This window comes from Martes martes, assembly GCF_963455335.1.
Source record: "Martes martes genome assembly, chromosome: 7".
In the NCBI taxonomy this organism is placed as follows: Eukaryota; Metazoa; Chordata; class Mammalia; order Carnivora; family Mustelidae; genus Martes; species Martes martes.
The window spans coordinates 3,501,670-3,559,965 of NC_137894.1; the positions used below are offsets into that span (position 1 = coordinate 3,501,670).

The window sequence follows — 58,296 nt, forward strand, 5'->3', positions numbered from 1 at the left end:
GCGCGCGCCCACGCTTCCTCCGGAAAGAAACTTCCCGGGGGCGAGGGGGCGCGGCCCTCCTGCTGGGCCGCGGTGGGACCCCGAGGGCGCCCCGGGGTAGGCAGGGCGGCCGAATCATCCCCTGAGCCCCGAGCCAGGGAACTTCAGAGCGTTTCGCCCTTCCCCGGGAGAGGCAAACACGGACACGTCTGGGTCTTGGCCGACAAGTGCCTTCAAGCCCGGCGGGGGCAGACACCTCCGCGCCGGCCGCCGGCGAGGGCTCCCTGTCGGCGGGGCCGCGGCCTCGCACCAGCTGCGCGGATTTAGTCGTTCGCGGGCCGCCGCAGCGGGCGGCGCCCACGGCCTCGGGCGACGCGGCGGCCTGGCGGGGGGTGGGGCGGGGGGGCGGGGCGCAGGGGCACCCCCCGGGGCGCCAGGGGGCGGGCGTGCGGGCACACGCGGTGCGCGGCGGACGGGGGCGGCCACCGCGTCGCGCGGCCGGGGCGCCCGGGGAGCCGCCCACTTCGCCGCAGCGGCCCCGACGGCCGAAGCTTGGATGTGGCGGCGCCCGCCGAGCCGGGGCGGACGCGGGGCGGCCCGGGCCGGGGACACGCGCCGGTAGCCCCTGGCGCTGCGGCGGCCGCAGGATGGCCGAGGTAAGCGCGGCTCTCCCCCGGCGCGGGGGGCCCCCTTGGCGCGCGGAGGGGGGGCGGGGGGAGTCGGGGGGCGCTGCCCGGCCGGGCTCAGTCGGCTCCGGGGGGCGCGCCCGGGGCCACTTCCCGAGGCCACCTGCGCGGCGGCGCGGGCCGGGGAGCTGGGAGCCGTCGCCGCCCGACGTCCCGGAGTCGCGGACGCGCGCGGGCACCAGGCGGGTCCCCGGAGCCCCCCGGACGGTCCGGGCGAGCCTCGGGGCGCCGTCCACGGCGAGCGCGCCTCCCCCGCACCCCTCCCCGGCCCTCGGCGCCTCCGGTGCGAGTCGGAGGTCGTTCTCCCCGGATTTTGTTTCTGCAGAACCAGGCGCGCGGTAAACGCGGTCAGCCGGCGACGAGCGGACCCCGGCGCGTGGCGGGGCCCGGGGCGCCGGGTGTCGGAAGCGCCGCGGAGCGCGGGGCGGACGGGTCGCGCCGGAAGCCCCCGAGCCGCGAGGGCGCGGAGGGGGCGCGGCCACACGGGTGCCCGCCGAGCCCGCGGGTGGAAGCCGGTCGGGCCCGCGGCCGGCCCCTCCGTGGTGCTCATTTACCTGCCGGTGCCCGGCGCCGCCAGGGACGCGGGGACCGCCGGGCCCGCGACTCGCGGCCGGGACTCGGGCGGGGAGGGGCGCCGCGCCGGGTCGGGCCCCCGGGGGCAGGGGCGCGCAGGGCTTGGGTCGGGGGGAGCGGGGTGAGCGCGCCGCCTGTCCCCTGCCCCCTCGGGCGCTGCCCGCCAGACCCCAGCCCCGCCGGCCGCTTCGGTTTGCATCAGCCCCTACGGATTTGTCAGCCAGATGTGACAAGATTGTGGAGAGGCGAGGGAAGCCGGAGATCTGATACTAATCAGCGCATAGCTCGGAGCCAAACTTTCTCAAACGCGGTGTAAGAACATGCTCTTCTCGTTTAAGGCATCCCTTTGTGGCTGTGGGGCTGCCACCGGTCGTAGGCTGACAGTTAAATGGAATGCCAACGAGCAGCCTTAATTGTAGGAGTAAAATTGTGTGTGTTGGGGGGCGGGGGTTCAGACACTCTAAGGTTCAGTTATGTCCCCTAGTTTTATGGCCGTGCTCACCGCGGTTCTCTGAAGACAGGGCATTTAAATCGGGCCAGACGCCTGGTCGCAGCCAGGCCTCTGCTGTTAACACTTAAGGGGCCTAGCAGAGGCCCCACTGGTGTCCTGGGAATCCCTGTCAGTGAGTGAGTGTGTGTGTGCGTGCAGGGGAAGACATGTGTTCCTGCAGCCTGGGCCGACCCAGCAGAGCCAGCAGCAGTTTTTTAAAAATATATTCTCGTGAAAGTGACAAAGATTTGGGCTTTATGAAAGGTGAATTGAAAAACAGCATTTGGCAGATTACCTTCTCCCTTTCTTTCTGGTGCCTTTTCATTACTGGTTTATCGTTTTAATTTGCAGAGTTCGTGGAACCTTTTCATACTCTCCCTTAGATGCTTTGCTTGCATATAAGTGCTTATGTGTTAAAACTTGAGTTCAGTGGTCAATGTACTGGCTCCTCTGTCGTCCCCTCCCAGATCCGTTGATATATATTGTGAAAACCTCATTCACGGTGTGGTATGTCAGAATAGCATTTTCGTGTGTCTCGTAAAACAACACGACTTCACAAACACGACCAGTTGTCCAGGGTTGGATTTTTGCTTTCCTTGGGTGTGGAAAGATAACCACCTCGTTTGCTCTGATAAATCTTGATAAATAGCTTTATCCTTTCTGGCAGACCTAAAAGAATAAGGTGTGAGTCATCATTCACTTTCTCATCGGATAGGCTTGCTAACTTTAATTTCACCAAGAAAGCACAAGGATTTCAACTCAACTGTCGGTTTGAACGTGTTGGTGTCACAGTTCAACGCCGAGGAAAGGTGGTGAGCTCTTCCCTGAGCGCAAACACGGCTTATGCTCTGGGAACTCATAATTATGTTCAGACATCTGCATAATTTAATTTGGAAAATCATCTGTACCCATAAATGCTGTTGCACTCAAAGCAGTAAGGATTTAGCTACACGCCCCCTCTTCCAGTCCGAAAGTGGTTAGCGGAGAGGGGTTCTGTGGCTCTTGTTATTTGTTAGGCTGTCTGCTCTGGTTATAATTCACATTAGAAATACTAACACACGTGAAATAATTCCTGTTGGAAGCATAAGGTTTGCATGGGGCGTGATTTTTATTCATTGGTTCCTTTTTACATCTCTGTCCTGAAGCAGTTAGGCCTGTGTCCCAGTCCTATATTCTGTATCTCAGAACCATCAGCTTGGGAAGAAGGAAGATCCACCCCACTGGGTGAGAAAAGCCATACAAGTTTCCGTGTGGAGCAAATAATCATTGTCCTTTAAGCATCCCGTTATCATTTATGAATGCCTAGGGATAAGTGTAAACATTTTAAAAGTTCGGTTTGCCGGTAAAACTAAACCACAGGGGTGAGGGGCAGAAATGTCTTAGCTTGTGTATATGGCTTTAGAAGTTATTTTGACAGCGGCCGTTAAAAGAGTCACCCCGTAGGTTCCACAGGGTAAATTACTTGGAGGGGGAACGTGCTTTACCCCAGGGTGAATTTTCACTTCTACAGATGTCATTTAGAGTGAGTTGCTTTTGTCAGAAACAGCCCTGTTTAAAAAGAACTAGAACTAAGTACCCCAGGTAAGATGAAATCTCAGTGCTGAGCCACCCATGCTTTTTTCTTTGTATATATAAGATCAAGATTTAGAGAGCCTGTAATCTTTTTTTAGTTATCTTACTCCGAATATCCTCCTGCAGATTTTTAAAATTACCTATTTTTTTTTTTTTTTTGATGACTTATCTGAGAGATGTTAAAAAATAACTCGGTTCGGGGCAGAAGAGACATCTGGAAAGTTTTGTAAGTTGTTTTTTTTTTCCTTTTAAATTGTTTTCCACCTGAAAATGTTATTTCCTCTTATCTTGTCATTCTTTGAAGCTCTTTTTCTTAATTCTGGGAATGCTAGGTTTCCAGGGCAGCCCACTTTCGCTGCATGGACACATGCCTACTTTATCCCGGAAAGGGTGGACAGAACAAAGAGCCGTCCGGTCTGGGGCCCTTCCCAAACTTCGTGTAGTTGAAGCGGGCCAGAGGGCTCTCACTGTTCTCCTCCGCACTCGGGTTCATTATTATAAACCAGCCTAACACATCATAGGAGAAGTTTGCCTTGGGGGTGATAATTTCACTCACCTAATGTGGAGGGAACTGGTTGTCTCAGCTCAGGAAAAGCTTTAATTCAGATTACTAACTTTTTCTTGTATATGGTTGTATTCGCCTGTGTCGTCCTATGTATTAATGTATGATCCTTCCACACACTCAAACAAACATCACAATTATCTTCCAACCCTCCACCGGCTTCCAGAAGCCTTGTCCCAGTTCTGCAGCCCTCTGACTGTTCTTTGCTTTATTCATGACGAAGGTAAAATTTCTCTACGGACCACTCGAACTTTCTGGATTTTAAGGCTTTGATCAGGATGGCGTCGGTCACTAACGCTGGTCCTTTCTTTTTAAAAATTCATTTTGAAAATCTAAGGTTGCGTTCTTTCTTTCTTTCTTTTTTTTACACTTCATTCTTAAAATCTAGTTCTCGTTAAGTCCTTGAAAGAAATATCTGCAAAATTTTACATAGAGATTTCACAATTTCATCATTATCTTGAAGCAGCAGGCACCAGACACAAAGCTGCTTGCTTGGGTAGCTGGCCACCATAGTTAAAATTATCCAAACGTATAAGTGTCTTGTGTGTGTGTTGGTTTTTGTTTTTTCTTCCGCTCCTCCCTCCAGCTCTGTTTCATTCAGAAGTTCCTACACGGTTAACATCCCTCCTCTTCTTGTTATCAAAGGCTTCTAAACATCGCCCCTGAGGTCCTCCCAAATTTAGGTTATAAAGGAGGAAAAAAAATGTGCCGATGTCATTTGTATTTTCATATAGTTTTTTTGTTGTTGTTCCGTTGCCTTTTTTTTTTCTTTAATGAAGAAATACTTGGTTCATAAGATAGCATTTGAATATTTTTCTACTTTTTGTGTTTTCTGGTTTCAGAACTAATAATTTTTAAGAAAAAAGGGCACAGCTGTTAAATTATTTTGGCACAGAGTTTATACTTTGATTTATAGAGATCAAAAGAGCTAGTATTTTCCCCACCGTCCTCTTTGAACTAAGCAACAAGAGAACGAGGCAAAGGTGTCACGCATACTTTCTGCTCACAGGTAGACTTGGCCCAACATCTGTGCCCTGGGTTCTGCCTCCCGCCTGCCCCTCCGCTGCCAGACCCTTCTCCGTGCTCTCTTCCTCAGCCTCTCTTCTCACCCCCTCCCCATGCTGGCAGTGAGAAAGCAGGCTCGATTAATTCTCCGGTGTTGTTTTTGTATTGCAAAGGCTGCCTACCTGGTTTGGGAGGCTTCCTGGCGCCCTTTTTTCAACTGTGCTCATGGTAAAGGGTGTCCCCTTGTTTTGGGGAATCCAGATGGTTCCATGAAGCCAATTGAGAGACGCCCATCTGGACAGCCCACGCCCGTCTCAGTGCATGGCCTCTCCAGGTGTGCTCCCCTGGCCCAGGGCAGAAACGTCTGGTCTGTGGCCTGGCCTCCCGGCCTTGACACACGGGGCTGGGATGAGCCTAGGACCGTGGCATTTCCTGCACACGGTGAGGAGAGCACACCTCCGCCAGCCTCAGAGAGCACCTAAAAAATTAGCCGTAACTCTTCAGTGTCATTAAATTCCCAGTCCGTGTCCAATGGTCCTTGACGGTCTGGCAAGCCTTAGTTTACCCACTGGTGCGTCCAAGTCAAGACCCAGATAAGGTCCCCCAGGGTCCCTCTTCGTCTGTCAGTCTACACTTTTTTCCTTGCAGTCTTACTGTGGGAAATGCTGGCTCATTTGTCCTGTAGGAGCTCCCCAGCCTGGACTAGTGATTGCTTCCTCCTGGTATCGTTTACATCATGGTTATTCCTCTGGCCCCGTATTTTCCGGACACTGCAGTTGACCCAGCGGCTTGATCGGATTCACGTTGAATGTTTTCCACAAGAACACGCCGTCCGTAGTCGTACGTATATTTCCATCGGGGCAGATGGCCTGGTCATCATCTTTTACACCAGGAGTTGCGGGACTGTAATTCATTCACTCCCTGGACACTTCTGGAAAGGGAGTCTCTGTCTCATCAGCGGTTCGGTTATTCTGAAACACAGTTGTACTAAAAAAAAAAAGATATATACTTGATTCTTGCTCTCCGTTTGCCAGTTTGAGGAACAATTCATTGGTTCCCTAAAGGCAGCTAATGAGCCTTTCTTTTGTTTTTAGTATCTTTCAGAATTGATTTTAATATAGTGAATGACTCACGCCAATTTCTGACGAGCCATATTCTCTCCTCCTTGGTTCTTGAACAGTCGAGCTGGATGGCTGTCTGCCCCTGTGAAGACGTGCGCTCCCTTAGGGCAGATGCTGAGCTCCTTGTCTTTGTGTCCCGAGGCCCCTACAATTACCAGTACATAGTAGATGCTTTAAAAACAAATAAAAACTATCAGCGACAAAAAAAGTAATTTGTTAAATAAATTGGCATTGTTTCGTTGAACTGCTCGCGGAGGAAGATGGCATGAGACGGATGTCTGGTCTTGTGTCTCTCTCCAGGCCGCCTCGGGTCCTGTGCCACCTGCTTCCTCCCCTGCAAGGCCCTCGTGGCCTTTCTCCTCTCTTCTTTCCTGCTGTCTTTGTTGCCCATCTCGCAAATGGGGCTACTACGTTCAGAATCCTAGTGGTACCTCTGTGGATTTGCATATGGAAGGAAAACATAAAAATTGAAAGAAGTCACAGAAAAATGAGAAGACAGGAGGTAGGAAGCAAAAAAATCCGATTCTCACAAAAGACATAAGAAATTACAAAATGTGTGTAAGAGGTAGATTCAGAGAGGCCCAAAGGGCAGTTTGCAAGAGACCTCCCACCGTGGATGACACAGCGTCCCCAACCACGAAGGTTAGCCTTGCAGCCACAGTGAGAACGGGGTGACAGTTTCACTGCGGGAGAAACCAGGTCCTCACCCCACAAGCTGAGGGTGGCCATTAGAAGACGCTGTGTGGTATAGATCCTGATTGGCAGTGTTTGGTCTGAACTGCAGCCTCCAAGACTCAAACATATTAACGATTGTCTGTATCAACACTTAAAAATACAACTTGGAAAAACCTAAAGCAGTTTTATGCTATAAGGTTGGTGACTTAAAAAGTGATTTGTGATTTTGCAGATTAGCTCCTTGATTTTTTAAGTTAGGGAGTTAAGATTCTTACCACCAAGAGTCTGGCACAGCCTTAGAATCTCACACTTACGAGACGACTACAGGCTCTAAACTTGGCCTCAGTGATTTCTCCTCGTTAGCCACTTTTCACATGATTTTTTACGCAGCCCTTTCCACGGCCAGCAGGACAGTTGGTGTGTAAATTAGGAACTACCTTCTGCTGCTAGTCTAAGCTCCTAACAGTCACCATCCTTTCTGTGCAGCCTTCCTTAGGGCGTGGCCTCAGAGTTGCCCCGTGGTCGCAAAATGGCCTCTCCAGTCCAGCCATCATATTCTCATTCCAAGAAGGAAGAAGGAGGACAGGTACAGAAGTCTCTGCTGAGTCAGCTCCCGCTTACAAGGAGCTTTCTGTAACGCTCCGCCTAGCAACTTCCACATGCTTACCACTGGCCAGTGCTTAGTCACCTGGCCACCCACAGAGACTCAAAGAAAGGAAGATCCGGCATAAGGCTCTTGGGTGGGCATCTATAATTAGTGAGCATGGCGCTGCTGCCTCATTCGTTCCCTCATTCTTCTCTCAGCTCGTCCCAGTGGAGGGGCCTGCAGGCTACCAGGCCCCGTGCTAGCTGCTGGGTGCTAGGTTGGGGTTCAGTGGGTTCCTTGCCTCTTTTCAGAATGATCCATCGTGTCACAATGTTTGTGGATGTTTTTATAATAGGTATTTTTGGTAGCTCTGTCTGTGCCAAGTCAGACCACCAGAGCCCAGAACCTTGGTGTGGGCCTTGTCGCAACAACACTCTCACCGTACCGATTGGTCTTTTCAGCTCTTATTTGTACATCCTCATTAATATGGCGACTAGGCCTCTGAGGTTGGCAGGAACAGAAACGCAGCCCTTTGTAGGCAGAGGCTCCACGGCATGGAGCTGAAGGTTCTCTGGCAGATGGGAAGTAAGACCCAAGTCCTCTAAGCCAGCTGTAGGCTTTCCTGCCTCCCCGTGGAAGATGTTCATTGTGGTGAAGGGGCAGGAAGTGCAGGCTCGTCACCTCTGCGTCCAGATGGATTCTTTTTAACACAGGCAAATCAAACTCATTTTGTATTTTTTTTTTAATAAAAGATTACTTAGAACAAAATCAGGACTCCTTGGCCTGTCCCACAAGATCCTAAGCAAAGTGCTCTCTCCCACCTCTCTGACCCACATTTTCCACCGTTAACCTTACTAACTCACTCCATCTACACTGACTCCTTTTCTGTTCCCTGAGCCTCTTTGTGCCCCGGGGCCTTTGCACTGGCCATGCCCTCTGCCCTGAAACACTTCCTTCCTCTCCAGTTCTTCACTGGCTCCTTGGTGTCCCTTGGATTCAGATCAAATGTCACCTCTTCAAAAGTCTTCAATGATGATCTTATCTAAGACCCCTTACTTATACCCCTCTCTCTCCAGGCTACCCAGTAGAATTGCTGGCATGGCTTTCTGTTTATTTTATTCAGCACTACCTTACTCTGAACTGGTACTGTTTATTTTCTGTCTCCTTTAGATTGTAAGCCCCTGGAGGGCAGGCACCTCGTTGGTCTTGTTCAATACTTTAACCCCAGAGTTTAGAACAGTGCCTGGCTCGTTAATGTTTGGTAACTATGTATTCTTGTATTATTATAAGCGAAGTTTCTTTACAGTGTGAAACTTTAATGTCCTTTTCTACGGAATGTGGCTGATAATGCTTGACTCTCAGAGTTGATGTAGAAATTAAATGAGACCATAAGTGTTAGCCCCAAATAGGGGTGTTTCAAGATAGAACCTACCTCCAGTATCCAGACTGGAGTCCGCCCTGACCACCCATGAGTCCCTCTGCTTCGTCATCCATAAAATGGAGACAGTGAGACCTGCCTCCCGGGAGGGGGGTGATGAAGAAACGAGACAGTACAGGGGCAGTACTACTTAGTGCAGTGCCTCACACGCAATGAAGTGCTCAGGAAAGCTCCACCAACTGGGGGACTTTGGGGAAATTGTGAATCTTCCATAAATACAAGTTTCCTGAGAAGAATGCCCCGTAGTGAGGGTCGAATGAGAACAGCTTTGAAGTCACGCCACCACGTGGTAGGGCAGGTGCTGGGAGAAAATCCAGTGTCACCACTGGACTCACAAGTGTCCAGTAGAATTTTCTGTGATGGTGGAAGTGTTTTGTATCTCCACTGTACAGTATGGTAGCTGCGAACCCCATGTGTCTGCTGAGCACTTGAAATGGGGCTGGTGTGACCAAAGAATTGAACTTCTCATAGTTTCTTTTTTATTCATTTAAATTTAAGTAGGCAGGGGCTCCAGGGTGGCTCAGTGAGTTGGGCATCTGCCTTGGGCTCAGGTCATGATCTCGAGGTCATCCTGGGATGGGGTCCTGCCTCGGGCTCCCCACTCAGCTGGGAGTCTGCTTCTCCCTCTGCCCCTCCCCCTGCTCATGCACATGCGCACACACACACTCTCTCTAAAAAATAATCTTTAAAAAATAAAAATAATTTAGAAATAAATTTAGACAGGCACATGTGGCTAGTGGCTGCCATGCTGGATAGGGCAGACCAAGTCGCTTGAGCCTACAGAGCTGTCCAGCAGGTACACAGTTCCGTTTTGGATCCGATCCATTCCACAGATGCACCCTCAAAGCATCAGTGCCCCAAGTCTGGAAGCCCCTGAGGTCTTCTATAATTTTTCTCCTTCCTCTCGCATTCTATCCCCCCCCCCCAGACTGTCCCCCTGCATTTATCCTCAGGGATAGGAAAATACCTACATGCACTAGAGATAAAATCAGCTTGAAGTGGGCAGTTCTTACTCAGCATCCAAATCCCATCAGAGGCCTGCGTGGCCCCCCCACCCCCACCCTAGGGAATGTCTGTGCGTGGACCCCACCGTGTGCCTGGGCTGGCGGCAGCTAAAAACTCAAGTCAGCATCTCCCTAGATGAAAAGTGGAGCAGGGGTGTCTATAGAAGGAAGCGGGACCCTCCAGTCTTTCTAAAAACGAGGTCGTAACTTTCTGTCCCAAACTGCAAGTCACGGACGCATCCATCATGATACGAGGTGTGTTGGTGATTTCTGGATGAATGAGGGAGCCGAAGGCAGCTACAAAAAAGCAAACCAGAATTTTGAATGTTGATTCGTAGCATATCAGAGTGACTAATAACAATTCGGAAATAGTCTGATTAAAATGAGTGCGTAAAAAGCAATAATCATGTCTTGATGAGTTCAGAATGTTGTAAACATCTGCTTTATGTTTCTGAAGAATGGAACAAGTATTAGGATTCCAGGGGAAAGGATTTAAGTTTTAAGAGTTTTCCATATTGATTTGCATGAGTACTTTTCGTCCTGTAATTAGAATTTTGGGGTTTGATTTCATTTTAGAAGTTTTAATTTGTCTTTAGATAATGGTGCTATAATTTTTGCCACATCGTGGAATTCTGATATGGGTGGAAAAACTCAAGGGCCTTAATATTGGAAGTTTTCCGAGGCACTGTAATTAGCTTTTTTTAGCTCATAAATAATTCCTCTGAGATTTATTTCCATGGATGTTTAATGAGCTTTATTAAGCCTTATTCAAATAGGTTCATATAGAGCCACATGAGTACTTCTTATAAAACAGCATTCATACATTGAATTTTATCCATAATGCTTCTTAAAATTCTGTCCCCAAACCAAAAGCTGCAAAAACTGAATAGTCAGGTTCGGCCGGTGGGTCTCACCTGGAGGCGGTTTTGCTCCACATCTGGAGAGGTTTTCGGTTTTCACAACTGGAAGAGGGAGAGGCGTTTCTGTGGTGTCTGGCGGGTAGAGACCAGGGGTGCTCCCGGTCACCCCACAATGCCCGGGATAGACACCGCAAAGGATTATGTGACTCAGGATGTCGATCGGTCTCGAGTTGAAGAACCCAGAGTCCGGTGTCAGAGAGATACGGAAAAACTGAGTTTCAGTCTTGGGCTATGAAATGTGTTTGAGATCGTTTCCCTGTAGTTCGTTTCCTCGTGCTGGGCCTGAGGTGCACTCGCCCGGAGGTTCCAGGGGCTTTGCCCGAGCAAGAGCCTTTTAAGCAAGATCTTTGGGAGGAAGGAGGTGTGTGCTCCTGGACCCCTTACTGTGCCCGAAGCTGGTCCTGTGTTCTGAAGGAATGAGTGTGAATTTGCTCTGTGTGGTTCTGGCGTCTTGCTTACAAACAGCGACTGGCATCTTGAGGGACAGGATCCAAAATAAGAATTTTTTTCTACCTTTAGAAATTTCCTTTAGGGGTGCCTGGGTGGCTCAGTGGCCTTCCGCTCAGGTCATGATCTCAGGGTCCTGGGATCGAGCCCTGCATCGGGCTCTCTGCTCAGCGGGGAGCCTGCTTCCCCCTCTCTCTCTGCCTGCCTCTCTGCCTACTTGTGATCCCTGTCTGTCAAATAAATAAATAAAATCTTTAAAATTTTTTTTTTTCCTTTAAAGCAGTCACATTTATCAGAATGTAGGTTGTGAAATAGTCCAGAGGCTCAGTACGGAGTATGCCGGGAGCTGCTGAGAATGCAGATGGCTGGTTCCAGGGTCAGCCGGTGTTCAGAGTCACAGGGCTGTTTGAGAAATCTGGACAGCACGCTTGTGCTGCAGACAACGGGACATTCTTGTTGGGAGCGTGTGTCTTAGAACTTAACCGGTACTCATTTTTATCTTTCCAGATGAGGGATAGCATGTCATCATGTGTCTAGGAATACAGATGTGTGGGTTCCTGTGTTCAGCCACCTGTACCAGTCTCTAGGAGCAGAATCTCTCTAACCGAAAGGTGAAATGATACCTGGCACAGCATTTCTCCATCCTTTCTTCATTAGGAGACTAGATTTTTTAAAAAGATTTTATTTATTTATTTGACAGACAGAGATCACAAGTAGGCAGAGAGGCAGGCAGAGTGGGAGGGGGAAGCAGGCTCCCCACTGAGCAGAGAGCCCGAAGCGGGGCTCGATCCCAGGACCCTGAGATCATGACCTAAGTTCAAGGCACTGAGCCACCCAGGTGCCCCAGGAGACTAGGTTTTTTTTCCTAATTGTGCCTCCCCAGTGAAATTTTAGTATGATACTATATACTACGTTTCTGTTCACATATGTGTATCTGTGTTTCATACATAAAATGAATATTTTTTCATCTCCCCCCCAAGAACTAATTTTCACCCCATTCGGATGGTATCACCCCTGATAAGAGCGAACGCAGTATTCCAGTAAGGTCGTGGTGATCACAGGGGGTTCTTTGTAGGATGTTGTATGGCTTTACAAAGAGCAAACGGGTTTTCGGATACATGTTTTCTCTTTTCTGTGTCGTGATCCTTCTGGAAGGGATCAGGGAACACCATTACTATCGGCAGCTATGAGCAGCCCTGCTCCTTCCCCTGAAAATCTCGTCTAGTCGCTCTGTTGAGGCTGGTGGTAATCTGAAAGGAGTCAGGGATAGCCATCACATCAGGGAGATTTTAGCCTGTATTTAAGCAAAATCGCTGACTTTGAGGGGGGACTTTATTTTTTAAAACACTTTTAGATTCACAGCAAAATTGTAAGTAGAGATTTCCGATATACCCCGATATAATTGTAAGTAGAGATTTCCAATATACCCCTGCCTCCACACATGGACAGCTACGGGGTTATCCACATCCCCCACCGGAGGGCACACCTGTGACAACTGATGAACCTACACGAACACGACATCATCTCCCAAAGCCCATGGTTTACTTTAGGATTCATTCTTGGTGTTGGACCTCCTATAGGTTGGGACAAATGTATAATGGCACATACCCATCATTATAGTATTGTACGGGGTATTTTCACTGTCCTAAAAATCCTCTGGTTCTAACCCCTGGCAAGCACTGATCTTTTTAACTGCCTCCATAGTTTGCCTTTTCCAGAAGGTCATGTAGCTGCAGTCATACCACGTGCAAGCGTTTCAGACTGGCTTCTTCCACTTAGTAACATGTGCTTAAGGTTCCCCCGTGTCTCTTCATGGCTTGGTGGCTCATGCCTTTTCAGTGCTGGGTGATACTCCAGTGTCTGGAGGGACCACAGTGTACTTATCCATTCCCCTGCTGAAGGCCATCTTGGTCACTTCCAGGTTTTGGCAATCATGAATAAAGCTGCTGCTACCAACATCCACGTGTGGGTTTCTGTGTGGACATACGTTTTCAGCTCCTTTGGGTAATACCAAGGAGCATGATTGCTGGGTTGTATGGTAAGAGTATGTTTAGTTTTGTTGGGAACCACCAAACTGTCTTCCAGAGTGGCTACACCATTTTGCATTCCCACTAATAGTGAATGAGAGTTTCTGTTGCTCTCCTGACGAGCATTTGGTGTTGTCAGGGTTCTGGACTTAGGTCATTCTCATAGGCATGTCGAGGACTGGTTTTTGCAGTTGTATTTCTACTGAGATATACTTTATTGGCTATAAAACTCACCCCTATAAAGTCTATAGCTGAGTGGTTTCCCTATATCCACAGAGTTGTGCAACCATCACTACTATGTAATTTCAGAACATCTTCATCTTAAAAAGCAACTCTGGTCAAAATTTAAAACATCTGTGCTGCAAAGGGCACCACGAAGAAAGTGAAAAGATCATCCAAGGGCAGGAGACAACATTCGCAAATCATCATCTGTTAAGGGACTAGTACTGAGAATATATAAAGAACTCTTACAACTCAGTGCTAAAAGACAAACAACCCAATTAAAAAATGACCAAAGCATCTGAACAGACATGTCCCCAGGGAAGACCTACAAATGAATGGCCAATGAGCTCATGAAAAGTTACTGATCGCTGTTAGCCATTGAGGAAATGCACACCAGAACCACAGTAAGATACCACGTCATACCCACTAGGCTGGCTGTTTCTAGACAGACAGACAACAAGTGTTGGGAAGGACATGGAGAAATTGGAACCTTCCCACATCGCTGGTATGGAAGCAGAATGGTGCAGCCACTTTGAAAAACCTTTGACAGATTCTCTAGTTAAACAGAATTACTATATAATCCAGCAGTTCCACTCCTAGGAAGACCTAGAAATGAGCACCTATGTCCACCATAAACTTGTACACAGGGCTCCTTCTGCAGATGTGGGAAATGTTCTAAAATCAGATCGTGATGTTTGCACAACTCTGTGAATATCCTTAAAATCACTGAGTTGGATACTTTTAAGTGGGCGAATTGTATGATATCTGAGTTGTGTCTAAATTTAAAGCTATTTTTTAAGAGATGAAAACAAACAAAAGGAATAATATTCTCTCCCCATTGCCACCCATTAACCGTCCCTCCTCGTTCCTGCCCACTCTGCACAGCCCTGGTCACCGCTAGTCTGCTTCCGGCCTCAGTAGACTGACCCCTTCTTGACGTTTCATGTAAATGGAATCCTACCGCCTGTGACTTTTTGTCCTTGGGTATTTCACCGAGTGTGTTTTCAGGGTTTACGTATGCTGTGGCATATGTCAGCGCTTCGTTCCTTTTGACGGCTAAGTAGTACTCCACTGCGTGGCAGTGCCCCATTTTGTTTAGTGGCTCATCAGCTGACGGACGTTGAGGTTGTTTCCACTGTTTGGCAGTTATAAACAAGGAAGCCAGAAACATTTGGTACTAGCTTCTACGTGGGCCTATATTTTCATTTCTCTTGGGCACCTACCTAGGGGTGGGATTTCTGGGTCATACAGTAAGCCCACGTTTAACTTCTGGAGGAATTGCCAGACTGTTTTCCAAAGTGGCTGCACCATTTTACATTCCCCCTGGCTACTGGTTTTTAAGTGAAGACAGTTACATACTCCTTAAAGTGAGTTTCCCAAGTCCTGGGACAGAACGTCCCCTTACCTGTCCCCCACAGGAGCCTGCAGAGTCCTTTAACTGATAGAGGGAGGTCCCCCCAGACACACGCGGACACCCCAGTTTCAGGGCTCTCCTAATTCGTGCCCGTTCCACCCAGCGGCCCTTCCTGGGAGCCTCACTGACACAGCTTCTGGGAGAGCTTTTTCTCATTAATAATACCTCACATTCTTCAGACCTCTATCCCCTTTGGAGGAATTCATCCTAAAAATATATGGAACGCTTTGTTCTCAACACCAGAACTTAGCAAACGTGTACTTGTGTGTATTGTGTTTCAGCTGTGTGAACTTGAACGTGCAGCTGGGCGTGCGCCTGGGGCCGCCAGCCGGGCCAGTCCTTGGTGGCCACGCAGCCCAAGGGCTGGAACCGGGGAGCTTCCTCAGTGTGTCTGGCCACGGCATGTTGTCCGTCTGTTTGGACTTTTCACCTCACCACACGTCGGGGGGCAGTGGGGGGGGATAACCATGCCCACATTTGGATAATTGTCCATTCAGACCCTTCTCTCTCACTTGTCCTGGGACAGTCCCCGTGTAACTTTCAGGGGCCACCACTTTGTTCGACTTAAGAGATTGGTGACTGTTCACCCTTTCTGTGTTCTTACTGACAAGTCAGGGGGCACCTGGGGGGCTCAGTCAGTTGAGCATCTGTCTCTGGCTCAGGTCATGATCTCAGGGTCCTGGGATTGAGCCCCAAGTCAGGTTCCCTGCTCAGCAGGGAGTCTGCTTCTCCCTCTGCTTCTCCTGCCCCCCCCAGCTTCTGCTCTCGCGCACGCACGCGCGCGCACCCTCTCTCTCTCTATTTAATGAATAAATAAAGGGGTACCTGGATGGCTCAGTCATTTAAGTGTCTGCCTTCAGCTCAGGTCATGATCCCAGGGTCCTGGGATGGAGCCCAGGCTCCCTGCTCAGCGGGAAGCCTGCTTCTTCCTCTCCCTCTGCCCCTCCCCCTGCTTGTGTTCCCGCTCTAAAATAAATTAAAAAAAAAAAAAAAAAAGTAACAAGCAAGATATTTCCATCCAGAACTTTCCTTACAGAGCATGGTGGTGTTCCCTAGCCCCCCCTCTCCCGCAGAGCAGCTGTGGGACGTGTGCGCCCTCCATGGGCCCCGGGGGCCAGCTGCTCTTGGGTACCGGGTGCGGGGTCCCCGCCCGCGTCTGGCGCAGAGTGGGCACACAGTGCCCCGGGAGCGTTACCGAAGCGAGGCCCGCGTCCTGTCTGGCAGGAGCAGCCTCGCGTCCGCGCAGCACTCACGGGCCGCGGGCCCCGTTCTCTCTTGCAGGCTATCGGCTGCACCCTGAACTGTAGCTGCCAGGGTTTCACGCCCGGGAAGATCCACCACCGCCGGTGTGAGCAGTGCAGACACGGATGGGTGGCCCACGGTAACTTTGTCCTCCTCCTCCCTCGGCCCCTCGTGTCCCCTCTGAACGACTTCGAGGGATTCGGGAATGGACTGTGTGTCTGAGAAGGTCCCCCGCACTCGGTGGCTCACGGGCCGAGAGCTTGGTATACGTCCCCTTTTTGAAGCCTAATGACCCTGCATTGGTGGGTGGGGTCTTAGCCCCATTCTGCAGACGAGGAACAGGTGCTTCGGGCGGTCCTTCTGCAGCGACAGAAATGTCCTGTGTTGTCTAACGCGGCCGCCATCAGGGTGGCCAGTAAAATGCAGAACGCTCCGTTAAGTTTGAATTTCAGGGGAGCAATAAATGATTTTTTAGCCTAAGTATGTCCCAGTGAATACTCTGAGTGTAAACGTATCCCGCTCATTCCCTGTCTCCGTGAAACTCCTGCTCGCATGTAACCGGGCATCCCATATTTTCATTGGCTGAACCCCTCGATCCCACGCTGAATCCCGTGTGGGCTGCTGAGTACTTGAGATGTGACCGGCGGGACTCTGAAGGACTGAATTTCTGATTTTGTTTAACTTAAGAATTAAAATAATTTAATAAGGCAAAAATCATTCCATAAAATTAAAAATGTTACAAAACCACATAGCCATGAGCAACGGACTGTCACATGGGACAGCGTACATTCTGGTGGCTTAACTGGCCCTGCCTGACCGTTAGGATGCAGCAGACGAGGGGCCAGGCCCGGATCCTTCGGATTCCCCAAGCCGGGCTCTTCACCAGCAGACCCCGTCCTTCCTGATTTTTCAGCTTTTTGATCATGTGCCCACCGTCCTTTCCTGGCACCTGCCCTCCACGGGGCTGTTTTCACTTCTTAGGGACAGGGAAGGAAGAAAAAAAAGTCTCAGGCCAGTCCGTTTTCTCGCAGATCTAAGTCTCTGTGGATGAGGTAGAGCCTGGTAGCCGTGAGGACTGCGACCCAAGCGCACGGTCGTGTTTTCCCTGTCAGAACGCAGAGCTGGGCACTGCTGCTAGCCCGCCCCCGCGCAGCGTCTCTCTGAGAAGGAGAATCTTCACGAAGGGTGTTTCTCCAATTTGCTTTTTCAGCTCTGAGCAAGCTGAGGGTCCCCCCCGTGTACCCTACAAGCCAGGTGGAGATTGTCCAGTCCAATGTGGTGTTCGATATCAGCAGCCTCATGCTCTACGGGACCCAGGCCATCCCGGTGCGCCTGAAAATCCTACTGGACCGGCTCTTCAGCGTGTTGAAGCAAGACGAGGTGCTCCAGATCCTGCACGCCTTGGACTGGACCCTCCAGGACTATATCCGGGGATACGTGCTGCAGGTAGGGGAGCACGGTCGTGGTTCCGCTGGGATGTCTCTTCTAGTCCTTTGGAGGAAAGGGCATCCTTTCCTTGTATAATGGCTTAAGCACCCACTTCACATTCTGGGAAGAATCCAGTGCTTTCTTCCAGATACCAGGGAAACTTCCAGACATGGGAGCATGGACACACTCTGTGATTTGGGTCTCACTAAGCCAGCTCTCCCACAGCAAAACCTTGGCCCCGGGTCACTATCCGCTGGCCACCTATGGACCCAAGACGTTGACTGTGCTAGGTCTTACTGACGGTGTGGGAGTGAGAGAGGAGCGAATGTTCCAGAAGCACGTTGCAGAAGCTGGCCTTCCTTCCCGGGTTCCGTCGCCCTGTGATACGTCTGTGTTCTGGCTCCTGATTGTTCTCACTCCCCTTGATTCCCCGCTGCCTCTCCACGTGTTCTCTGCTCCCCTCCCCTGTGCCTCTCACCACTTCTCCGTCTGTTACTCTGTGGAGTACTCTTACATCCTTCTAGGCCACATCATGGTAGGCCCTCATGTTTCATATCCACAGGCAAAGAACATATTTCCTGGGACAGATGATATCATTTCTCTGATGTAGGAAGCAGTGACAGCTTTTTTTTTCCCCTTGACACTACGAGAAAATGTCAAAATTTCAGTGAAATGGGGGATGAATATACTACCAGGACTAACGTATGCTTGAGTCTTACCCCAGGCGGGCCATGTCATCAGCACAAGCACTCGGGCTTTTGTCAGCTGGAATTACTGGACCCTCTTCCAGTAAAATCTCCCAGGGCCGGGAAATCATCCCCATTTTCCAGTTGAAAAGCCAGAGGCTCAGAGTGCTTCTAAATCTTGGCCAACGTCACTCAGGGTGTGAGTGGCAGACCCAGGGTTAGAACCTGTTTCTTTCTAACTCTGAAGCCTGTGGTTGGCCTGTGGAGGGGTGTTTGCTCACCTCCGGTGCAGGACCCCCAGCAGGCTAGAAGCACCCTTTTATGTAAAGCAGCATTATGATCCTACATTATGACATAGATCAATATTTAATGATCCTAATAATCTTGCTTTCTAGTGTTAGGATTAAAAATATGGAATCAATTACCTTGAACCTCTAGCACATCAAAAATTTATGATGTTACATCCCTCGTCATCTTCAGATCTCTTCCATGCATTGTGCAAAATCTCAGTAGGCCATCAAATACATGTTCTGTGATAAAATATTTATTGTAGTTTTGGGAAAAGTTAGGCCTTGCTAGAGTTTTGAAAGATCTCCAGCACGCCAGGGTAATTACAGTTCTGCTTTGTGAACGTGGGCAGTAGATCAATACGGGTTCATTTGTTTTCTGAGGTTAGTTGCTGGGGGAAGATGATTAAACTTGCAGCAGATAAATACTTGAGCTCTGTCTGGGTCTGACTGCCCCCTCTCTCCTCCTGAGATGAAGAAGGGACTGCCGTTCGAACGATACATATTTTCGTTTCAGTGGGGAAAAGGATGGCAGCTAATGCAGGAACAACCAATCAGTTTGAAATAAGACGGAAAATAATCACCCCATGTCCGTTTGGCCAGAGTCCTATGGTCTTACTTCTCTTTTCCAGAGCCCTGCTTACATCTGTGCGGTCCGTCTTCTATGCGGGGCTCTGGCCTGGGAGAGTAGCGTGAGCAGGGGGGCTGACCTGACGGGGTGTCCCCTTCTGATACTCACAGAGAAGAGGGTGTGGGGTAGTAAATTAACTGCAGTCTGTGCCTCTGGTCTAGGACGCGTCGGGGAAGGTGCTGGATCGCTGGAACATCATGACCGGCGAGGAAGAGCTGGCCGCCCTGCAGCAGTTCCTTCGCTTCGGGGAGACCAAGGCCATCGTGGAGCTCATGGCCATCCAGGAGAAGGAGGAGCAGTGCATCGTCATGCCGCCGGCCGCGGCGAATGTGGACATCAGGGCGTTCATCGAGAGCTGCAGCCACAGGAGCGCCGGCCTCCCCGCCCCCACGGACAGGGGGACCCCCAGCAGCCTGCACCCCTTTGAGAACCTCGTGAACAACATGACCTTCATGCTGCCCTTCCAGTTCTTCAACCCTGTGCCCCCCACACTGATAGGGTCACTGCCTGAGCAGTATGTGCTGGATCCAGGTCAGGACCAGAGTCAGGAGCCCAAGCAGGAGACGCATGGACCCTTCCCCGGCGGCGGCGGCGGCTTCTTGACCTCCGCTCCTGCGTCATTTCAGGTCGAGAAGGAGCCGTGTCTCAACTGCCCAGATACGGTTCCCAAAAAGGAAGACGGCGCCCATTTAAGCGACTTGGGTTCCTACCACCTTGTCCCGAAGCTTGAAAGGACCCAGTTGTCCCCCGAGGCCAAAGGGAAGCCCGAGAGGCACAGCCTGGGCGCGAAGAAGGGCCGCGTGTTCTGCACGGCGTGCGAGAAGACCTTCTACGACAAAGGCACGCTCAAGATCCACTACAACGCCGTCCACCTGAAGATCAAGCACAAGTGCACCATCGAGGGCTGCAACATGGTCTTCAGCTCCCTGCGGAGCCGGAACCGCCACAGCGCCAACCCCAACCCCCGGCTGCACATGCCCATGAACAGGAACAACAGGGACCGGGACCTGAGGACCAGCCTGCACCTGGCCGCCTCGGACAGCTGCGAGCGCCCGGGCTTCCCCGCGACGTCCCCGGACCGCAGGCCCCCGCCCGGCTACGCGGCGTCCGGGGAGGATCCCCGGGGCCAGCCGGCCTTCCCGAGCCTGGGCCCGGATGGGGTGCTCTTCCCCAACCTGAAGACGGTCCAGCCGGTCCTGCCCTTCTACCGCAGCCCGGCCACCCCGGCCGAGCTGGCCAACACCCCCGGCGTGCTGCCTTCCCTCCCACTCCTGTCCTCTTCCGTCCCGGAGCCGCTGGCGCCGCACGAAGGCCCGCTGGACGCCCTTCCCAAGAAGAAATCCCGCAAGTCCAGCATGCCCATCAAAATAGAGAAGGAGGCCGTGGGGGCGGCTAACGACAAGCGGCACGCGCTCAGCTCCGACGAAGACGTGCCCCTGCGGGTGGCCGGTGAGGAGGAGCCCAAGGCCTGCAGCCCCCGGGCGTCGGACAGAGCACCTGAGGAGCCGTGCGCACCGTCTGGGGGCTTAGGGGGGCCCCTCCTGGGAGGAGAGAGGGTCTGCCATGGGGACTCAGGGCTGGAGTCCGGCGGGGCTATCCGCAGGAGCCCCGAGTGGGCCACACGGCCGCCGGAGAGGGAGGCGGAACAGAAGCCAGCCCTGCCCGCCGTGCCAAGGGAGCCGCAGGACAGTGGCCGTGAACCTCACCTTGCAGCCGGGACCGAGCCCTGCGTCCCCTTCCCTGACTACATCAGACTGCAGCAGCGCCTGCTGGCCGGCGGGCTCCTCGGTGCCCTGTCTGGCCGAGGAATGGCTTTTCCTTGTTTCGAAGACACCAAGGAGCCAGAACCCGTGGGTCCGCGTGCGTCCGGGCGGCAGAAGGAAGAAGCTCGCTTCCAGTGTGACGTCTGCAAGAAGGCTTTCAAAAACGCGTGCGGCGTGAAAATGCACCACAAGAACATGCACGCCAGAGGGACGCACGCGTGCACCGTGGAGGGCTGTAAAGCCACGTTCCCCTCGCGCAGGAGCAGAGACAGGTAAGACGCGCTCAGCGGGCCTTTCTTCCAAGGCCATGGTTCTGAAACTTCCGCGCGCGCCGGAGTCACGGGGAGGACTGTTAAAACACATCCCTCCGAGCCCCGCCCGTGGGCTTTCCGCTTCTGCAGGGGTGGGGTGAGGCCTGAGGGTTTGCGTTTCTGAGTCCCCAGGTGGTCCTTCTCCTGCTGGTCCAGGGGCCACAGTTTGAGAAACACTGACCCCTACACCCCGTGCCTGAGTTTTTGGATTCAGATCTAAACTCATTTGACCACGAACCCTGACCTGAAAGGACATGAGGCTACGGGCAGTCTGTCTTTTTTGAAATCTCCCTTTGTGTGGATTTTCTTTATTATGTGTTCAGTGCAGAAATACTCACAGATTTATTCCGGGAACATGAAAAAACTATATGGTTTATGCACCATTCTGCCTTTCTAAAGCCTGAGAAACTCTGAATTCGGAAACATACCTAGAGCAGATGGTTTGGGATGAGTAACCGTGAGCTAGTCTCCCAAGAGGGGAGGGTTAAATCATCACCACAGATAACAGAACTTGTCCACTTTTCATCTTATGATACGAAGCCCATCAAAGGAGAGGTTTTCTCCTAAGTCCGGTTAACGAGCTCTGTTCGAACGGAAGGAGAACTGTGTGGTCAGAGAATTGGTCGTTATTAAGGTAGCAGAGACGAAAGGCACGTATTAGCAGGTTACTGTAGGGCTTGTGATGTGGGTTAAAAGCTGAGATGTCTTTGGGTGGGGGGTGTCCCTGAGCCCCACACGGCGTCATGCTGTTTGCAGAGTGCCCAGGCAGGGTGGGTCTCTCATCAGTCTGGGACACGGCACTGGCCTCACTGTCTTTCTCGTGCTTTTCTTCATGAACTCGAGTCACATCACCACAGCCTGGGAAGGGAGGCACACGCGTTACAGACACGTTTGTTCATGAGCAAGCTTTACGTTGAAGAAGAGACAGTCCCACCAGTCGGATCATCCTTGATATTGTGATCCTCTGCTGGCCTACGGTGTGCACTGCATTAGAAGGCATACTGAATTTAACGTACAGCTTCGTTTTATTTTTTTTCATGTATTTAATTTTTCTTATATTCTGAGCTATTTGTAGACACGGGTCTCCTCTCCCACCATAGGAAAGTGTCTTGAATTATAAATGTAGACTGCTAATTCTGGTGGTCTAGAACTTGGAATGTTTAGAATCAGATTAAAATGGTACCCTTTTATTTTATTTTGTATTTTTTAAGATTTTATTTATTTATTTTGACAGCGCACGCACAAGCAGGGGGAGGGGCAGAGGGAAAAGCAGGCTCCCCGTTGAGCAGGGAGCCCGATGCGGGGCTCGGTCCCAGTACTGAGATCATGACCCGAGCTGAAGGCAGACGGTCAACCGACTGAGCCTCCCAGGTGCCCCTAAATGCTACCATTTTGAAAAGAGCTTTGTGGACAGGCCTGGGGTCAGGATGAGAACTGTGTTGTCTGGACAGCTGTCTTCCCCTCTTGAAGCCGCTGCCATCAACAGTCACTGGGACCCCTCAGGAAGGGATTGGAACAGTGCCTTGAATGCTTTTTTAGCCAAAAAATATTTAAAAACCTTCTGTGAGGTGCTGTGGACACAGTCCCTGCTTACAAAGGCCAGTGGGGGAGACAGCAGTAAAAAGGTGATTATGGCTAAATGCAGTAGCCGCTGTAATGAGAGAGAGAGAGGTGCTGTGGGCACATAGTCGGGGCCCCTGACTAGACCCTTTTGAGAAATTAGGGAGGGCTTCCTGGAGGAAGGGGCATGACTAAACCAGCAGCTCTTAGATGTTTTGGTCTCAGAAGCCCTTTTACAAATTCTTGAAACCTCAGGGCCCTCAAGAACTTTTGTGTGTTTGAGTTTATAAGTGTCAATGTTTACTGCATTAGAAACCAAAATTGAAAAAAGTTAATATTTATTTCATCCCTTAAAATAATAAACCTATTATATGTTAACATATGTAACATAAAAAAAAAGGGGAATAACATATATAACATGTAATGAAAAATAGCCCCGTTTTCCAACCCAAAAGCTCAGTGAGAAGAGTGGCTTTGTTTTACATTTTTGCCCATCTCTGTAACGTCTGGCTTAGCAGAGAACAGCTGGCTTCTTACAGCGGCTTCCGTGTTCATCCTGTTCCAATACTGCATGTCACGTATCCTCTGGAAACCACACACGGTATCATGAAGGAATGACAGTGGAAAAGATCGTGTCTTAGGATCATAATGATGAGAGGAGTTTTGACTTCAGGGCACCCCTGAAAGAGGCTCGGGGACCATGAGGGGTGCCCAGACTGCACTTTGAGGACCACTGGTCTAACAAGGCAGAGATGGGGGTGGGGATGGGAATTCATGGCATTAACAGTCCCAAAAGCAGCAAGAAGCCTGGCACGCGGCCCAGAGGGTTTTGCAGTTGTGGTCGTCACTGGTTTTAGGAGACGTGGCACCTGGGGAAATGCACCTGACCCTCCAAAGGTGTAAGGAGAAGGTCGGAGGATCCCACAGTTTCGCTCCTGGCATTCCTGAGGGACTCGAGCCCAGACCTTGGCTTTCTTGCCACAGGGACCTTCCCATGCAAGGTTCCGGTAAATGTGTCTGTCTGACTTTTTTTTTTTTCCCAACCACTTATGTGCCAGGACCTGCGTGTCAATCCAGTGTCTGGTTTTCTGCCGACACATACCTGCCCCTTCCACCCGGAACGCTGACATAATCACAGGGCAGAGCTGCTGTTGATAAGAGTTGTTTGCAGAGTGGGTGATCTGGGCGCATGGTTCTGATTATGTCCAGGAAAAGAATGCGTAAGGGATAGAAGAGAGACGTTGAATAGCAGATCCAATATGTTTTAGGAACTAGGATGAAATTTCCGCCCACCCCCGCCCCCACTGTGTCTTCCGAGGTTTCAAAGAGCAAACTCAATTCTTAGTTATTTTGGTGGGGGTGTCCCCCCCCCACCCTGAGGTGGTCCTGGCAGGCATCCTCATCTGTACGGGTGGGGGGGGGGCAATTTCTCTGTTTGGAATTGTTTTTCTCTCACCTGTAAGCTTGTCCCCCCCAGTAAGGGCAGTTTGGAGTCTGAGGCCAGCAGGGAATCTCTGAGCCGACATTGATGGACAAGTTACATCCAAATGATATCGTGTGAGCGAGAAGCGTGTGTCATCATGGGTACTCATTACCTGCCCTTCGGGAGTAATCATTGGGTAGAAGATTGGTGGTGGGTTCAGTGCTGCATTTGCAAAACTCCTGTCTGGTTTATTGTGAAACGTTGCAAATATGAAGTGAACTTAAATTCTCTCTCTCTCTCTCTCTCTCTCTCTCACACACACACACACACACACACACACACACACACACTCACACACAATGTCTAGCCAATCAGATTCTCTCTCCTATAGCACTTCTGGGGGTTAAGGGAGTGTAAGTGTTACAAACCCTGATAGCACACAGACAGTTTAGAATTTTCTAGTAACCACATTTTAAAAAAGTATAAAAAGACACAGGTGAAGTAATTCCTAATAATGTATTTTGTTTCATTCAGTCTATCACAAACACCATCATTTCTGTGTCTGACACAGCCACGTTTCGGGAGCTCACGTGTCCCGTGGGAGTAGCTATCCTACCGGACAGGGGCTCTCTAGAAGATATTTCTTGGTTTCATTGCAGTGAAGTCCTCTGCTTACCTCCATACTGGGACCGGTTTTCTCCCGGATCCCCTGGTTCCAGTGTCCCAGGGGAACTGACCTGATTGGAGTAGGCTGACAGTTCTCTGTAGATGAGGTACGGGAAGTTACGTGTCCGTCACATGGGAGAAAATGAGAAGAACTACATAGTCCGAGCTTCCGGGCAGCCGGCTTTCCTGGTCAGCGCTAACTTCGGCAGGCAGTGAGCAGCCCCGGGCCAGTGTCCCCTGGACACACATTTCATCCCATCCCCACTGTGAGCACTCCTTCTGCACCACAAAGTGTTTCTGGTGTCCACCTAGTGTCTCCACGCGGAATGATGACTGTTTTTACAACAACAGCCCAACCCACTGCTAACCGTCTTTTCACTCTTGTAGACACAGTTCAAACCTAAACCTTCACCAAAAAGTGTTGACCCAGGACGCACTGGGGAGCCCCGACGACCATTTCCGTGCAGCTTACCTTCTGAAAGACGTGGCAAAGGAGACCTTCCAGGACGTGGCTTTCGCGCAGCAAGCCTCCCAGACATCTGTCATCTTCAAGGGAGCGAGTCGGATGGGCAGCCTGGTTTACCCGATCGCCCAGGTCCCCAGCGCCGGCCTGGAGAGCTACAACTCTGGTCCGCCGAGCGACGGCACCGTCTTGGATTTGAGCACTACCTCGAGCATGAAGTCGGAGAGCAGCAGCCATTCCTCTTGGGACTCAGACGGGGCCAGCGAGGAAGGCACCGTGCTCATGGAGGACAGCGATGGGACCTGTGACGGGCCGAGCCTTGTCCCCGGGGACGACGAGTACCCCATCTGCGTCCTGATGGAGAAGGCCGACCGGAGCCTCGCCAGCCTGCCTTCTGGGCTGCCCATCACGTGTCACCTCTGCCAAAAGACGTACAGTAACAAAGGGACCTTCAGGGCCCACTACAAGACCGTGCACCTGCGTCAGCTGCACAAGTGCAAGGTTCCGGGCTGCAACACCATGTTCTCCTCTGTCCGCAGCCGCAACAGACACAGCCAGAACCCCAACCTGCATAGAAGCCTGGCCTCGTCCCCGGGTCACCCCCAGTAACGGGATGGTGGCCGAGAGGGCGAGGGAGCCGTTTGCCCTCGTTCAGGAACGAGGTGGTCCAGAGAAAGGTCTGTCATTTCGTGAATACCACTTGAGGCGAGCCGGGCAGAAGGTCTTAGAGCTGACCTCTTGTCTTGTAGGAAGTCAGCTCCGGGGGGCACCCCTTCCTGTTATTTTTCGTGGCCCCGGGGGCTTGTCCCTGACATAACAAACACTGGCGGAAACGCGGCTTTTCCCCACATGTGTTTACACGTTCCCCAGGAAAGCGGCAGGTCTGTGAACCGACAAGGGGGCCCAGAACCTTGGGGGAACTCGAAGTGAAGGGTCGGCTGAGTGTCCCGGGAAACAGGCAGCCACCACGGGTCAGGAGCCAGGCCCCAAGATGACTTTTTTTTTTTTTTTTTTCCAGTCCTGCTTTTACTGAGTCTGAAATCCAGACTCAGGGGTGGAAAAGTGGCTTGTTGAGAACTGTGCCTCCGTGGGGAGAGGAGAGTTGCTTTTGTTTTTGTGTTTTCCCCTTCAGGGGTCTCATGGACCTCCAAGGAGTGCCCAGAGGAAGCAGGTGGGTTTCCAGCACACAGGAACAAGGTGACAAGGATGTCCGTGCTCGCTGTGTAGCAAGCGTTCAGGAAGCTGGGCAGGGGGTGGGGTGGGGGCAGATTTCATGCACTTAAACATAGTGGTCCTCAATTTAATTTAAAATAATTTTGGTAATATTTAATTTTTGTTTGTTACATGAGTCATTGGGGTGAGTGCAGACGTGTCACAGTGTGACCTCTGGGTCTCTGCTCGAGGGCAGAGCGAGGCTGCCCGATTCCATTCAGTGAACCTCAGAGGCTGGCCATTTCGGTCCCCGGTGGAGGGTGTGCAGGACCGTCTGTAAATACTCGGCCAAAGCGTTTAGAGAATGTGGTTCTGATCTTCAGGATCGCTGGGTCCCTCAGCCCTCATCCTTTTATAAATGTGTAAGGTTAGGAGGAACTCTCCAGTGTACACGGTAGAAGAGAAGTAGGGCGTGACTGCCATACCGTACGTCTTAATATTTAACTTATTCTGAAATATGCTCCACACATTACACACATCTGTTGTGAAAGGGAGGTTCCGTGGGTCCGGTGAAAAGCGACTGTCCCTCAAGATTCGGCATCTGCGGTACCCGGAAAGCCTGTGGCAGGGAGAGAGAAACTGACGTCGCGTTAAGGCTGAAGGCGACCCGTCTTTTATAAACTTGACAGTGGCTTTAAGTCATGAAAGACACCCTCTCGGAGAACGGGGGGCCATGAGAGAGATCCTTCCTCCGGCCCAAGGGTGAAGAAAGCCGACAGCCTATTATGGATCGTTTCAACGTTTTCTACAAATGTGACGACACTTGGTCTCTGCTTAAAGTAACATGTATCTTTCCACTGTTTCTTTACTCAGTTCATTCTTCCAGTTACCCCAAGCGGAACAATTTGTATACAAATGAGTTTTCTATGATTTAATAAAAATGTATGCCACACGGTTTTGTTCAAAAGGCAAACGTTTGTTAAGACCGGTCCTGTCGGACAGACAGAGTGTCGCGTGCAGGCTGCGGTCACTCACCCGCACACGGACGTCCGCGCGTGAACTGACAGCCGTGGGGGCGCGGGGGGCGCGGCCGGGCGGGGGCGGCGCCTGGAGCTAGGGGCGCACTGCAGCAGGGACGGTGGCTTTTAAGTTCCACAGGTGGGGCGTGGAGTGGCTCCTTGACGGGGAGGAGGGGCCGGGGATCGGTTTATTATTAAGAAAATTACAAAATAAAGTGTTTGAAAATGCCGTGCTGGCGAAGATAACACTTCCAGGCGGTGCTGGAAGTCAGGTGCAGTGAGTGATTCCTGCCGCTTGCCTTCTTAAACGTGCAGAGTTTCCTTAAGTCCGTTTTTATAATTAATCTTTTAACGTCCTCGCCTCTTTTATCTGCCCTTCCAACACACAGATAAAAGCACGATCCCCTCGAAGGGAAACTAAGAGGAAAACACAGAGAGAGAGAGAGACAAACCATAAGAGACTCTTAACTCTAGGGAACAGAGCGAGGCTGACTGGAGGGGAGGGAAGGGGGGATGATGGGGTCCCCGGGCGACAGGCGTTAAGGAGGGCGCGCGATGGAGTGAGTGCTGGGTGTTCTGTGCGACTGACGAGTCCCTGAACTCCGCCTCTGAAAGTAATAATACACTCCATGTTAATTAAATTGTTTTAAAAAAAAGAAAAATCAGGGGAGGCCCATGTCCCTGCTTCTCGGAAGAGGCGACCCGAGGGGGTGTTCTCATCCAGTGGCGCCTGTGCACGCCCGCCTGCTCTAGGCCCGGTCACCTGCTGCCCATGAGACCCCTGGAGCCTCCTCCCTGGTCCGTCGTGTCCGTGCTCACCTCCGGGAGCAGCCAGGGCGGCCCTTCTGAGATGTGAACCTACGATTCCGCCAGCCCAGAACCCTGCAGGGGCTCCCTTACGGGAGAAAATCCAGAGCCTCTCAAGGTCAACAGGGTCCAACGCCGCCGCCCTCCCACCGCCGCGGCTTCTCCCTCCTCTTTCCCCGCTCGCCTCTCATGACAACCCCTGCGGGCTTCCTCTTCCCTCGGGCTCTGTCAAACCTCCCCTCGGCATGATCCACCCCCCCCCCCCAGCTCATCCTAGCTACTGGAGCTGACTCTCTTCCGGCTCTGAGAATCGCCTGGGAACCCTTCAGGGTCCCCGCCACTGGCCGCCACCCCCTTGTTGATCTGTCTTGACGCCCGTCTTCCCGACGTCTCCTCCAGCCGGACTCTGCTGTCACACCCACCGAGGGCTCCTTGGGCATCTGAGGGCCCCTCGCTCTGCCTTTCTGGTTTCCTCCACTCGTGCCCGTGGGTGGCTGCGTGAGTCCGAGTCCTCCAAGAAGTGGATGCCAGAAGGACTCGCCGTGCGGGGGTTCTATTAAGAGAGAAAATACTCCTGGAAACAGGAAGGGGGCTGGGGAAGGCAGGGGCAGCGGGCAGACACAGGGCGCGCCTGACCCCTGAGGGAAGGACAGAGGGAGGAAAGGCAGGCTGAAAAGGATCCCAGGCTGCCTTGCGGGAGGGTCAGCAAGGGCCCTGCGGAGGCTCTGACCAAGGTCGGCCGTCAGAGCAGCCCCCCATCTCCCGGGAGTGGGTTCCCTGGGAGTGAACCCCTGCCACCCTCGGTCTGGCTGGGAGCCGCCTGCGTGAAGCGTGGCTCTGGGCAGACCTGGCCGTGGGTTTAGAACACAGTACTTGGAGCCCTGGGCCAGATCCTGCCTTTCTGAAATCCCTGGGTCCTGGTCAAGGTGAAGTCAAACCTGCATTTTTCTCTGGACACCAAAGTAGTGTTTCTGCTCTTTTTGAAGGCGGATGCCCTCACTCACCCCGCCGGCCGCCTCCACGATGGTGTCCTATCCCTTCTCGCCTCTCCCGTCCTATCTGACTCATGCTTTCTACCACTTCCATCCCTCCAGTATGACTCTTGAAGTCTCTCTGGTCTTAACGAGTGAAAGAAAGAAAAACTAGCTCTCGGGACCCCACGTCCCTTCTGGTGACTCTTCTTCCTTCTCTCTGGGGAGCTGGGGCCTTAGAACAGTAGGGTCACCTCTCCCCTAATCGCTGCATTTCTTCCCTTACCCTAACGAGGGCCCCGCCCTCACCGAGCTTCCAGGGACCCCCAGATAGGCCTTATCCAAAGGACACGTGTGGCCCGGGGGTGTGCCCTGGCCTGTCCTCACGCTCAGGCTCTCTGGGATGGCTCATTCATCCCCACAACTTCAACCATCCGTAGGCTGATGCCTCCTAAGTCTACCCCTCGGAGCCGCCCTCCTCACCTGCAGGTGCCCACCGGATCTCACGGAATTATCCGCAGCAGCCCCGTCCAGCTCCACAGGGCTCAACCCCGTTTGTCATCCCCCCACCCATCAAACGTGTTCCCCTTCCTTTTCTCGGATTCAGGATGGAGGCGGCAGCACCGTCACCCAGCCAACCCCCATTGAAACCCCAGGGGCGGCACCAGGTATGGTCAAGGGCATGGCTCTTCAAGTGTGACCGTCCTTGGGTTGTCTACACATTGGCCACGTGGCTCTGGCCACAAAACACCTTCTCTGGTCTCTGTTTTCTTCTCCGTATGACAGGGACAGGCGTATTCTCTACTTGGGTGGATCCCAATGAGGCTCGAAGGACAGGGTGCATGAGAAGCGCACCGCACAGTGTCTGGCACGTACACACTCAGCAGACGCTGGCTGGAAGTGTCTTCACCACCGTCATCTTCACCATCGTCGTCGTCACCATCGTCATCGTCACCGTCACCACCGCTACCCTGGACTTTTCCTTGCTCTCACTCCCAGCAGCAGCCAACAGTCACCAGACTCCGGCGAGCCTGCCTACCCGCCCTGCCCTCAGATCCTCCCCCTTTTACACGCTAGCGGTCAGTGTCCATCCGACAAGGCAGGCCTCTGCGTCCTCCTTCTTCCCGAGAGCGGCGCAGCGGCCTCCTGCCCTCTGATCTCTCAGACCCTCCCTCCCCACAACAGCCCCAGGGAGCCCCACCCCAGCACAGGGCAGACTGTACCCCGTCCTCCAGGCTGCCCCCCTGAGGGTGGGACCCGCAGCCCGGCTGACCCCTGCGGCGGCCCCACAGGCCCGGGCTTGTGGGTCCCCGAGGTCCTGCATCTGTTGCTTCTCTCCAGGAACCACCTCTCCAGTCTCTGACCCCTAACGCTCGGCCCTCCTCTGAGATTCAGGTCAGGTGCCCCCTCTTCCAGGAAGCCTCTGGTGACTTCCCTCTCCTTCCTCCTGGGCACTCATGTGTTATCAGGGGTTTACTCACAGCTGTGCCCTACCCCACCTACCCCAGCCCTCATCTGGCAGATCTGCTGTCAGCATTCACCCCTCACCATGGGGCCTCCAGCTGCTGATCATCAGACTGACCCAGAACCCACCTACTAGGCGCTAAGCCCTGCTGCCCGTACTAGGGAGACTGCCGCAGACACAGAGCCTGCCCCATGGGATTTAGAGCAAAGGGGGCAGGTATCAAACCAAAATAAATAAGTAAAAATAAATTATAGAAGCTTAATTTCCAGAAGAGAAAGGGTCTCTAGCTCCGAGTCCTCTTGCTAGCATCCCTCCTGGCCAGACCTGAGGGCACAGGGTCGTGACCTCCCCACGACCTCTCCCCCTCCCGGCTGAGCGCTCTGGGTCTCCCCATCCAGGCCTGTGGCTACAGAAATGTAACTTCACTGTCAATGGCCAGCACATCCCTAAACCTTCAGCCTTGTGGGGTCAGCCTTCTGTTTATATTCAAATTCAATAGCCTGGACCTTCCCCCTCCTTGCCCCCCACCCCGGCTCTTGAGAAAACTGACCTCTGCAATCACTTTCTCCATCAGCCTTTGAACAAGAGAAAGGCAGGGGCCTCCCAGATTCAGAGCACAGACTTTCAAATCAACACAACTTCAGCTGACAGCTGAGCCCTGGTTGTTTCGCCCTAATCCCAGGGGTCTGATCCTACCTCCTGCCCCTTCCCTCCCTAACCTAGCAGAGGGTCAAAGACCACGGAGGGGGCCTATCCGTGGCCTTTTGGTCTAGCATAGGGTGTTTTTTTCTAAGTGGCTAATCGACTCACACCCAGATTTTGTCTGATTTCTCAGAATCCTCCTCTGTTAGGGACGTGTGTACGTCACGGATTCTTTTCCTTTCTTTCTTCTTTTTCTTGAGATGAAATTCACACCGCGTAAGACTTATTTAAGGTACACAGTGCAGTGGCATCTTGTGCATTTCGCTGTGCGCCTCTGTCCAGTTTCGATCGCCCCAAAATAAAACCCCGTCCCCGGTCACAGTCGCCACACGTTCGTCCGCTAACTAATCTGCCTTCCGCCTCTGTGGATTTGCGTGTTGTGGATCTGTCCTGTAAATGGAATCCCGCGCCCTCCGGTCTGGTGTAGCCGGCTTCTTTCGTCCAGCCGGATGTTCTCAAGGTTCGCCGGCCGTGTAACGTACATACATCACTCCTTCTTGGGGTTCGGCGATAATCCACGTGGATTATCCCACATTTATTTTAATCTGTCTTTCTACTCATCGGCTGTTGGCCATGTGGGTTGTTTCCACTTCGGGGCCATCGTGTGTAATGCCGCTGTGGACACTGGTGTATAAGTTTTGGCTTGGACATATGTTTTCTATTCACACGGGTATATATCTAAGAGTGGGATGGCCGGGGGGTCGTACAGTGATTCTGTCGGATGCCAGCCTTTTCAAAGGTCACTGATTCTTAAGCAAGGGTGCACGTTGGAATCCCCGAGGCATCCTTTTAAAGCACTGCTTCCTGGTTCTACCCTCAGAGGGTCTGATAGAACGGGTCGGCTCCGTGGCCCGTGTACAGAGAATTTCGAAGCTCCCCGCGGGTTTCTCCCAGCCCAGGTTGGCAATTTCTGCTGTGGACCAAGGGGACTCAGAGATGACATCATTCATCAATGTCTCCTGAGCTTGTCCTCCGAAGTCAGTTTTTTCAGACCTGCTTGATCATGAGAACCCTGTGGGGCACTCTTAAGATTCAGGTTTGGGGACCCCTCCTCTGGAGATGTCCTAAGTATTTAGCGGGCCTCGGGGCAAGGGGGAGGGTCCGGGGGAGCCTGGGAGTCTGGAGTTGCAGTAGACATTTCAGGTCTAACAATCTGGCAAGTTTTGGAAGCAGTATCTTGGATTCTTCTCAAAATGTGGGTTTTGAGCAGCAGCGGCGGCAGCTGGAGCTTGTAAAAAATGCAAATTCTCACGACAGCTACATCGGGTTCTGCTTTTTCACCATTCTGCGGTGACTGTAAGCATGCTAATATCTTGGAAGCACAGTGTTAGGCCACTTACGTCGAGCCGTAGGGTCTGCAGATAAGCGGTTCTCAAACTTGAGCAGGCATCAGATCATCTGAAAGGCTCATGAAAGCACGGGTTGCCCTTGGAGCTTCTGACTCGAGTAGATCTGACCCAGGGCACCTTTCACGAGTTCCCAGGTGATGCTGATGCCCTTGGTCTGGGAACCACACTTTGAGAATCCCAGATCTAGAATCCGGACTAAGGTTTCTAGAACCTGGCATTATTAACATTCTGAGCCAGATCATTCTTTCTAGGGTGAGGGTGGGGGGCTATGCTGTGTATTATAAGATGTTTGGCTGCTTCTCTGACCCCCCCCACCCGCTAGATTCCACGAGCACCCCCCAAACTGTGACAGCTAATTATGTCTTCATGCATTGCTAAATACCACCCCCCACCACGGGGTGGGTGACCAAAGAGCCCCCAGGTGAGAACCACTGGTCTAGAACATTCCTAAAAGGGAGGGGTCCTGCCACTCACCCCATTCATGGGGAGAGCAGACTGGATCCCTAGCTTGGGCATCCTCTCTCAGCCTCTCCTCCCAGATCCTGGGACATCTACAGAGGCACCTGAGACCCCGTGGGGCAACAACCTTGGAACCAGGATTTCCTCATCGGGGGCAATGATACCATGTTCCCGCCTCCCTGGCAATGGCAGGGGGCAGGGGGCTGCAGCAGAGGGGTCTGAAAATCTGGACACCAGGTGTGAAGTCCTGAGCGGGTAGCCCCGTCCCTGTCACCCTCCCCTCCTCACCCGGAGCTCCTTCTTTGCGAGGTAGGCTTTGTCTATCCATTAAAAACCAGATTTTCCAGGGGCGCCTGGGTGGCTCAGTGGGTTAAAGCCTCTGCCTTCGGCTCAGGTCATGGTCTCAGGGTCCTGGGATCGAGCCCCGCATCGGTCTCTCTGCTCAGCAGGGAGCCTGCTTCCTCCTCTCTCTCTCTGCCTGCCTCTCTGACTACTTGTGATCTGTCTGTCAAATAAATAAATAAAAATCTTTAAAAAAACAAAACAAACAAAAAAACCCACCAGATTTTCCAAGAAATTCTAACGGTGGTTTCAGGCAAACTTCACAAAGAACGGAATGTCTACTGGTCACCTGATGCTTTTAAAGCTACACCGTAGGAATCGGTGTGATTGGTAAGCTCTCAGTAGTCCGAAAGGTATACTTCCTATATGTTCTCTGCAGAGAGCGGGGAATATTGAAGAGGAAAAAAAGACATTTTATAAAGAAGCTTCTGGACTCTCCCATCGTCCTTGACCTTGAGTCCCATTTCGGATTGTTGGGGAAGAGTGCCCTCTGCTGGAATTTTCTGGTTATTGCCGCTGAGCGCCTGTCTCGAGGACTACAGGACCAGACCAGCGTGTTTGGAAATGTCCCTGGGGACCCACCCTTGGCCTCCAGCTCCGAGGCGAGCTGAAAAAAGGACGTGTTTCCTGGAGTGGAGTGCCTCGGGCTAGAACGCTGGTCTGGGCAGGGTTCACACTGCCCCCAACATTCCCCATTAAAGAGGTAGGGGCTGAGGGTGACCTCTTTCTTCACTCTGGACAGCACCCGCCCAAAGTAAACGCTCTGCGGGTGTGACCGGGCTCCCTCTGAACAGTCTTGGGGCAACAAGCCCCACACCTTGTCAGATGCCAGAGCTGTCCTAGCTACCCTCTAGGAAGAAGTTGTGTTTGGTCAGTAAGAACAAGCTCACTGGAGCTGGCCAGGGAGGGGGGAGTGCGGAGCCTCCTTGTCCCGCTCCGCTGTACGTTTTCCAAAGTTTCACCTTCAAAGTGTAAGCCTGAGGCACCTGGGGGGCTCAGTCGGTGAAGCGGCCGACTCTTGATTTCGGCTCAGGTCACGATCTCAGGGTCGTGGGATCTGGCCCCGTGTCAGGCTCTGTACTCAGCAAAGAGTCTGCTTGGGATTCTCTCTCTCCCTCTCCCTCTGCCCATCCCCGCTCTCTCTCTCAGATAAATAAATACAACTTTAAAAAATTAGAAAAATAAAATATAAGCCTAAGGAAATGGTAGACGCTCAACACCACAGGCTGTGACGTTTGCCTTAGACCCTATAAAGGTACTTATAGGTACATATACCTTTATCCCTATTTTTAAAAATATTTTGATGTTTTGGCAAATAAGAATTGTATGTATTTCAAGTAATGTTTTGATGTATGTACACATTGTGAAATGATTTCCACGGTCAAACTAATTAACATATCCATCACCTCCCGTGGACGTGATCAGAACACTTGATGTCTACTCTCAGAGAATTTCGAATGTATAAGGGCATTACCGCTAACTGCAGTCACCAGCCTCACAGTGGATTTCCAGAAAGTATTCGCCTCAAAACCGGAAGTCTGTGCCCCTTGATCAGTCTCCTCGTCCTCCGCCAACTACCATCTTCTGCTAATCACCGCTCTCCTCTGTTACTGTGAGTTCAACTTTTTTTTCTTTTTGGTTTTTTTAGATTCCACAGGCAAGTGAGCTCAGAAAGCATTTGTCTTTCTGTGTCTGACTTCCTTCCCTTTGTCCTTTAGGTTCATCCATGTTGCAAGTGGCAGGATTTACTGCCTTTTTTTTTTTTTTTTAAGATTTTTAAAATTTATTTGACACAGGCAGAGATCACAAGTAGGCAGAGAGGCAGGCAGAGAGAGAGGAGGAAGCACGCCCCCTGCTGAGCAGAGAGCCGAATGCGGGGCTCGATCCCAGGACCCTGAGATCATGACCTGAGCCCAAGGCAGAGGCTTTAACCCACTGAGCCACCCAGGCGCCCCACTGATTACTGCTTTTTTAAAAATTAATTATTTATTTATTTGAGATAGAGCAAGAGAGAGAGCACACACATGGGGTGGGGGGCAGAGGAGGAGGGAGAAGCAGGCTCCCCACTGACCAGGGAGCCCGATGCGGGGCTCGATCCCAACAACCCGAGAAGGCAGACGCTTAACTGACTGAGTGCCCCAGGTGCTCCTGGATTTACTGCTCTGTTGAGGCTGAGAGATAATTCCATTGTGTATGTGTACACATTCTTTACCCATTCACCTGCCCCTGGGCTCTTAGGTTGTTTCCACGTCTTGGCTACTGTGAATGATGCTGCAGTGAACACGGGAGTGAAGACGCCTCTTTGAGATTGTGATTCTAACTCCCTCAGATCTACACCCAGAAGAGGGATTGCTGGATCCCATGGTAATTCTATTCCTAACTTTTTGAGGTGCCTCCATCCTGCTTCCCATAGTGGCTGCCCCAGTTTGCGTTCCCACCAGCGGTGCACGAGGGCTCCCCTTTCTCCGCATCTTCACCAACCCTTGTTATCTTTAAGTCTGTTTTTTAATTTAAATTCAGTTAGCCACCCTATAGTACGTCATTAGTTTCAGAGGTAGAGGTCAGTGATTTGTCAGTTGCGTATAACACCCAGGGCTCATCACACCCCGTGCCCTCCTTAATCCCCGTCACCCAGTTACCCCATCCCGCCACCCACCTCCCCTCCAGCCACCCTTGCTTCCTAGAGTTAGGAGGCTCTCCTGGTTTGTCTCCCTCTCTGATTTCCTCCCCTTTGGCTTTCCCTCCCTGCCCCTGTGGTCCTCGGCGCCGTTTCTTATGTTTCACATGTGGGTGAGTCTTCTGAGTCTTTGACAGTAACGATCCTGACAGGTGAGCTGCTTTCTCACTGTGATTTGATCCGCGTGGCCCTGATGCTGAGTGATGTTGACCAGCTTTTCCTGTTCCCACTGGCCATTCGTAGCTCTTCTTTGGTAAAGTGTCTGTTCGGGTCCTTGGCCCATTTTTTAATCAGGTTTTTCGTTGTTGTTGTTGTTGTTGCCATTGAGTTAGGAGTTCCTTATATTTTTTGGATACTAACCCCTTATCAGATAGATGGTTTACAAATATTTTCTCCCATTTCCTCGGTGGACTTTTACTTTTGTGGCTGGTTTCCTTCGCTCTGCAGAATCTGTTGAGTTTGATGCAGTCCTGGTGGTTTATTTTGGCTTCTGTTTCCTGTGCTCTTGGTAGCTGTTCTGAAAAATCCTTTTGCCAAAACCAACGTCAAGGACGTTTTATCCTGTGCCTTGTTCTAGGAGCTTCATGGTTTCAGGGCTTTCATTTAAGTATTTAATCCTTTAACTGTGTCTTGTATAGGAGACTGATTTCATAATTTTGCCTGTGGCTGTTCAGTGTCCCCAACACCATTTTGTTTTGTTTTGTTTTTAAGATTTTATTTATTTAGTGACAGAGAGAGAGAGAGACAGTGAGAGAGGGAACACAAGCAGGGAGAGTGGGAGAGGGAGAAGCAGGCTTCCCGCTGAGCAGGGAGCCCAACGTGGAGCTCAATCCCAGGACCCCGGGATCACGACCTGAGCCGAAGGCAGACGTTTAACTCACTGAGCCCCCCATTCGCCCCTCCCCAACACTATTTATTGAAGATACTGTCCTTTCCCCAGTGCATATTTTTGGCACCTTTGTCAAAAATTATTTAACAGCCCACGTGTGTTTCTGGGCTCTCCTGTTCTGTTCTGTTGGTGTACGTGTCTGTTTTCATGTCAGTCCCATATGGTTTTTACTACTACAGTTTTGTAATGTAGTTCAAAGTCAGGAAGTGTGATACCTCCAGCTCCCCCCGCCCCAAACACTCAAGATGACTTTAGTTATTTAGTCTTTTGCAAATTTTAGGATTGTTTTTCTATTTCTATGAAAAACACTATTGGAATTTTCATAGGGATCGCATTGAATCTGTAGATCATTGTGCAGGGGCATTTTAACAATATTAATTCTTCTAGCCCATGAACAAAGGATATCTGTCTCTATATTGCTAAGTCACATGCTTATAAATCCACTACTCAATCATCCATTCTAGACATTAACTATTTTCTTCCTACTGTAGAAAATGAAGATTTAAGTCTGTCGTGTTTATAAGCAAATAGCTTTTTTTTTTAAAGATTTTATTTATTTATTTATTTGATAGAGATCACAAGGAGGCAGAGAGGCAGGCAGAGAGAGAGGGGGGAAGCAGGCTCCCTGCTGAGCAGAGAGCCTGATGCGGGGCTCGATCCCAGAACCCTGAGACCATGACCTGAGCCAAAGGCAGAGGCTTAACTCACTGAGCCACCCAGGTGCCCCAACAAATAGCTTTTTAAAAGTTACCACTATACCTACTGAAATTCTTTAATTGAATCAAGAATTGCTGCTGGGGGGAAAAATCCAATTGTCTTAGTCACGAAAGACCCGAACTTCATTCAATGTTCAGTACGTGAGAGGCTCCCAGACAAAAACAAAAACAAAACAAAACAAAACTCAGAGGTAAACTGAGCTAACACCACTGTCTCATTATTATGAATCAACTGTATTGATTAATAATTAATAATCCCTTGGGTTTTTGAAAAGCACCATATAATTTACAAGAGCAAGTAACACGGTTAATCGTCACAGCATCCCTGTAAGCGCTGCAAAGGCAGCCTCGTTTTATAGGTAAAGACGAGCACAAAGCCGGAGGGGCCTGAAGGCACCGGTGGGTCCCCCACCCCCACCCAGCAGGACCCCCGCCTGGGAAGGAAGGACACACAGGTGAGAGCGCTCAGCCACCTGCTCTCCTCGCTTCCGGATCCGGTCCTTCCTGCCCTCTCCTCCTTCACTCCGTGCTCCCTGTTCCCGGCGTGGGTCGACAGGACCAGCGCACTGAGGCTCCCTTGGGTTCCGAGGTCAGTGGACTTCCATGGCCTGGTGGTCAGAGGCATTTACGCCACCAGGCGCCCATCCTCAGTCCCGTGTCCCCTGCCTGCAGCTCAGACGGCGCTCGGCTTTTGAGAGCTGCTCAGGTGAGGGCCATTGGGGCCGCTGTCGGGGCTGGGCTGAGGTCAGCATCCCCGGGGCAGAGGGAGAGAACTGCCGCACGACGCTTGGGCTAAAAGTGGATTCATACACAGCGCTGACCTCAGACCCAAGCCACCAGAGGAGAGACCCGAGGATATGACAGTGTTAACTCTTCTTCCATTCGGGGGCTTTTCTCCGAATGCGAAAGTAAGCCAGACCCATGTGGGGTCAGGAGGGGGGCGTGGGAGACACGCAGGACAATGACAGCCGAAAGCTCCCATATCATGAGTGCCACCACCCTGCTGACATTCTTCCATCTTTTGCCTTTCTCTGGTTAAAAGTGGGGGGAAGGGGACGTGTTTGTTTAAGCACTGACTTTTCATTTTGATGTAAGTAGTATTTAGTTTGTTATTGTGTTTCTATTTATTTTGGATATTATCCCTAAGAGCTCTGTGTGTCAAAGGAGTAGTTCTTGAGGTGCAGGTTTTCCAACTGCCTATGATTCCTCCCTCCTTGGCTTTTGCTGCTGCCGTGAACAAAACCTGTACGAGTTTGTTTATGAGGCGTTATCCGTGAATGGGGCTGGCTGGTGGTGTAGAATAGGTGGGGATGGGTGATGCTGGGTGGGGGCAGGAAAGGGTCTGTAATTTTACTCAATAATGTGGGTGTCCTGCAGCACGGGGGAATGCTTGAGAGCATACAACAGAAAATTAAAAAAAAAAAAAAAACTAGTCTCAAACAATTTATTCCAAATAACATTCTTGTTATGTAGGTACAAGTAAATGCTGATTTTTTGGGGGGGCCCAGTCTGTAGGAGTCAGCATCAGTGCAAGTCACTTGCCTTCTCCCTCCATATTGTCAAGGGACAGCGAGGCTGCCGCTGCTCCGGCCATCACACCTGACCCGAAGGTAGGAAGAGGGAGTAGAGGAGTGGCACTGATGATGTGGTTTTCTGTATTATCAAGAAAAGCAAATGTTCTTCCAGAAGGCCCTAGAAGAAATCTACTTGCATAGCCTTGACCAGAATTGGGTCATGTGGCCTCACTGAGCAGCAGGGGGCACGGAAAGCAATGATCTCAGTTCCCCCTTGTCTCTACAGTGGGGGTGATGAAAAAGAAAGAGTTCGGAACTGTCTATTGAGTTAGCCGGATAACAGTGGCTTGCACATCTTTCCTTTGTCCTGGGTGTGAGTCTCCTCTTCCCCTTTCAAGTGGTGGTTGGCTCAGAGACTGGGTCACGACTCCCTGCTCTGTGGTCTGGCTCAGGAGCCACCCTCAGCCACGCGGGCCAGGTCACAGGCCAAACACTCAGCCTTCCAGGGTAGCTTCTCCTTCAGCTGTACCCTTTGCGTGTCCCACCGTCATGCAGGAAGAGCCCCTCTCGTGACTGACACCTGCTCCTGGATCTCACTGCTCCCAGCCAGTCTCCCAGGTGGGGCACTCGCTCCCTAGGGGGTGCCCAAGATGACCTGTGGGTCTCCAAGAAGGAAAGCAGGAGCTCTGGGCGATGGTGTTTTTGTCTTCACTAAAGAAAATATGCAGGTGAACAAGGACACCCCCCTTTAGCTGTTATACCAGAGGGGCGCGTGGTGCATATGGGGAAGGCGGGGCCACACACGAGGAGCTGCGGGCAGTTGCCTCTCAGGGTGTTACAAGATGGTGTGGTCACGTGCGCCCGGCTTAGAGCATTAGCAAGTATTACAACACCTAGTTGGAAAGCCAAGCCAGCACAAAGTGCACAAGGACGTTACAAAAAACCCTGCCGAAACAACGCAAAGAAACACAAAGAAACACCCTCCCAGACAATGCTATGGACTGAAGGTAGTACGAAAGCAAGCCCAGGCAAGATAGTAAGACGGAGGGGTGCCTGGGTGGCTCAGTGGGTTAAGCCTCTGCCTTCTGCTCAGGTCATGATCTCAGGGTCCTGGGATTGAGCCCCGCATCGGGCTCTCTGCTCGGCGGGGAGCCTGCTTCGCCCTCTCTCTCTGCCTGCCTCTCTGCCTACTTGTGATCTCTGTCTGTCAAATAAATAAATAAAATCGTTAAAAAAAAATAGTAAGGCGGAAAGGGCACATTTTCTGCTGGAAGTGGACTTTTCATCAGCCACATTACAAAGAAGAAACTACAGCAATCTCATCAGACCTACTGAAAGTCAGTCCAGAAAAAGAAAAAGCCAGATTTTACCAAGAATATTTTTTGGAGTGTGGGTTTTATATCATAAAGATGTGCTGTTAATGAATGAAATGAAAATGAATTGGTTTTAAGTATTCTATCTCATCTGCTTAAAACTTATACTTGAGGGGGCCCCCTGGGTGGCTCAGTCAGACTCTTGATTTCGGCTCAGGTCATGATCTCAGGGTTCTGGGTTCGAGCCCCACATTGGGCTCCCTGCTCAGTGGGGAGCCTGCTTGAGATTCTCTGTCTCTCTCTTCCTCTCTCTCTCAAATAAAAAAATAAATCTCAAAAAAACCCTTGAAAATGTTTTATGTTTTATATGATTCATGAACATATTATCTGTGTATATGCTATAGAGTAACAAATACATGTTCAGGTATATCCAGCTTTTTCTGATAATGGGTGGCCATAAAAAAAAGTTTGGGGACGACTGGGTGGCTCAGTTAGTTAAGTGTCTGCCTTCAGCTCAGGTCGTGATCCCAGGGTCCTGGGATTGAGCCCCACATCAGGCTCCCTGCTCAGGGAGGAGCCTGCTTCTCCCTCTCCCTCAGCCTTTCCCTGTGTTCACTCTCTCTCTCTCTCTAACAAATAAGTAAAATCTTAAAAAAAAAAAAAAAAGTTTGGAGAAAACTGCCCCAATCAATGGACCTTCAGGGCTCTGACTTTGTTCCTATCCGTAAAGGTTCTTGGCCATTAAGTGCAAAACCCACTGTAGCGATTTTAACCAGAAAAGGACCTTATCAAGGGATGTAAAGGAGCTCACAAAACCTTTAGGTAAGTCAGTCAAATTTGGAAACTACACAGTTAGAAGCAATGCTTGCCTGTCCCACAGCAGGACTCACCCAGCAAAGATCTTTCTTCTCCCACTGAACATCCTGCACCAGCTGGGACCTTGGTCACTGGTCTGGATGCCCTGAAACTCCTCCACACTGGAACCACATCCAACCTTCCAGAAAATGGAATTCACCGCTTCACCGTGGGCCTCTGTTTCAGATCAAAGAAAGTCTCGTCCCATTGCAGAGCCTAAATTACATTCTTTTTGGTGAGTTTTGAGAGAGGGAGTAGTAAGAGGAGGAAAAATGACTTGATTTTGCCAATTCTAACAGCAATTCTCTAATTTTCGCTATTTATTTGTTTATTTGAGCATAGTGTACTTATTCATTGATCCGTGGATGCTTAGGTTGCTCCCATGCCCTGGCTATTGTAAATAATTCTGCAATAAACATAGGGGTGTGTGTATCTTTTTTATTTTACTTTCTTTTATTTATTTCATAGAGAGCATAAGAAGGGGGAGCAGCAGAGGAGGAGGGAGAAGAAGTGGGCTCCCCACTGAGCAAGGAACCCCACGTGGGGCTCCGTCCCAGGACCCTTGAATCATGACCTGACCTGAAGGTAGACTCCCAACTGACTGAGCCACCCAGGCGCCCCAGGGGTGCATATATCTTTTTGAATTAGTGTTTTCATTTTCCCTGGGTCAATACCCAGAAGTAGAATTATTGGGTCATATGGTAGTTCTATTTTTAATTTTCTGGTGAACCCCCATATTGTTTTCCACAGTAGCTACACTAATTTTCATTCCCACCAACAGTGTACAAGGTTTGTTTTTCTCCACATCCTCACCAACACTTGTTGTTTCTTGTGTTTTTTATTTTATCCATTCTAACAAGCATGAGGTCATCTCACTGTGGTTTTGATTTGCATTTCCCTGATGATGAGTGATGCTGAGCATCTTTTCATGTGTCTGTTGGGGCCATCTGTGTGTCTTCTTTAGAAAAATGTCTACTCAGGTCCTCTGCCCATTTTTAATCAGATTATTTGTTCTTTAATGTTGGATTTTATAAGTTATTTATATATGTTGGCTACTAATCCCGTATCAGATATGTCATTTGCAAATATCTTCTCCCGTTCAATACGTCTTTTGTTTTGTTGATTGTTTTCTTTGCTGTATAAAAGTTGTTTTTTTGATGTAGTCCCATTAGTTTATTTCTGCTTTTGTTTCTCCTGCCTTAGGAGAAAAATGTTGCTGTGGCTGATGTCAAAGAAATTACTGCCTGTGTTTTCTTCTAGAATTTTTATGGTTTCAGGTCTCACGTTTAGATCTTTAATACATTTTTGAGGTTGTTTTTACATATGGTGTTAGAAAGTGGTTTCATTCTTTTGCATGTAACTGTCCAGTTTTCCCAACACTGTCTATTGAAAAGACTGTCTTTTCCCCATTGTATATTCTTGTCTCCTTTGTCATAGATTAATTGACTACATATGTGTGAGTTTATTTCTGAGGTCTCTATCCTGTTCTGTTGATCAATGGGTCTGTTTTTGTGCCAGCACCATACTGTTTTGATTACTACAGCTTTGTGATGTATTTTGAAATCTGGAATTGTGATACCTCTGGCTTTGTTCTTCTTTCTCAGGATTGCTTTGGCTATTCGGGTCTCCTGTGTTTCCACACATATTTTAGTATTATTTGTTCTACTTTTGTGAAAAGTGCTATTGGTATTTTGATAGAGATTGCATTGAATCTGTAGATTGCTTTGGGTAGTATGGACATTTTAACATATTAATTCTTCCAATCCATGAGCGTGGTGTATTTTTCTATTTGTTTTTTATCTTCTTCAATTTCTGCCATCAGTGTTTTGTAATTTTCAGAATACAGGTCCTTCACCTCTTTGATTAAGTTTATTCCTAAGTATGTTATTATTTTTGGTATAATTGTAATGGTGATTTTTAAACATTTCTCTTTATGCAACTTTACTGTTAGTGTACAGAAACGCTACCAATTTCTGGGTATTAATTTTGTATCTTGCCACTTCCCTGAATTCGTTTATTGACTTATAGCAGTTTTTCAGTGGAATCTTGAGGATTTTCTATGTATAATATCATGCTGTCAGCAAATAGTGACAGTTTAAGTTCTTCTTTACCAATTTGGATGCCTCTCATTTCTCTTTCTTCTCTGACTACTGTGGCTAGGACTTCTAGTACTATACTGAATAACAGTGGCAAGAGTGAGCATCCTTGTTTTGTTCCTGACCTTAGAGGGGAAGTTCTGTTTTTCACCATTGAGGATAATGTTAGCTGTGGGTTTTTTTTTTTTTAAAGGATTTTATTTATTTATTTGACAGACAGAGATCACAAGTAGGCAGAGAGGCAGGCAGAGAGAGGAGGAAGCAGGCTCCCTCGTGAGCAGAGAGCCCAATGTGGGGCTCGATCCCAGGACCCTGGGATCATGACCTGAGCCGAAGGCAGAGGCTTTAACCCGCTGAGCCACCCAGGCGCCCCAGCTGTGGGTTTTTTATGTATGGCCTTTATTATGTTGAGGTATGATTCCTCTAACCCCATTTTGTTGAGAGTTTTCTTATCATAAATTGATGTTGAATCTTGTCACATGCTTTTTCTGCATTTGTTGAGATGATCATATGATTTTTACCCGTCGCTTTGCTCATATGGTGTATGACATTGATTGACTTGTAAATATTGAATCATTTTTTGCATCCCAGGAACAAATCCCACCTAATCATAGTAAATGATCTTTTTAATGTATTGCTGTGTGTGTTTTGCTAGTATTTTGTTGAGGATTTTTGTATCTATGTCTGTCAGGGATATTGGCCTGTAGTTCTCTTTTTTGTGGTGTCTTCATTTGGTTTTGGTAACAGGGTAATCCTGGCCTCATAAAACATATTTGGAAACTTTCCTTCCTCTTCTATTTTTTTGGAATAGTTTGAGGAAAACAAGTATTAACCCTTCTTTGAGTGTCTGGTACTTATCCCTTGTGAATCCATCTGGTCTTGAACTTTTGTTTTTTGATAGTTTTTTTGATTGCCAATTCAATTTCATTATTTGTGAATTGGTCTAGTCAGACTTTCTATTTCTTCCTGGTTATTTTGGAAGATTGTATCATTCTAGGAATTTATCCATTTCTTCTAAGTTGCACAGTTTGTTGGCATGTAATTTTTCATAGTATTCCCTTATAATCCTTTATATTTCCGTGTTATCAGGTGTTACTTCTCCTTTCTCTTTTCTGATTTTACTTATTTGGGTCCCTTTTCTTGATGAGTCTGGCTAAGTGTTTGTTGATTTTTTTTTTTAATCTTTTCAAAGAATCAGCTCTTAGTTCCATTGGTTTGTTTTTCTAATACCTTTTAGTTTCTATGTCATTTATTTCTGTTCTGATCTTTACTATGTTCTTTCTTCTACTCACCCTGGGTGGTGTTTGTTCTTTTTTTAATCCCTTTAGGTGTAAGATTAGGTTGTTGACTTGAGCAATTTTGTTGATTTAAATATGTGTTTTCTTTAGTCTTCCTTGGTGAGTCTGGCCAGAGATCTGGGTTATTTTTTTTCCTTCAATTTGTTTATCATTAACCCCGCTTCATTTTTCTATTAACTAATACCCTACCTTTATCCTTATTAATTCCTTATTTCTGCCTTTCTTGGGCTTTTCTCTTTTCATGAGTTGAATGTTCTCATACCAAGAATCTGCCTCATATATGGAGGCCTTTTTTTTTTTTTTAACATTTACATTTACATTTACATTTACAGCTTTGAAGAAATTATCGGGATTCCTGTGTAGCCCACTATACAATCAATTTTTGTGGATGTCCCAAAGACATTGGAAAAATTAAGCCTTATAGAATATTTTAAAATTTCTAAATGGAAGGGTCTTTTAAATTATTTTTTAACTTATAGTTTAATTTCATGACCAGAGAGTACTATTAGTAATTTTCTACTTTATGGAGTTTAACAATATTTTCCTTGTGATGTTATATATGACGTGTTTTTGCTAATGACTCATGTGTGCTTGAGAAAGTGCCTTTCCCCATAATCAGGGTAAAACTCTGTATATGCATAAAATCTACCCTATTGGTTATGTTAAGTCATTATTCTTGCTTGTTTTTTTCTCCATTTGATCTGTCTTGTACTTACAGTGGTGTGTTAAAGTCTCCTATTATTAATGTGTTTCTATCTGTAGCTCCTTGCCTCTCCATACTTTCTTATTTTGTAGCTGGTTGCTATGTTATTTGGTTCATAGCTCTTTATTATTTTATTTTAACCATTAGTGTGGTTCTAACATCTTTATTTGTTATGCTTAATGTTTTTTTAATTGAATACTGCTTTGTCTGATATGAGGATCACAACTCCAGCTTTCTTTTCATTTCCATTTACCTGATTTATTTTGCCTTTTTTTAAAAAGCTTTTTTGAAAAACTTTATTTTAGGTATGTCTCATATATATATTGACTTTATGAGCCAACTTGAAAATCCTTCTGTTGGGTGAGTTAAGTCCATTAGCATTTATTGATATGATTTATATGTTTGGCCTCAATTCTGTCATTACTTTATAATTACTACATATCTGTATTTATTATATTTCTCTACTCGGTGTATTTTCTTTGTTCTAATTGTTAAGTTTGTTTTGATATTCGGGAAGGTTGGCCAACTCATAGAATATTTGTTTAGTTACCTTTATAGCTAAACCTTTTACCATAATCTCTGTCCTATATTCTTTATTCATTTGGTTTGTCAGCTATGAAAAGTGTTCACTGAATCCTCCCTATTGCCTATACAACAATCCATAAACTTAGTTTACCATCCCTTTGTGTATTTTTCTTCCACCCATCCCTTCCCCTTTGTTTTCGTCTTAGGGCTACAGTTAAATATGCTAAATGAATTTGCATTTATCGTATTCTTTGTCTTCTAGTATGCTACAGGTATAGGTTAATGATGGTTTTATTTGTTCCTGTTGTTCTGTACAGTGTTTTGAAGGAAATGTGGAGAGAGATAAATTTAGGGACCCACCATCATGCAGGGACACGTGGAAGTTGTCCTGCACTTTGAGAACCCAAAACGAAAATGCCTGCTACAAACACGTGTTTGCTGGCTCATGAGCATTTTGCTAGGCTCCTTTCAAGTCCTGGAATACTGCTTATCTGTGTCTGCAGAAGTGTTTATTTCGATTTGGATGCTGAGAGTTCCATCCATGCTTGTATTTCTTCTTAGATCATTCTGACATTCTTCTTAGATCATCGCATGCATGACTCAGGTGCTGATGGCATTCTTCCTTCATATCTTAAGGTCAAGACCTTGTTATGGTTCTGTGATCAAGACCTCAAAGGGAACAAGGAGGGAGCCAGAGCTGTGGCCAAGGTCTCTATCTTCTCTGTATCTCTTAGAGACTCTGCACCATGAACCAAGACCCCTAAATGTTACTGATACTTATAGGCAAGAAGGTACTGGGTTGAGTGCTGCCAGTGTGTCCCCACTCTGTTTCCTCCTTCCTTAAACAAGGGAAAGAAAAGAGGGGCGCCTAGGTGGCTCAGTCGGTTCAGATTTGACTCTTGGTTTCAGCTTGGGTCCTGCTCTCATGGGCTGTGCGATTGAGCCCCAGGCTGGGCTCCGCACTCAGTGGGGAGTCTGCTTGAAAATTCTCCCTCTGCTCCTCCTCCTGCTCATGCAGGCTCACTCGTACACACACACACACACACACACACACACTCTCTCTCTCTCTCAAATAAATAAATCTTAAAAGAAAAGAAAAAAAAAAAACCTAGGGAATATTCTTAGATCCGAGAACACACAAGTTCAGACTGCTCTGGAATTACAGGTTAATTCTTGGTATTCTTGCTCATGTCCCAGCTCACTGTGACTTCCAGAAATTCATTTTCTGTCGTTTTATAGTCCTCTTCCACAGAAAGGAATAAGACAGTTTCCAATGGTTTTGTTTCCTTGTTTATTTTCATTGGGATTTAGATAGGAGTAGGTTGCCTTTACTGAAGTCCACATTTAGCCCTGGAATCGTATATAAAGATAGTGTACTTTTACAGCAATGTCTCAATACAACATTAAGAGAAAAGGTACAGTGTCATTTTTGCCAGATGTTAACAGCTCATTAACTGCCCACCGTGTGTGCTGGACTCCAGAGATGAGACGTGGTCCTCAAGAAACTTCCGCTCTTGCTGAGCAGGGGAAGGGTGACTATGTAGGAGTGAGGAAATGCCTGGTGTGGACACCAAATGCTGCAGTATTTGAGAGGGTGCCTGAATCATACAGGGGAATTTTGGTGCAGGAGAAATGAACAGAATTGGGGCCCAGCGGGCAAGAACCCTCAACCGAAGGGAACTTGGAGAAGAGAGAAAATGAACAAAGGTGATAACTAGGACATCTGGTATGATCTGGGTGAGCTATAAGAGTGCTATATTTTAATCACTAGCTGATGCAAGTTACCTTCTTTCTCTGATAGCCTGGAAGAAATTCTGGTCTTCCCAAAGCCATGATTACAGTTACAGACTCGTCTTCTCTATGGATAAAATGCCACCTACTGGATCAGCCTCTATTAAAGAGCTCGGGTGTTTTCCTCAGAAGCTTTGTGCTTCTTGAAAGTACAATTGGCTGGTGAAATCCATTTTACATGTCTGAAGATAATTCGTCCATTTCTGGTTACCCATTTTTTTCAGAACTCCAGTATTCAGAAAATACTTGCATAGTACCACGATAGCTAACTCTGTGTGTCAACTTGGCTGGGACACAGCGTCCAGATACCTCATCAACTGTGATTCTGGATGCTTCTGTGAAAGTTTTTTTTTTTCTTCTTGGATGAGATTAACATTTTTTTAATGTTTATCATTTTAGTTGACAAATGTTATGTTAGCTTCAGGGGCACAACACTTTGATTCCACAGTTCTATATATGTGACACTCACCAAGAAAAGCAGAGTCACCATCTGTCACCAGATGATGTTACAACAGTATCACTGACTATATTCCCTTTCCTATACGTTTCATCTCTGTGACTTATTTTATAACTGGAAGCTTGTGCCTCTTTATCCCCTTCATCTGTCTCACTGTCTCCCCAACCCCCCTGCTCCAGCAACACTAGTTTGTTCTCTGTATTTATGAGTCTGTTTCTGTTTTTTTTGTTTTTTAGGTTCCACATGTAAGTGAAATTATATGGCATTTGTCTTTCACATTCTGACTTTTCTCACTTAGCGTAACACCCTCTAGGTCCACTCCTGTTGTCACAAATGGCAAGATCGCATTCATTTTTATAGCTAATATTCCATTGTATATATATTTTATATAAATACATATATGATATGCACATATACACCCCAGATCTTCTCTATCCACTCACCGACCAGTGGACACTTGGGCCACTCCCGCATCTTGACTATTGCAAATAATGCTGCAGTGAATATAGAGGTGCACACACCTTTTCGAATGAGTGTTCTCCTTTTCTTTGAATAAACATGTGGTGGTATAGTCACTGGATCCTAGGGTAGTTCTACTTGTAATTTTTTGAGGAACCTCCCTACTGTTTCCAGAGTGGCTGCACCAGTTTGCATTCCTACCAGCAGTGCAAGAGGGCTCCCCTTTCTCCACATCCTCGCCAACACTTGTTATTTCTTGTCTTTTTAATTCTAACCATCCTGATATGTGTGAGGTGATCTCATTGTGGTTTTGATTTTCATTTCCCTGATGCCGAGTGATGTTGAGCATGTTTTCATGTGTCTGTTGGCCATCTGAGTGTCTGCTTTGGAAAAATGTCTATTCAGATCCTCTTCTGCCCATTTTAATAGGATTGTTTGTTTTTTGATATTGGATTTTATAAGTTCTTCATATATTTTGGATATTAATTCCTTTATCAGACATGTCACCCACAAATGTTCTCTCCCACCATTCAGTAGGTTGCCTTTGTGTTTTTCTGACAATTTCCATTGCTGTGCAAAAGCTTTTTATTTTGGTGTCGTCTCGGTAGTTTATTTTTGCTTTTGTTTCCTTTGCCTGAGGAGACCTATCCATAAATATGCTACTACGGCTGATGTCCAAGAGATTTCTGCCTTCTTTTTATATTTCTGTTTTCTTTTAGGGGTTTTGTGGTCTCCATCTCCCATGTAGGCCTTCGGTCCATTTTGAGTTTATTTTTGTGTCTGGTGCAAGAAAGTGGTGAGGTTAACATTTATTTTTATTATTATTTATTTATTTGAGAGAGAGTGTGTGTGTACAAGCAAGGGGGAGAGGCAGAGGGGGAGAGGGAAGCAGACTCCCCGCTGAGCAGGGAGCTGGATGTGAGGCTCAATCCCAGGACCCTGAGGCAGATGCTTAACCAACTGAGCCACCCAGGTGCTCTGGTGAAGTTAACATATAAATTGGTGGTCTTTCAGTAAAGCAGATTACCATCTGTAATGGGGGTGGGCCTCATCCAATCAGTTGAAGGCCTTCATAGAACAAAGACTGACCTCTCCTGAGAAAGAGGGAATTCTGCCAGCAGACTGCCTTTGGCCTCAAACTGCAACTCTTCCCTGAGTCTCCAGCCTGCCATCCTACCTCATCAGATGTACACATACACACATGCTGTTTGGTTCAGTTTCTTTGGAGAACTCTGACTTGTAACTTCTTTGTGAGGATGAACAGGTGTAATCATGGGTAGGACCATTCACGAACAATGGACAGGCACTCCTTAGAGAAATGACTCCAGACCTTTAAACAAGTGAGAAGTCCTTTCAGGTAATAGAGGTACCCTAAGGAAAAAAGGAAATAATATGTGGATAAAAAGGAATAAATGTGTTGTGCCCTCAAAGTTAGAGACTGTAGAGTGTCTGAAATAAAAGGTTAAATGTGCAAGCAGAACACAATACACTAAGAAGAAGAATAGGAAGATTTCAGAGCCAAGGAAAGAAACCGAAGACCAAAAATAGGTCTGTGTAGAATAATTCGTAAATAAGAATAAAATTCAAGGAAGATAATGTATTACACATACAAATCCCACAGAAAAGAAAAAAGGCAGACAAATGAAAGCAATTAGAGATAAAATGAAGAAAATAGAAGACACACACAAAAAATGATGTCCCTAAATAAGGAATAAGCAAATGGGATACAATAAAAAAAAAAGTGTCCAAAATTAGGACAGACAAAAACACCCCTGAAATGAAGAAAGAACTATTATCTTCAAAGTCAGGCCACTGAAAGTGACCGTGTTGCTGGGGGGAAATATGGTACATGAACATCAACACTGAGATATATCCCGAAGACGTTTCTCAGCTCTGAAGATGAAGCACAGTGTGGCTACATGGACAAGCGCCTGTGTCCTGTGCTGGGGAACAAAGTCTCTGAAAGGACGAAGCCAAAAGACAGGGGTGCAAAACAAGAACAGCAGCTCCGTGCTTCCACCAAACAAGAGGGGACCATTTCTTGTACATCAAAGGCCTCTTCCATTCCTCCCCCCCAAAAAGAGACACAATATCCTAACTGTCCCCATACATATCTCTGGGTGAGGCTGATTTCTCTTCTAATTCAGTTGGAATCCACGTGAACCATTTGGAACCTAAAGGCTAACCGCAAACCTTATATAAAATAACAGGGAGAAGTGGGAAGGGAAAAATAACAGACCTACAGGTGTATATGCATGTATCAAGCACGGGGGAAATAGACGTGGCTACTCTACCCCACGTCTGTAACTGGTACTCAAGAGGCAGTCTTTGGATCTGCTACAGAGGCCTGGAGCTGAAACACATTCGCATGTAGCATAGGTGACCTCCAAGTAGTAAATCAAGTATTTTGTCTCTTTTATGGTGGTGGGCAGTCTAACATAGAGTAATGTGTCGATCCCTTTGGAAGGGCTATTCCCAATATGCTTTACACCCATGAACCTCCAAAAACTGTTGTTCAAGTATGCCCCTGAAATCCCAGGGCTCTTACTTCCCATCTTCTGACACACATGTATCTTAGTAAGACAGCCTAGGTACTTGTTACTTCCCGTTCATCAGAACCAGTCATCATTTTATGGTCAGTGTCATGGGCTATTGGGATTTTCCATAGGATGTCAAGACAATCAAGTTCTCCCTGCTGATTAGATTATGGTAGTGAGGAGAAGAATTGACATGGTCAGGACCCCTGGGTGGCTCAGTTGGTTAAAGTCATGATCCCCTGGGTCCTAGGATCTAGTTACTCCCTCTGCCTGCCACTCCCCCTGTTTCTGCGCTCTCTCGCGCTCTCTCTCTCTCTCTCTCCTTCTCTCACAAATAAATAAATAAAATCTTTAAAAAAAAAAACAACAGAAGAATTGATCTGGCCCTGAGGCAAGTGTACCATGATCCCTGCTAGGTGAAAGCAAGCTGTTTCGGGAGACCTTGCAGACTGATAAAGAAGGAAGAGCTTTTGCCACATCAAGAGCTGTGCCCTGAGTATGAGGAGCTGAGTGGATTTGCTCCGGGAGAGATAATACATCTGCAATTGATTGGTATCTCCACCCAACTACATGATAATCATCTGTGACCCTCCAAGATCCAGCCACCTCTGTGCGGGCCAACTAGGCAAGGTAAATGGACATCCCCTAGAATTAACATCCCTGTAGCTTTTAACTCTTTGAGGAGGTACTGACCTCAGAAATTCCCCCAGATGTTTTTGGCTTACATCCTGGTAGGGGAGGGAGGTTCCAAGGTCATCCACTTGGCTCTTTCTATCATAATAGTCCTCACAAAATAGATCAGGGAGCCAATGTAGGGGTCTTGGAGCTGCTAAATATGTCCATTTCAATTATACATTAAAGAACTATAGGGCGCCTGGGTGGCTCATTCGGTTAAGCGACTGCCTTTGGCTTAGGTCGTGATCCTGGAGTCCCAGGATCATCCCGCATTGAGTTCCCTGCTCAGTGGGGAGTCTGATTCTCCCTCAGACCCTCCTCCTCTCATGCTCTCTCTCTCTCAAATAAATAAATAAAATCTTTTTTTTTTTTAAGATTTTATTTATTTGACAGAGAAAGACACAGCGAGAGAGGGAACACAAGCAGGGGGAGAGGGAGAGGGAGAAGCAGGCTCCCCGCCGAGCAGGGAACCTGATGCAGGGCTCGATCCCAGGACCCTGGGATCATGACCTGAGCCAAAGGCAGATGCTTAATGACTGAGCCACCCAGGCGCCCCCAATAAATAAAATCTTAAAACAAAAAAAGAACTATGGAAGTAGCCAGGTTCATTTTGTTAATCTCAAAATGTATTAATGAACAAAGCTTAACTCATGTGTCTAAAATAAAACATCTGTGAAATGTTGAAAGGCCAAGTATGGACACAGAGCAGGACAGTGAAAACATAAAGAACACTGTACTTAGCACCCAAGTTATGATCTCTACATATCATTACCCACTGAAGAGAGTCAGAGCTTCTTGGGGAAATGACTGATTCCATATCTGGGACAAGAAAATTAAATCTGGGTCATCTTATCATACCAGAAAGCGAGGAATATATCGAAGACTGCTACGGTTGTCATATCAAAGGGACTCGTGATGTAAATTTAAGAGCTCCCGAAGTCCAAAGATGAGACAATTTCAGTATCAATAAAAATGACAATTACCAGGTGGTGGGTATTAGGGAGGGCACAGATTGCATGGAGCACTGGGTGTGGTGAAAATACAATGAATACTGTTACGCTGAAAATAAATAAAAAATTTTTTAAAAATGACAATTTCCAATGAATTGCAGCATATCAAATATTTTTAAATCTATAAGTTCATAATAACACTACAAAATAGAAAAAGAAAAGGAGAAATTCATCGATTACCTTCAGTGAATACTAGAGAACCCATTCATCATTTTGAAAATTCAAGGAAACGGAACTGACTTTCCCATGTGAACGGTACCTGAGAGTAACCAAATGGTTGATTACAAGGTCTCTTCTTAGAGAAATAATCCAGTTAACAAACGAAGAAGAAATTACAGGATACGACATCACACCATTTTATTATTCCGAATGAATTAGTGGATCTTTTAAAAAGTGAGATAGTAGGGACGCCTGGGTGGCTCAGTCAGTTAAGCTGCTGCCTTTGGCTCAGGTCATGATCCCAGGGTCCTGGGATCGAGCCCTGCATTGGGCTCCTTGCTCAGCGGGGAGCCTCCTTCTCTCTGCCTCTGCCTGCTTGTGCTCCCTCTCTGACAAATAAGTAAGTAAAATCTTCTTTAAAAATGAGATATTATTGGGGCGCCTGGGTGGCTCAGTGGGTTAAAGCCTCTGCCTTCGGCTCAGGTCATGATCCCAGGGTCCTGGGATCGAGCCCCGCATGGGCGCTCTGCTCAGCAGGGAGCCTGCTTCCTCCTCTCTCTCTACCTGCTTCCCTGCCTACTTGTGATCTCTGTCTGTCAAATAAATAAATAAAATCTTTTAAAAAAATGAGATATTATTAAAATGAGAAAAGTAGACCTCACGTGATGATTGTTGAAAGTACATAACACCACCTGTGAAGTATTCTTGCCAAAATGTTGAATCTGAATCTCATTAAGCCTCCAGATCGAAATACCAGTTTGTAGGAAATACAAGGATTGAGGAACACACTAAGTACCACGGAGGAGAACTCTTCAAAACCAAGGCTCTGGGAAATGCTACAGAGGAAAAAAATCTAGTACTTCCAACAAATATATTACAAGGAAAAGAAAGAGTTGGAGCAGAAAACCTATACAGTTGCAATATATGGGGTTTATGTAGCTCATGATTTGGATAGACCGTAAAATTAGGAAACCGTTAGGTGAGTTTGAATGCTACGATGTTATTTCATAATGGTATCAGAGAAGGACTGTCAGTTGTTTAAAGAATGTCATATTATGGTTATTTTTAAGGAGTCTTTATCTTTTGGAGATATATGTTGAGATATTCACAGATGAAGTTATATAATATGGGGGATTGGCTTCAAAATAATCCAGGTAGAGAGGGAGTTTTCAGAGTACAGACAAGATGGGCCATCAGTCGATAATTGTTGGAACGGGATACTAGATACAATGTGAGTTCATTATACTACTTTTTCGCTTCTGCACATGTTTGAAAATTTACACAATCAAAATTTCCTTTAAGGATTTAATAAAAATTATATACAGGGTAATAATTTAAAATCAGGTAAGATTAAATCAAGTGAAGAAGTAGTTTATAAAAGAAAGAGACTTTAGAATGTTAAAGGGAACAATCCACAATAAAGTTACAGCAGTCATGAATCTTCTTGCAATAAATAAACTCCATAATACAAAACTGCAAAGAAATAATAAGAAATTGGCAAAAGCATAATAGCAGTAAGAGACTATAATTCATTTCTCTGAGCAAATGACAGATACAATAGGCACAAAAATAAGTAGGGCTATAAAAGCTCTGGATTGTATAATCAATAAGGTCGCCTTCCATATCCTGAGCACGGTGAACACTCTGCTTAAGCTCCAACACAACATTTATAAAAATCAATCTTTTGTAATGCCATAAAGAATACCGACATCAATTCAAAAAAGTAGAATAAAATCAGACCCCATTCTGTTTTAACAATGCAATAAAGCCAGAAATTTGGGGGGAAAAAAAAAAAGTAAGATCCGGGGCGCCTGGGTGGCTCAGTGGGTTGGGCGATTGCTTTCGGTTTGGGTCATGATCTCGGGGTCCTGGAATCGAGTCCCACATCAGGCTCTGTGCTTGGCAGGGAGCCTGCTTCCCCCCTTCTCTCTCTGCCTGCCTGTCCGCCTACTTGTGATCGCTGTCAAATAAATAAATAAAATCTTAAAAAAAAAAAAAGTAAGATCCAAAATACTCTCCTACATTGCTAGTGGGAATGTTAAGTGGTATGGCCACTTTGCAATATAGCCTGGCAGTCCCTTAATAAATTAAACATACATTTATCATGCGGCCCCAACACCTCACTTCTCCATATTTATCAAAGAAAAAAGAAAGAAAGCACATGTCTATAAAAAGATTTGTACACAAGTATTCGTAGCAGCTTTATTTGTAATGACCAAATACTGGAAACCACCCTAACGCCCTTCAACAATTGAACAGATAAACAAGTTGTGGATTCGCACGATGAAATAGTACTCAGCAATAAAGAGGACAAACTATGGATACATGGAACAACGTGAATGACTCTGAAAATAATGATGCTGAGTGAAAGAAGCCAGACATAAAAGAGTATATATTGCCTGAGTCCACTTACATGGAATTCTAGAAAATGTAAACTAGTCTGTAGTGACAGAAAGCAGATCAGTAGTTACTCGGGGAAGTGATGATGACAAAGGGACATGGGGGAGTTTTGAGAATTACAGATATGTTCATCATCTTGATTGCATTGTTGCTTTCATGATTATACACACTTGTTGAAATTTATCAAGTTGTGTGCCTTTAAAATGTGCAATTTACTGTATATCAATTACACTTCAATTTTTTTAAGTCCTAGGAATAAACAGGACCTACATGAAGAAAGTCGTAAAAGTCTATCAGAACACATAATATAGATATGAACCAGTGGGAAGGCAGACTTTAATCTTGTAGGGATATTTGATTTCATAAATTCAGTGAAATAATAATATCAAGGGATATTGATTCACTTAATTATTTAAAGTTGAAAAATGATTCCAAAATTACTCTAGAAAAATGAAACCCAAGAAAATATCCAGGTGATCTAGAAATAGAAGAATAACATTAGCACGGGAATAGGCAAATCAAGGGAAGAGAATTGGGAGTACAGACATTAACCCCAAAATAGGTGTCTGGGGTGTGAATAAGATGGTGTTTCAGATCAGTAGGGAGAGGATTATTTAATAATTGAAATTGTATAATGAGCTATTGTGAAGTAGAGAGATTTGATTTCTCTTTCCTCTGTCTGTGTCTGTCACACTCCCCTGCCAAAAAAAAAAAAAAAATTGTTTTAAATCAAAAATTTTAATGTAAATGAAATCATCAAAGTACTAAAACAAGGCATGGATAAACATTTTTATAACTGTGAATCAAGAAAAAACTTTAGTAAATTTGAATCAAAATCTAAAGGGCACAATGGAAAAAAACTGGTCAATTAAGCCCCAATAAAAATTTAAAACTCCTGTAATGGAAAATAAAGACAAAAAGTAAAGAAATTATAAACTGTAAAAAATGTGATGCAGTACATAACCCTTGGTGTAGCTCTTTATGTATTAGTAAGATAAACATAACCCAGTGAAAATAAATGAGCAAGTCAAAGATGAAGTAAAATAAGTAGCCATCAAACATGCAAAAAGATGCCAAATCTTATTAAAATTGAAGCAAATGTGAATTAAAGCACTGTTTTAAAATTACGCAATGCTTAGTAACTAAAAACAATAGATATATAGGTGTAGATTTTTTTAAAGAGGATGAGAGGGAGGGAGAGAGAGAATCTCAAGCAGACTCCCCACTGAGCACAGAGCTCAACCTGGGGCTCGAACTCACGACCCGGAGATCATGATCTGAGTCAAAAATCAAGCGTCATATGCTTAACCAACTGAGTCACCCAGCCACCCCAATTGATATTTATTATCTCTGCTATTTTTGTAGATGAGAATTCAGAGTGGCTAAGCTAGGATATTCTGTCTTGGGTCCTTTCATGAGGTTGTAGTCAAAATGTTCCCTGGGGCTGAATTCATCTGAGGGCAAGAATAGAGCCCGAGGATCCATCTGCAAGGTGCCTTATTCATATGCCAACAGCTGTTGGCAAAAGGCTTCCAATCCTCCCCAAGTAGGCATTTCTGGAGTTCCGTTTGAGTGCTCCCACGATGCAGGGACTGACTTCCCTACCGCAAGCAATTCAAGAGAGCAAGGCAGAAGCTAAAGGGACATTTATGACCTAACCTTGGCAGTCATACACATCACGTCTACCAGTTACCTGGGGCTGGCTTCATGGGCACGCGATCTGCTCATCACATGGGATCGGAGTTCAGAAGTGTCCTGCACTGGGTTTAAAGTTCTGCTATTGCCATATTGATCGTCTCTTTTTTTAAAGATTTTATTTATTCATTTGAGGTAGAGGGATACAGAGAGCGAGCATGAGCAGGGGGAGAGGCAGAAGGAGAGGGAGAACCAGACTCCCCGCTGAGCAGGGAGCCCAATGAGGGGCTCCACCCCAGGACCCCAGGACCATGACCCGAGCCAAAGGCAGACGCTTAAGCATCTGAGCCACCCGAGTGCCCCGCCGTATTGGTGTTCTTAACAATTTTCTCTTTGGACTTTCGTAAGGGAGGTCCATAGGACAATGAAGATGACACGTGAGCGGAGGGGATACTTGCAATATGTTTGTGCACCACTGTTTTTTGCCAGCCTTTTGCATATAGTGTTAGCAATGCTCGGCATTTTGGTGGGAATTCAGTGAGACTCAAAGCAGGGACAAGGTTAGTATGTTTAGGAAGTCAGCAGCTTCCAGAGCGCTGGGAAAATGTGCTTAGATTAGGAAGTAAAATAAAAAGGGGCGCCTGGATGGCTCAGTCCGTTGAGCTTCCAAATCTTGATTGTAGCTCAGGTTATGGTCTTGGGGTTGTGAGATCAAGCCCCATAGTGGGCTCCACATTGGGCATGGAGCCTGCCTGAATTCTCTCTCCCTTTGCCTTTTCCTCCGGCTTACACGTGTTCACTCTCTTTCTCTCTCTCTCTCTCACACACATACACAAAAAGTGAAATAAAAAGAGTTAAGTTAATTTTGTACATCACTTCCACTGTGCTGGTAAGAAAAAAATACATATGCATATACAAGCTATGAAATATGAATTATGTGATCTGGGTGACTCTGCATGAGTTAAATGCTCTCCGATTTGCATTTAAATCTGGCATTACACATATAAAGATGAATGGTAAAATTTGCTAACATTTTAACTTTGTGATTTTTCTTTACTTAAGATGACATTAATTAGCAAATATAAAAGCACCATGGCAAGTTGAGAGAGAGATTGCAGAAGGAAGAGAAAACCTTTATTA

At 47.8% G+C, this 58,296-nt stretch overlaps 1 protein-coding gene across 1 annotated transcript; it reads left to right on the top strand.

The window, feature by feature from the left end:
* Nucleotides 1–535: 535 nt before the first annotated feature.
* BNC1 (basonuclin zinc finger protein 1) lies at nt 536–25,790 on the top strand (the record flags this gene model as incomplete). Its single annotated transcript, XM_080809279.1, is given in 6 exon segments — nt 536–598; nt 600–635; nt 16,003–16,102; nt 17,174–17,409; nt 19,157–21,030; nt 25,106–25,790. Coding segments are annotated over 6 exon segments (2,994 nt in total).
* Nucleotides 25,791–58,296: the final 32,506 nt, after the last annotated feature.